The sequence below is a fragment of the Cibotium barometz genome, chromosome 8, assembly GCF_041138505.1.
Source record: "Cibotium barometz isolate CiBa-2024 chromosome 8, ASM4113850v1, whole genome shotgun sequence".
Lineage (NCBI taxonomy): Eukaryota > Viridiplantae > Streptophyta > Polypodiopsida > Cyatheales > Cibotiaceae > Cibotium > Cibotium barometz.
Genome location: NC_141053.1, coordinates 54,578,716 through 54,650,804, shown reverse-complemented (window position 1 = coordinate 54,650,804; position 72,089 = coordinate 54,578,716). Strand labels below are relative to the sequence as shown.

At 41.7% G+C, this 72,089-nt stretch overlaps 2 protein-coding genes across 2 annotated transcripts; both read right to left on the bottom strand.

Annotated features, from left to right (window-relative positions):
* Window positions 1-37,027: 37,027 nt before the first annotated feature.
* LOC147636424 (pentatricopeptide repeat-containing protein At4g13650-like) lies at window positions 37,028-39,752 on the bottom strand. Its single transcript, XM_086801863.1, has one exon. It carries the CDS (start codon window positions 39,398-39,400, stop codon window positions 37,049-37,051), a length of 2,352 nt encoding a protein of 783 aa, XP_086657989.1. The 5' UTR covers window positions 39,401-39,752; the 3' UTR covers window positions 37,028-37,048.
* Window positions 39,753-53,250: 13,498 nt separating this feature from the next.
* On the bottom strand, window positions 53,251-56,974 carry LOC147636423 (pentatricopeptide repeat-containing protein At1g15510, chloroplastic-like). The gene is made up of 2 exons (XM_086801864.1): window positions 56,428-56,974; window positions 53,251-56,307 (listed from the first exon to the last, which is right to left on the bottom strand). The coding sequence occupies exon 2, from the start codon at window positions 56,077-56,079 to the stop codon at window positions 54,115-54,117; it is 1,965 nt and encodes a 654-aa protein (XP_086657990.1). The 5' UTR covers window positions 56,080-56,307; window positions 56,428-56,974; the 3' UTR covers window positions 53,251-54,114.
* Between the last annotated feature and the right edge of the window lie 15,115 nt (window positions 56,975-72,089).

Here is a 72,089-nt window from a genome sequence, read left to right as displayed (position 1 = left end):
TTTTTCAAAATAATCATTGGGTGTTTCTTTTATAAGTGTTTCGAGAGGAGCTCACCATCTTATGTAACTCCTCTCCAATCCACTCAGCTTCTTAATTCAAGTTGGTGCTCTTTTCCCTTTTTTAATTCATGCATTATTGGCACCAGGGCTCATTTATTTATTCTTTGTGCTTTTAGTCTATATTTATTCTCTATGTCTATGTTTTATGTACAATGCATGCTCTATGTATGCAAGCATAGAGTATACAAAATATTTTTATATGTATATCTATTTATGCATATACATACCATATGTATGCTATATGTGTACATATACTCTATGTATTTAAGCATAAAGCATATATATGCTCTCTTGTATGCATAAATAAATCTATGTATAAGGCCTTCACGCATAAGGCCTTTATGCATAAGAAAAACACTTTAGGCTTTATGCATAGGCTTTATACATAAGCCTATGCTTTTAGGCTTATGTATAAAGGCTTTATGCATATGCATAGGACTATATAAAAAGCCTATAAATACAGGCTTTATGCATATGCATAGGACTATATAAAAAGCCTATAAATACAGGCTTTATGCATATGCATAGGACTATATAAAAAGCCTATAAATACAGGCTTTATGCATATGCATAGGACTATGTAAAAATCCTATGCATACAGGCTTTATACATAACCCTATGCTTATAGCCTTTATGCATAACCATTAAGATTTAATGCCTATGCATTAAGAATTAAGCATCAACCTTAATGATTATGAATTAAGAATTAAGCTTTAGGCATAATGCATAAGAGATTTAAGTTCTTATGTATAAGAGCCGCTTATATGCATTATTGTGCTTAAGATCTTATGCATAAGATCTTGAAGCTCTTAAGCATAATGCATAAAATCTCAATGCTCTTATGCATTGTGCTTAAGAGCTTCAAGCTCTTATGCACAAGAGCTTTAAGCATAGTCTATGCTTGTATAAATCATTCTCTATGTTCTATGCTACTCTATACATATTGCTCATAGGGTTAGTTTAGGCTTTTCTTGTTTGCACCCTTGGATGTTGGGGTTTAGGGTTAGTTATGTGAACAAGCTCTATGTGTGCATAAAGCGTGCCCTATGCTCAATGTTGTATGCATACTCTAGGCTTTCATAGAGCATATTGCCAAAAAGTGCACAAAACAGGAGGTTGCAAACGTCCTCGTTCGTGAGCATTGGAAAAGAACACTTTGCCTTGGAATGAACTGCATCATGTCAATGAAGAAACACACTCCTGAATGAACACTTGACGTTACTTCAGTTCTCTTCATTTCTCACAAGCGCCAACAATAAATTTGGCGGAAAGCGTAACATGCTCAACCATGCATAGGTTAACTAAATTATGTATGTGTGAGTGTGTGTGTTTTTGTTGTTGGCACTGTGATCAATATTTTGATTGAAAGTGTCACTTAATGTATACACCAACTTTTTTTTATACATTGTTGACATTTGGCACTCTATTTTTATGTTTCAATTGTAAGTGTCACTTGTGCATTCAATTTATGTGTTTTGCATAAATGTGTAGCACACATGTCGATAGATTGAAAGTGTCATCAAGTGTAGGCTACACATGCATAATCTCATCGTGTCATGAATATGTGTGTTGTATGTCGTGTTGTTTTTAATACAAATATAAATCTATATTTACTTAACATCGTATCCTTATCTCTATCATTTTTCTTTCTTTCTCTCCCTGTCTTTAGGAGGAAGAGGTTTTGGAAGAGGTGATTACTTTCAAAACAACAATGAAAATGAATCAAAAACCAATAAAGAAGAAAGTATGTTTCCTAAAGACTTTGATATGATGATTGAAGAACAACGAAAAAGAATCCACACATAGAACAGGTGCTACAAGTGTTTTTAGCAAGGCCGTCATATAGGAGATTTCCAAAAATCTCCAAGACCTACTTCACCCACTTATCAAAGATCCCAATATCAAATACCTACAATATCTATTCAAAGTAATCAGGGACTGCTCCTCAAAATTGGGGGAAAAAAGATACAGTATTGTAATCAATCAACTGCTAATGCTATTACAATTGCGAATTATGTAGATGAAGAAAAAGTTCAAATAAGTCATTAGTAAATGTAAAATGTAGGATCAGAAGGTATAGCTTAGACTAAACACTGATGTTGTTCTTAGTCTTTCATATATCAATATTTGAGATGAGGACGTCTCGTGTCTTTAAGTGGGGGAGGATGTAAGATCCCTCTCTCTATATTATACGAAGAAAGTTTTATAAAGAAATATCCTTTTTATGATATTATAAGGGTTTAATATGAGTATTTTATTTTTTCCCAAAATCAAATGGTCATATTATGTACAATGAGAAATTAACGATAATTAAGTACTAGGAAATAATAAACTAGATTTCTTTCATGACAAGTGCTGCTACCCTCTTAATTAGAAGAGATTCCTCTTAATTAGAAGAGATTTCCTTGGAAATTAATGGGTTGATGTGTGGCTTACTAGAAATTTTCTAAGGTCAAATTAATATATATTTATATATCAAATTAATGTGATAGCCTGAAGTTGATAAGATACAGAGGCATGGACATCTGTAAATATAATTAGAATCATGAATGTATACACATGGGTATTTTAACCACAAAAGTGTGTTTTTCATGGGAATATAAGCTTGAAAATTAAGGTGTATCCAACATTAATATGATGAAAGGGACTTTTTAGGAAGGTAAAAATGAGAGAATAAGAAAATTACATGTGTTTATAAACTCCAATTAAGTCAAATTCGAAAATACATGAAGGCTTTAGCTTAAGTGCATGGAGGCTTGACTTTAGTGCATAAGTGGTTGCATGGATTGCATGAGATCTTTCCCTTGCATGGTGGGCTACCCTCTTGCCTATATAAGAAGGCTAAGGGAAGGGCCAAGAGACATATTTTTCTCCTTATTAGAATGTTGTTTTCTAGACACCCCTTTGTTAGCGCACATTTTTCACTATCATAATGGCCGAATTAGCTCTGAGTCAAAACAGAAAAGTCGTGAAGCTACTTGTCAGATTTCAAATGAACTAAAAAAATTTTGAATTCCTAGTTAAGGAGCCCTGATTATGAGAAAAAAATTGAGTAATACATTTTTGTAAATTCTGCAAGGTATACGTTTTTATAGTTCTTCAATTATTTATCATTCTTGAGAGTTGAGGTATGACCCTAGCTTCTCTATTTCTTGTTAATTATGTGAAATTTCATTAATTACTTATTAATTCCTAGTTAAGGAGCCCTGGTATGAGAAAAACACTGAGTAATACATTTTTGTAAATTCTGCAAGGTATACGTTTTTATAGTTCTTCAATTATTTATCATTCTTGAGGGTTGAGGTATGACCCTAGCTTCTCTATTTCTTGTTAATTATGTGAAATTTCATTAATTAAGTTTAATTGAGAATACAATAGAAGTTATGATAGAGATTATTACTTCATTACTTTAAGTTTTATTGGGAGTATGCTAGAGATCATTGATTCATTAATTCAATTTTAATTGAGAACATATTAGAGATCATTCATTCATTGATTTTGCAAGCATATTAAGAGTATGATGGAGATTAAGATAATAATTATGAGAGAGTTTATGTTAAGAAGTATAATGGAGATTATGATAAAAGATACTTGTGAAGTAACATACGAGAGGAAGTAGACACTCTTGCACTTAATCTTTTAAAAGAAGGATTAGGATTGCTAACCTATGTTGAGATGTCAAGCTCAACATGAGTTGACACTCATGAGGTGCCTGCATGACCGTTCGACATTTATATCATTGGCAGGTTTGGTAGCTGGCACCGACATATCTTCGCCAAAAATTCTACAGCTAGACTACACCAACTAGTCCACATCTACCCACTCCTCTTAGCGTGTTCACATTATGGACCACTTGTATATACTCGATTATGTGTGTTAGTCACTTTATCTTCTTTGTAGACCTCTTTTGTTGTGTGAAGAAGAAGAAGAATTTTCAGCCTCTCACCTTGTGTGCTCTCTTCTAGGGTTTGTGTGAGTGTGTGTTCTTGCAAGAGCTCAAGCTCTCTTATCCCCTGCATCTTTTCATGGTATCAGAGCCTAGTTCGTGCTAAGGGCTGAGCGGCAAGCAAGAGAAGAACAGGAAGTGGTATGAGGGTAAGAGCTTCATCTACTCTTCCCCCTTTGTGTTGTTGGCTACTACACCTTGTCGGGAACTCTTCGGGAGGCACCGCAAATGAACTTTGATTGTGGAGCTTTCTTTGTAGGAGAAAAGGTACAAGGCAACTATATTGTTCTTTGGACTAAGTTTTTTGGGCCCAAAATGCATTTCGGGTGCGTCTGGACCTCCGTTTTTCGATTCGCAGGCGTTCACCAGCACTCTGGGTAAGTTTTAATTCTCTGCATAACTCTGTTTTTGGAACTGCAAGAAGGGCGATTGGTTGTGCTGTGCTGCAAAGGGGTCTCAAAGTTGCCATTGGGTATATTTATGCAGAGTAAGATCACTGGTTGTGACAATTTGGGTGTAGTATAGTACCGCTGCAGAGAATACAGCAGTTTGTGCAGGTCAAGCAAGAGTGCTGTTGCTGGTAAATTTGTGTTGCAGAAAAGATGTCAAATGATGGAATAAATGAGATTGTTGCAAAGAATCTTGACAAGAACAACTTTCATGCATGGACGTTTAGATTGACAAATTTCCTAATGGGAAAAGGTTACTGGGACTACATTGAAGGTGAACATGAGGAGGCACCGGAGATACCAGAGATTAATCCAATTGCTGCGGATATAAGGGTGTTTAACATTTTGAGGAAATGAAAAAACATGCCTCATAGAATGACATCTGGATTTAATACCTTTCACATCGCCAACATAATAGGAAATAGATTGAAAATCTTCAACATGACCAATCTCATTTATAGGTGGTTCATTTAAATCAAAAGAAATAGGGCCTCCTGCCATGTCTCTATGTGCCTGAACATTCAAATTTTCATTGCTAAGTTCTTGAAGAACTGTAGCAGTAGGAGTTGCTCTGTTACTCGAATCTAAGTGAATTCCAGCATAGAATTCTCTATGCTCTTCATTTTCAACCCTTCCAAATGTTTTGATCTCATTTACATTGAGGTACTCCATTAAACTAGCATGAATTTGTTTTCAAATTCTAGACCTTGTTCGCAAACAATTACGACAAGAAGAAGCGCATGTTACATCCAAAATTTTAAGCTGACGGACTTGGTTCGAGCTTAGGTATGTACAACTCCTAGCCATCTTCAAACTGCTTTGAAAAAGAGAAAAGCAACTACTAATTTTATTTTTACATTTATTATCTTATTAAATTTATTCTACTTTAAGTGCCATTATCCTTACATATGATCTTGGCATGTATGTCACATATATGACCCTATTCTCAAGGATAGACTCTACACATTAGCAAAAATTGTGTAATTATTAGAGATATTTATAGAGACAAGTACAATCAGTTTGCACTAATAAGTGATAGCCTCTCTCTGTTTCTCACCTTTATTCAACAAAGGCATTACTCCAAAGAGAGAGAGAGAGAGAGAGAGAGAGCAAGAAAAAAGAATAGAACTATATTTAAAACATGTTGAGAGATAAAGAAAGAAAGAGAAAAGAATAAAATCCAAAAGAGAGATATAAAGACTTCAAGAAAATAGGAAATTCATGTATATCGCCTGGAGTGTCAAAGCAAGAAAGTTGAGTACAATATTCTCCTAGACAAAAACATCATGTAAGAAATTTTCCTACTTTCCAACATACGGCTCATCTTCTTCATAATAGCATTGAGTCGATTAACAAATATCTTTAGACTCAATACCTTCGAACCTAATGTATGTACTTGCTCTTTTAATGAATCGGTTTGTTCTTTACATTCCCTAGTACATCCACCTAGATGCTCCCCAATTTCAACATGCAAACTTTCCATAAAGGAAATCATGTCTAATTTGGTTGGCCTCCATGCGAGCACTGCTATCGAGAACGCGATGAAGATGATGTGTCAACTCATCTCTCATCATATCTCCCCTTTGAGTGCCACTTCCATGGACCTCATCCCAAATGGCATTTAAGAACTCCTTTGCAACTTGATTTTTCTCGGTGCACTTGCATGTGTCCACGATAGTCTGTAGACATTTAGTGCTTGGTTGTTCTAATGGAGACCTTGATTGAGCAAGGATTTTTGCAACATGAACATTCATCAGCTTTGGTCGGGTAGACAAAGCCACATCAGAATTGCAAGGTCCACATGCCTCCACTACGTCTTTTGATCCATTGTTACCATTAGAGATCTCCATTTGCTGAAATCCAAATTGAAGATCTTTAAATTTTAGAATATTCTCTTAGGTCATATATTCTCCCTCTAAAGCTTACTCTACAATCAAACGTAATGTTCTATGCCACTAAGGTATTAAATACTATTTATGAGATAGTAAGAGGTATACAAATTTTAGAATATTCTCTTAGGTCATATATTCTCTCTCTAAAGCTTACTCTACAATCAAACGTAATGTTCTATGCCACTAAGGTATTAAATACTATTTATGAGATAGTAAGAGGTATACAAAGTATTTTAATGTGTGGTATCTTCTCTCTCTCTCTCTCTCTCTCTCTCTCTCTCTCTCTCTCTCTCTCTCTCTCTCTCTCTGAAACTGCAAATACACAAATAGATAGAGAATAAAGGGCAACAATAAGACCTACCTCAAGTTGAAGAGAGAATGATATTCGAACCACCAACTTTGTGGCTAGTAACCTTGTGCCTTGCCTCTACAAAATCACACACAAAACCAAAACAACAAAAAACTTATGATCTCTCTCTCTCTCTCTCTCTCTCTCTCTCTCTCTGTGTCTCTCTCTCTCTCTCTCTCCCTCTCGATTTGTCAAAGGCAAGGGTAACTATTTGTGTGTTACATGTGTCTACCTGTGTGTGTGTGTGTGTGTGTGTGTGAGAGAGAGAGAGAGAGAGAGATCAATAGACAGAGAGAGAGAGAGAGAGATCAGTAACCTCAAAGATAATTACATCATTAACTTCATCAATTTCCTTCTTGGAATGCACTTCAATATTTCCCTAATAATGAAATGATTTTCCTTAAGACTCCTACATTTGCTACCCATAATGTAAAAGCCATCTAGTAATTCCAATGCCTCTTTGATTAAGAGGAGCATAAGATTGTCATCTAGCCTATAAGGGTCTAAGACTACGTAAATATATCGTGGGTTAACATCATCCCATTCATCAAACCTAAGAAGTTCCCATTTTGGGCTAGGTTGGCACCCAAAAAAAGCTAACTGTGGCATCTCCTCAAAGAAGATCGTATCTGACAATTTATTATTGTCATAGGTTAACTTTAAAATATCTAATGCCATGTTTCTACATAAAACAGAAACAAACTTCACATCAATAACAATCATAATCTTCTTTATAGTTAGTAATAGAGAGAGAGAGAGAGAGAATAAGAAAAGGAGAGAGAAAATAAAGTTTTTATATAAAAAATATAAAGACTATTTAAATATCAATGTTCACAGAAGAAGAACACAACCATATTTATGTTCGAATGAACTTATGCTTTGGGATACATTTAATAACTTTGTCAAATACTTGACGTACTTGATCTCTTGGGCCAACAACGTTATAGCCTATTCATAAAGATCAAGCATGCCTAGACTTTCTTTAATATTCATTAGGGAAATAATTTTATCTAATTTTTCTAAATCTAAACATATAATAATTTTAAAAACATCGTTCCGTCTAACAGCATGAACCACCCATGGCCCAAACTAGCTTGGACTATGAAAAAAGCGATGCTCAAATTTTGAAGCCAAATTCACCCTTTCCTCAAAGGAAAGATTAATCCTCATGTGCTCAAAGCAAATGCAAGTCACCTCTTCCATCTCTATCAATTATACATACATACATGTAAGTAGATGCCCAATTACTGTGTCCATGCCCAATTACTGTGTCCATGTGTATATGAATCAAAATTGTACCTACTATGTGCAAAGATATACAAAGATGTGTAACATATACAAAGATGTGACATGTAGATAAACACATCTAACTACAATGATCACCATGAAAATTTAAAAGCATATTGTATAAAAAACATGAATATTTTAAAGAAGGGTCCTCCTACAATGAAGAGTGTAACAAAAAAAGGAATATTTGGTCTGAGCGTCTGCATGCCTAGGTGTCATCCATGCACGTCTACCTGTCTGCACCTCGTCCGCCCCTTTCTCTCATCGTCTCCCCCATCTCTCTCTGCTGCTTGCTGAGCTCGCCGCCTGGTAAGGTCCTCCCCCCGTGTGAGGGGGGAGCTCTACCCCAAGATGTCTCTACAAGACATCCAACCCCCCATCCCTTGCCCTCAGAGAGGGAGTAGGCCCCTCATCTTTGGTTCTGCATCAAGCCCCTACTGGGCCTCATGGAGGTTTCCATTCTCCACCAGAAGCTGGTCATTTGCCCTCTCCTCTGCTTCGACATCGGAAGGTCTGTGTGGGGTCACGGGAAGTTGAAGGTGGTCCTGCTCAAGAGCCACATCAAGGCAGATATACTTATGCACAACCCGTTCCGGCTCAGCTCGGTCAACCGATTTCTTTCGCGGATGCGGTTTGTCATCCGAAATCTGGTCGCGCTGTATCAGGTCATGTTCCCTCTTTAGTTCCCCTTAGGATTGATGTTAACCCAATGGTTAATCTCTCTCAAAACCCTGTCTTTGAAGAAAGGTTCTGTGATGGTGATGTTGATGACGAAGGTGCTATCATCTATGATGATGATGAACTTGCTGCATGGCAGGATCACCTGTCCTCACACTCGTTGATTGCCCTCTGTCATGGGGCTAGACCCCCTGTTGTTGACACTCTTAAGTACTGGATCAAGAATAACTGGGAACAGAGGGGAGTTGCTTCAGTCCAACATCTACCTAATGCATATTATATGTTTCATTTCGAGGATCTTGAAAGTGCTGCTGTTATCAATAGTGGTCAATGGATTATTAGGAATACACCTTTGTCTTTCTTCAGATGGTTTGAAAGTTTTGACCCTAAGGGCCCTAAGCCAACAAAAATCCCAGTGTGGGTTGAGTTAACAGACATGCCGGCTAAGTTCTCTCTCTGGGCCAAAAGGATTGGAGGTTCAGTTGGTAAAGTGTTAGGGCAAAAGCCCTTCCAGGTGGTTAACCCTCAATGGGCTTATCAGATGCTCATAGAGGTTGACACGGCCAAACCATTAAAGGATAAAGTTCCTCTTAAAAACAGGGAAGGGCAGGTCATATATGAATAGGTTTTAACTTATAAAAATTTACCTAATGCTTACTTTAATTGTAATAAACAAGGTCACATGATTAGGGATTGCCCTGATCTACATCAACCCACAGATATTTCTAAGGCTCCCGGCAAGGATGAATCCTTTGTGGTTCCCAAAAAAAACATGTTTCGAAGAACAAAAATCACAAAGCAAATTGGCATATTCTTGCCAATAGGTTTGCTCCTCTCTTGGTAGATGTCCAAGATGGCTATGTTGGGAAAAGTGAAAGTCATACTCTAGATAAACCTATCCAAGTCAAGGAGACCCCAAAGGCAGCCCATTTCCGGGAGGAACATTTTTCTCCTGGAACGAATGCCCACAAGGATAGAGTTTTCTTCAGCCAAGAACATGACTCTCCTATGGATTCAGATGATGACTTCATAGATAAAACACAGCGCATTGATAATGAGTTCAAAACTTAGTTGGAAGAAGAAGATGTGTCAATGATGAAAAGAATGTCCCTCTCCCCATCTAAGCATCCCGAGGAGGGAGGTTCTCTCCCCTTCCTTTGAGTGCTAAGATGAAGAGGAAAAAGGAAAAGGTCCAGGAGGTATTGAGAGCCTCTATGTCCTATGGGAAGCCCTCCAAAGCTAGTAAAAAATGAATCATATAAACCTTCTCTCTTTCAATTGTAAGGGGCTCACTAACCCTGAAAGGGCAGTGGCCATTAATAGATGGATTAGAGACATGCCATATGATTTTGACTTTCTGAATCTTCAAGAGATTAAAGTTGGGGGAACCCAGCTTCATCATAATCTGCAAACAAAGAATGCTCATTGGTTTTTTTACTAATCATCCTACAGGTAAAGGAGGGTCTGCAGTTGGCATTCACAGAAAGTGGGAACATTCCATTCAGGATGCATGGTCTGATGATATGCATAGTTGGATAGCAGTTCGATTGGGGAAACCTTTTAACTTCACAGTGGTTTCTATTTACGCTTCTTGTTTGGCTAGTATGAGGGCAGCATCTTGGCATTCTATTAATCAGATAGAGGGTCCCATTTTGTTGGTGGGTGACTTTAACATGGTTGAATTCCAAGGAGATAGAAGTAGATTTCTGGGAAGAACAGTTAGTGGTCTTGAGAAGGCTAAATGGGAACTTCTGAAGGTAGGTAAGGCCCTTTCAGACCTCTCTCCTAAAACAGGGTTCACCTGGTCTAATCTTCAAAAAGGTCACTATCACAAGGCTACGTTACTTGATAGACTCTATGCCTCTAGTTTCTTGGTGGACATGTTCACAAACGCCAAGTGCGTTATAGACATTTCCCTCAACATGAGGTTCTTTTCTCTAAGGCTCACCTCTCTCCTACTGGCAGCAAGCTCAGCTGCAGAATGTGGGAGTCTTGGATGGGCTTCAAAAATCTTTTTTCTTTCCAGATGTATACCAAGAGGGGCCGTTATGCGTATGCAGCTGATTCAGTGTGGTTTGGTCATCTGGTCAAGCCTATTGCCAATGCTCACTTACAGACCGGCTTTTCTTGTTTCAAAGCAGGGTGAAGGTGTGGGCAAATCTTTGCGACTCGTTTGGTATGTTAAACAGTGTCCAAATAAGAAAAAAAATTTCCTTACAGCGTGGCTATGTCGAGCTTATTGTTCAAAGATGTAATGAATTGAATGTTTTCATTCCTCATGCGGGTAAATGTGATTATAAAGAGTTTTCAAAAGCTCTTAGATGGGGTTCTTCTATGAACCTTCTCAAACTCCCAAACCCACATATTGCAGCCAATTTGGATTTCAAACTCAACAAAAGGTGGTCTCTGAACTAGAACAAGCATCAATGGTCATTTCACTTCAAAATTATTTGGGCCTTTTCCCAAGAAAGGAAGCATGCAATTTTGATTTGGCTCATGGTCCACAAAGCAATTTGGACATAGGAGAGAGCTCGGAAGTTGGGTCATGGGAATAGTATATGCCCTCATTTTGCAAAGCAAATCTGGAGACTGTTTCTCATCTCTTTTACACATGCCCTGACAATAAACAATTTCTGAAAGTGCTTAATGATGCCTTCGAGAAGTCTAGAAGCTTCCCGCTCAGCTGGAAAGAAAGCTAGACCCCTTAACTTGGCAGTCTGTCAGATGTCTCCTGTTGTGGCATGTCTGGAAACAAAGGAGTGAAGCCCTCTTTGGCATAAAAACTAATCACAATTTCTTTCTATTTCTTGACAGTATTCTCAAGTTGACCAAGCAAGTCCAACCTAGAGGTGAAAGTTCTGAAGCTGGTCGATGGCAGGATCATCCGTGGAGAAAGTGGAGGAAAGTTCTGAGTTCTTCTAACTCCAACACTAGGGCAAGCATGTGTCAAGGATTGGAGAAGGAATGCTTTAGAAGGCTCCAATATGCTGATCATCGGGCTTAGTCCACTGAAGATTACAGAGGGGATCATCACACCTTTTCATTCATGCCCTATGCATTTTATATAGGTGGTTCACCCTTAGGCCACTGGATTCTTAGTCATCCATCTATGGGTCAGATCGGTGTTCTCATCTTTGAGGGCTTTGGATTGTAGCTATTGGCTTAGCTGTCTTAAAGGGTCCCCCCATGGACCTTCCTCATGGGTCGCTATAATCTCCTCCTTTTTTAATATATTTTCCTGTTTCTACGAAAAAAAAGAAATATTTTTAGATTTTTCTATATATGTATTTATGCATGTTTGTATGTATGTATACACATATATACATTAATATATATATATGTATATATACACATAAATACACATATATATGTATTTATGCATGTATGTATGTATGTATACACATATATACATTAATCTTATAGATACATTGAAATGGAAATAAATACAACTTATTAACTATTGTTGCACTAACTCTCTCTCTCTCTCTCTCTCTCTCTCTCATGTTTGTACAAACTGCATGCATCCATGTGTGCTCTACATGTGTGTGTGTGTGTGTGTGTGTGTGTGTGTGTGTGTGTGTGTGTGTGTGTGTGTGTGTGTTGGATCACTTGCTCTCTATTTAAAATAAAAAATAGAGTGTCTTATACAAATTTTATAATATGTATGTGCATCCATGTCTGTTGTGTGTGTGTGTGTGTGTGTGTGTGTGTGTGTGTGTGTGTGTGTGTGTGTGTGTGTGTGTGTGTGTTGCTCATCTTAAACTTGCTCTCTATAAAAAATACATTATACTACAATTTTTTGTAATATGTATGTGCATCCATGTGTGCTCTACATGTGTGTGTTTGTGGGAGTGTTTGTGGGTGTGGGTTTGCGTGTGCATGTGTGTGGGTGTGGGTTTGCGTGTGCGTGTGTGTGGGTGTGTGGTGAGTGTCACCATATGTGTATGTATGCAGGCACACTCTCTCTCTCTCTCTCTATCTCTCTCTCTTTTTATGATTCACATGCTCCCATAGCTATATTCAAAAAACATAACATGGGTAACATACATCTTGAACTTGCTCTCTATTTAAAATACATTACACTATACAATGTTTGGCATATGTACGTGCATCCATGTATGCTCTACATGTGTGTGTGTGTGTGTGTGTCATCTTGAACTTTCTCTCTATTTAAAATAAAAAATACATTGTACAAAGTCAAATATTGTAATATGTACATGCATCCTTGCATGCTGTGTTTGTGGGTGTGTGTGTCACCATATGTATCTAATTTATGAACATAAAATAGAAAACAACATAACATGGGCAACATACATCCAAGAGACACACATATGTGTCAAGCTAAAAAGATCATAAAATGGATATGCAAGAAAATCCAAAAGTATTTAAACATCTTAGATTCCTTTATTAATCGTTGATGTTGGAACCTTCATTTCCTTAACAAAAACATACACGCAATCAGTCTAGCTCCTCTCTCTCTCTCTCTCTCTCTCTCTCTCTCTCTCTCTCTCTCTCTCTATCTCACACACACGCATACATACGTACATCCATGTATGCTATGTTTGTATGTGTGTGTGTGTGTGTTGCTCATCTTGAACTTTCATTGAACTTTCATTGTATAAAAAATGCATTATACTATACAACTTTTTGTAATATGTACATGCATCTATGTGTGCTCTACATATGTGTGTGTGGGAGTGTTTGTGGGTGTGTGTGGGGGTGTGTGTGTGTGTGTGTGTGTGTGTGTGTGAGTGTCACCATATGTGTATGTATGTAGGCACTCTCTCTCTCTCTCTCTCTCTCTCTCTCTCTCTCTCTCTCTCTCTCTCTCTCTGTGATTCACATGCTCCCATAGCTATATTCAAAAAACATAACATGGGCAACATACATCTTGAACTTTCTCTCTATTTAAAATACATTACACTATACAACATTTGGCATATGTACATGCATCCATGTGTGCTCTACATGTGTGTGTGTGTGTGTGTGTGTGTGTGTGTGTGTGTGTGTGTCATCTTGAACTTTCTCTCTATTTAAAATAAAAAATACATTGTACAAAGTCAAATATTGTAATATGTACGTGCATCCTTGCATGCTGTGTGTGTGTGTGTGTGCATGTGCGTGTGCTGTGTGTGTGTGCGTGTATGTGCATCCTTGCATGCTGTGTGTGTGCATGTGCGTGTGAGAGACGGGTGTGTCTATCACCATATGTGTCTAATCATATGTGTCTAATTTATGAACATAAAATAGAAAACAACATAACATGGGCAACATACATCCAAGAGACAAACATATGTGTCAAGCTAAAAAAGATCATAAAATGGATAAGCAAGAAAATCCAAAAGTATTTAAACATGCTAGATTCCTTTATTAATGGTTGATGCTGGAACCTTCATTTCCTTTAAAAAAAACATACACGTAGTCAGTCTAACTCCTCTGTCTCTCTCTCTATCTCTCACACACACACCCATGCATACAAAAAATACAACACACAACTCCTCTCTCTCTATATATATCTTGAAATTGCTCTCTATTTAAAATACATTAGACTATACAACTTTTGGCATATGTACATGCATCCATGTGTGCTCTACATGTGTGTGTGTGTGTGTGTGTGTGTGTGTGTGTGTGTGTGTTGGCTCATCTTGAAAATAGTCTCATCTTGAGCTTGCTTCTATCTCATACACACACGCATACAACAAATGCAGCGCACAACTCCTCTCTCTCTCTCTCTCTCTCTCTCTCTCTCTCTCTCTCTCTCATGCGGGCAACATACAACATGTGTGTGTGTGTGTATCATCTCTAGGTGACTGGTGGAGTAATGTGGTCAATTTGTAGAACTACTCCTGGTAGCAAAGTAACTTGTTTTGGGTGATTGCCATGACAAAATATCAGATGTGGCTCTTAAATTATTGATGTGGGGTTGGACAGAAACAGTGGAGTGCCGGCTCCATGTTTTTGGGGTCGCATAAAGTATCCCAGTGGAGTTGTTGGAGCATGAATTCTCAAGTGACTAGACTTATTCTCAAGTACATAAAGTCCACACTTGATTATGGACTTTACTATGAGGCTATCACAGAGATACATCTACATAGGTATATAGATATTGATTAGGCTAGTAGTGTCGTAGACTAGAGATCTACTAGTGGTTTTATGTTTCCTTTTGAGAGTGTCGCTGTGAGTTGGAGAAGCAAGAAATAGCATATAGTTACCTTATCGAGTACGGAGGTAACGTACAGGGGCGCTGCTATGGCAGCTTGTGAGGTAGCTTGGTTTCAGAAGCTACTTGGTCATATGGGTGATGAGTCCATGAATAGGACTATTGTCATTTATTTTGACAATATGAGTAGCCTACAGTTGGCTAGTAACCCAATATACGATACTAGAATGAAGCACATTGAGGTGCATGATCACTTTTTGATGAAGAAGGTTATTAGCAGGTGATGTAGAATAGGTTTATGTTAGCACAAAGGGTCCGGTACTTAACATCTTCATGAAGGAACTTGGTACAGAGAAGCTTTGTAGGTTTAGGAGCTTACTTGGAGTATAGTGTGTGGAGTTAAGCTTACTTGGAGTATAGTGTGTGGAGTTGAGCTGGAGGGAGAGTCTTGAGATATCGAGATCAACTAGTGTTGTGGACATTGATGATCCGTCTAGGTTATAGCTTTTGCACTTATGCTACTGGCATAGTTGGTGAGATTATGGTTGATATGCCACTTATGGATAAAAAGGTGGGTGATAGTAGCCATATTTCTATTACTAGAGTCTGGCATAGTTACAGTGCTAGCTCATATAGTGAGGTTCACACTATAGAGTCTGGCATAGTTACAATGCTAGCTCATATAGCACATAGTTACAGTGCTAGCTCATATAGTGAGGTTCACACAAACATTTAAAGAATGGAAAAATCACCAACTATAGTGCAGGGTTCTGGAAGAGATACTTTCTACTTACCCTAGAACTTGTTCAAATTTGTGGGGATCTTACTCAAATGGTATTGAGGGAGGGTGTTAAAAGACTAAGGTCATGTAAAAGGGTAGGAGAAGGATGTGTGTGTGAAGGGACTTAAGGTCCACTAGGTCACCTATTTAAAGGTGAAGCTAGGAGGCATTTTGTATTGAGCAAGGCCTAGTTGTATTCATAAACAACTTAATAAGCAAGATAGTTTTCTTGTATTTTGTGAGTCCCTCTCCTCCACACACTTGATCTAGCATGAGCACCACGTTTTCTCAACACTAGCCTCCCCCTGGCCTCCTTGCCTCCTAGCTAGAAGAAACGGTTGTACGTATGAAGGCACAAGACCCTCCTTAGCATCCACCATCGAAGTGCATAAATGACCTGATCTCAAACATGCCTTAAGTAGTGGAGCTGTGTGACAACCCAACTCAAGGGAAACACCACTAGGATGACAGAACAACTCCAAATACCTTGCAATAAAAGTAACGCTATGCTCCAAAATACCCTGGATCTCTACACCCTTGAGATCCCTAGCATGAGACACATCTAGAAAATAATGGTATGCCACCAAATCCATAGGATGCATAGGAAGCACCGCGAAAAGAGGTGCACTCTCCAAGTAGTAAATCTCAAGAATCATAGGTCCTCGTCTGCGAATTGCAAAGAGCATAGAAGAGGTATACTGCAATAGGATGACAACAACCAAATGAGGCAAGAAAAATCATATATACCAAACAAATTTCCCTGGAACCACCACTAAACACACTACCTTTGTTTGAAAACCATCAGTCTCATAGTATCCATAGGGTGAGTGATGCATGACAATAACATGGTGCCAAATCTCCAAATTTGATACACAACAATAGCGCTCAATCCAACCCACTGTCTCTCTTATAAAACATAACATAACTTTTATCAACCAAATCGCAAGATAAAAGTAAATGCTTGCAAGCTTCCAACACATGGCATATTACCTCCCATCGATGCCATAATCAACAACTAGCTAGAATCCCCAAGAGTAGATGCAACTAAACCCACTCCATACCGCACATGGTCCTCAAATACTATATCCCATAGGGACCTAGAGTCGGCAGCACCATGTACCACTCCACCGAAAGGGAGATCCAAAAATATCAAATCAGTCACCTAAGAAATTGATCTACCTTTCCTTGCATATTGTCTACCCTTGGGTGAGGATTTTTGCATGTGCTCATGAACTATGGTGTAAGATGCATTCTTTGTGCCATTTATAAAACCCTTGCTAATAGCAATATAATCCCCAACAATGGCCAAACACTTTGGAATTTTCCCACATGATATATCCAAAACTGGCACATGTGGCTGGTAGACATATGTTATCTTTCTTTTAGAAATGATCGAGGTTGTTTAGGTCTCTTTTTCTCCACCTCCTTTATCAACCAACTTCTCCACATTGAGAGGATGCCCAAGCTTGGAATGTTGGTGGAGATCCTTCTCCCGCTCCAAACATGACCTGTCTCAAGGTCAATCCACCAAGGGCACATCTCCATCTCCCACTTGGACAACTTATGCATACTTTGGGGGTATATATACAAAGCCTCATTATCTAGAGCCAACCATTTCTTTGTTCTTACAGGCATGACAGCCCAATGACCCCTATCTTTCAAACACACAAAATATCTGAACAACATTGAAAAGAAACATATGATTGAGAAAGCATCTTTGAGTTAAAAAGAATGTAGCATTTTCTTAAGAACATTCCAACACCACTTGCAAAAAAAATCAACCTCTAGGCAGCCATCTGGACCATGTCATACTTCTTTGTTGCCTTTTCATCACTCTTTTTTTCCCTTGTGTCTTGGCCTATCTCAAGAGGGAACAATTCCTTGCTCTTCTCAATCTTTATCTCCTCGTCGTAATAATCATAGAGCAAGCAATAATTAGGCACCACCATGCCATTAGGATCATCCACAAAATCTTTAAGGATAACATTTTTCCCTTGTAAAATCTTTTCAAGAGTGACCTCTTTTTGCAGCCAGCTTCAAAGCAAAAAGAAATCACATCACAAAGGAAAGTATGCATATGACATATTTGCAGGTTTTGAAAATTGCAAACAACTAAACACAAATAGCTATAGAAAACCATGACTTAATTTCTATAGACATGATCTCTGTGCATAAGGCCAAACATATTTTTGGTTATCTTGCTTTCCTCCAATAAACCCAACCAAAAGATTTTGGACTCTATTGGTACATCACACAACGCTAATAAATTCAAAATTCCATTTTTATACTAATAAATCCCAGTACTAGTCAACTCTTCATCTTATGTGAGAATTTACTCATTTTTGGTGGATTTTCTTTTATTCTTGCATTTTTCTTATTCCAACACTTGGATTAACCCCATTGGATCTTTAGAACACTCGTTGGACCACCTTAATCCATAATTTTTTGAAAATGGGTATCCTTAGGCTAAGATGTCTAATGCACATATTCAATTAATTTCTAATGCATATTAGAAAACTCTTTTTAAACTTTTATTTTAGGGGAATTCATCTTGAATTTAAGGGATAACTTTTTATCCAAAAATATCTCAAAACTATATTACCTCTCTCTAGAATAGTTTCTCTCTCTAGGCCAAAAACAAAGGAAAACAATGTTTTCTTGCATTCTGGAATAGGGGATGTTTATAGGGGATTGAAAGGAGAACTTATACATCTTTAGGGGCTGAGGAGGAGCCTTACATCCTCTCCCACTTGAAAAAGGCAGGATGTCCTCATCTCGCAAAGTGTGGGTAGTCCTTTATCAGTTGATCTTCTTTTTCCCAAGTGGCGTCCTCTAAAGGATAGAACTTCCACTTGACCAAAAACTCTCTAAGGACTATGTTCCTGAGAGCCTTCTTCTGAACATCTAGGATTTCTTCTGGTTGGAGTTCCATATAGCCTTGAGTCACAAAAGTCAACTGTTCATCATCCAGCAAATGACTCTGGCTGGGTACATACTTTTTAAGTAAACTGACATGGAACACATTATGTACCTTGAGATGGGGAGGTAGAAGAAGTTCATAGGCTAGATCTCCTATTTTCTTTGTAAAATGGCGTATGGTCCACAGTATCTTAGGTCGTACACGAATGAAGACCATATCTGATTCTTCAAACACTCTCTCCATTCTCTTCATATCAGCATACTACTTTTGTCTATCCTAGGTAGCCTTAATATCTTTGCAGATTACCTGCATTTGCTTTGCTCCATATCATCAAGCATCTGTCTAGACATCTCGACCCTGATCAATAGGTCGGACCAAGTTAATGGTGTGAGGAAATCTTGTCTGTAGTAGTAAAGAGCTTTGAAAGGGCTCATCCCGATACTTCGATGATAAGAGGCATTATAAGCAAGCTCAACTAGATGTAAGTAGCTTAACCACTTCTTGGGTTCTTTGCCATAGCATGACCGAAGAATATCTTCTATTACTTGGTTCACTCTTTCAGCCTGGCCATCTGTCTCGGGATGATAAGCTGTACTGAGATCTAAGGAAGTTCCCATTGCTTCGAAGAATGCAGTCCAGAACCTTGACGTGAACTTAGGATCTCTGTCGCTCTCTATCCTTCTAGGTAAGCCATGCAACTTGAAAATCTCCTTAAGGAAGACTCTGACAACATCCACTGTGGTGTAGGTTTCTTTTACTGGAATTAGATGGGAAACCTTGGTTAACTTGTCAACTACCACAAAAATGGAGCTGTAACCTGATTGCACTGACGGTAATCCAGTAACAAAATCTATACTGCCACATTCCCACTTCATCTGTGGAATGTCTAAGGGATGCAACTTTCCTGGCATCTTAACCCTTTCTGCCTTGACATATTAAACACTGACGCACATGATTAAGTACATCCTTTTTGAGTCCTGGCCAGAACAAGCTCTTCTTTACAGACATGTAGGTCTTTATGAACCCTAGATGTCCCAGCTATTGGGCTATCATGGGCTTCTCTCAGAATTTTTTCCTTTGTTTCCTCATCATTGGGAATGCATAGCCAATTATTGTAATACATGCATCCATCGTCCAATCTATACCCAAGAACTCGACTCATTTCCTGAGGAGTCTTGCTTTTCTACATCAGTAGGGTAGCAATAGGGGCAAAAAAAATTTCCTTCATGATCTTCTCTCTTGCTTCACTATCAACGGAATTGACACCTCAACTGATGAGTCCATAGCTCTCTTATATGGATCTGTTGGCTGATCTTGCTGATTTTCAACGAGGATTCCATCTTGATTTTTATAAGTGATTATCTGTCGGATACTATGAGCTAGGAACTATAGAAAAGGCCCCTGAGTGGACAGGTGGTGAGCGTTCTGGTTGCCAATGATGCCATAGATTTTAGTGGGATCAGGAGAAATCCCATCCTTAGATACTGTAAATCCCAAGTATTCGACATGGTCAGCAAAGAAAGTACACTTGCAACAAAGAGTTGGTGTTTCCTTAGGATCTCCAGGACTTTACGCACATGATCTTCATGATCTGTTGCATTCTTAGAGTATACTGGGATGTCATCGAAGAAGACAAGAACAAATTCATCCAACTATTCTCTGAGAATGTCCTGCATGAGGCGATTTAACGTTCCTGGGGCATTTGTTAATCTGAATGGCATGACCATAAATTCATAATGCCCATATCAAGTATTGATGGCTATCTTGGGGATATCTTGATCCTTAATTTTGATTTGGTAATATCCAGATTTGAGATCCATCTTTGTGAACATTCGGGTTCCACTTAACCTATCCAAAAGTTCATCAATCCTAGGGATTGGATACTTATTCTTGATTGTCAACTAATTTAATCCTCTGTAATCAATACAAAGTCTTAACGTTCCATCTTTCTTCCTGAAAGAGAACGGGCGCACCCCAGGTGAAACACTGGGTCTTACGAATCCTTGCTCTAATAATTGTCTTAACTGCTCCTTAAGTTCTATGGCTTCTGGGACTAGCATCTTGTATGCAAGCTGGGCTATTGGCTGAGCTCTGAGGGTTAGCTCTATCTCATGATCTACTTCACGAGTTCGAAGCATCTCAGTCAGCTCTTCTGGGAACACATCAGCATACTCACTTAGCCAATCTAGTTCCTTAGCCTTGGATTTTCTGTCTACTAGATTCATTTTAACGACATAGACAGCTTGCTTCTTTCTGAGTCCCTTCAGCAACTTAGAAGCTTTTACTAACTACAGAACTGGGGATCCAGAAATTCCAGTTCCTTAAACTTGATTCCCGTGAAGGTCGAGGAAAGAGATGGTTCCATTGTGACAGTGAATGTTAGCCTCATTCTTATGGAGCCAATCCACCATTAAAAGGATTATGTCATAGATTCCCAAAGGTAAGACTATGAACTGGCAATTTGTTACATTCCCATCTAGATTAAACTGAATACAGTCTGTCTCGTGGTGTGTGAAAGGAATCTTCCCACTGGCCAATTCTACTTGCATAGGTTTCCCTGTTTTCTGATCTAGGACTAACTTACGCAAACATCCTGGGGAAATAAAAGAATGTGTACTTCCTAAATCAATCAAAAGCTTAAAGTGCTTACCCTTGTGCTTTGCTGGAGTGTGAATGACCGAGAACTAATGATTCTACCCTTGATGTTCAAAGGCAGCATAAATCTATCCTCTTTCTTCCTCCACTACATCAGCTATTGTGGCGGCTTTGGATGCTGCTGTCTAGGGCGGAACTCTCTCTCTCTGGCTTCCCCAATTCTGGGAGGGGAATCTAAGACTACTCTCTACATTGAGGCTGCATTGTAGGATCCCTGTCCCCACCGCGCAACGAATTCAGGGGTGCTAGCAGAGGAAGTAGCACTTCTTGCGTGGGGCAGGGTCCCACACTCGGGGCCTCGCCCACGGATATTCGGACAAGAGACTAATCCATCGTTTCTTCCAAAACCGAACCTGGAAAAACTTCCCTTGTCCGGAAAGCACGGGCAATTCCTCCAGGATAACTTTTCTCTAACGTAGTCAAAAGCCTTATCTAACAGAACTGATCTGACCGAACCCGTTACTCCCATAGTCAGATCAGGGAAAAGATTGCACTTGGATCATAGAGACCAACGTTTTTTTCCTCATTAAGAGGCACAACCGTTGATTCTTTTCCATAGAACAATTTTTGTCCAGGATTTACTTCATCTATCGTACCATAATAGAATTGAGTCTCAATTCAGGGATCCATCAGTCCAGCATAACCCCATCTAGTCCCATGGGTTAGCCAACCACCCAACCAATGTAGTGATGGGATCCAATTAGGAATTTGGTTAGGTTTTGTCACGGGTACCAAGGAAAAGAGTTCCCAAGCCCCCTAGCCGGATATTCATGCAAACTTAAACTAGTCACACCACTTACACACCCAATATGAAATTACCTTTTTCACAGAATTAGCTATCTTTAAAAACAATCATTTAATGAAACCATGGTGTCACTGATCATAATCCCCAAGAAAACTCTAGTTAAATCCTTATTTCCAAACATTCCTTCATCGGTGTACCTATGGCATCATTGGCAACCAGAACGCTCACCACCTGTCCACTCAGGGGCCTTTTTGATAGTTCCTAGCTCATAGTAACCGACAATATATTCACATATCAAAATAGAATCTCCATTGAAGATCAGCAAGATCAACCAACGGATCCATATAAAAGAGCCATGGACTCATTCGTTGAGGGACCAGCAAAGTCAATCAACTAGATCCATGCCCGAATTCAGAAAACAACTCTTACTCCTTATTCAATATCTTCCCCGATGTACTTGTGGGTATCTTCGACGACCCAGAGCCCAAGCACCGTATGGTCAGCACCCTCTAGGATCCTTCGCAGGTCACCTAGCGCTTCACTTATAAGCCGCTTCCTTGGTCCCTCATCCACCGTACCGGAAGCTCAGCATTTAAATCAAACCAAGGCTGGTCAAGACCTCGGCCGACCTTGCTACGCGAGACGTCCTCCGTTGACTCTCCGTCAGCTGTTGCAACTTTATCAGCTATAGGTCTCCACAACCTCATTCACAAGACGGTCAAAATGCTTCCCCAGTATTCTTGACATAAAATAGTCATTTAAAAACACGTCATAAATACAATTTCTATAACAAACTCTCGTCTTTCCACATTAATTAACATACTTAATCCACATTCATTTCATATAAATTCCCATTCTCATCCAATCACATCATATAAATTCCCATTCTCATCCAATCACATCATTTTTCATCTCATCACTTCTTTCCTCAAATATCCTCATCAGATCTCATCCAATCACATCATATAAATTCCCATTCTCATCCAATCACATCATATAAATTCCCATTCTCGTATCACATCATTTTTCATCTCATCACTTCTTTCCTTAAATATCCTCATCAGATCTCATCCACTCGCATTTACCCATATCCACATCTTATCACATCACATTCATTCACATCTTATCCATTCAGACCACATCACATTCACTCACATCACATCTCATTCAGACCACATTACATCTTATCCATTCAGACCACATCACATTCACTCACATCACATCTCATTCAGACCACATTACATTCACTCACATCACATCTCATTCAGACCACATTACATTCACTCATATCATATCTTATTCAGACCACATCACATTCACTCACATCACATCTCATTCAGACCACTTCACATTCATTCACAATACATCTCATTCAGACCACATCACATTCATTCACAACACATCTCATTCAAACCACATCACATTCATTCACATCTATCCCGATTCACATCCCATCACATCCATTCACATCCCATATCATTCATTCACATCTCGATTCACATGACATCACATCCATTCACATTCCATACAATTCATTCACATCCCGATTCACAGGCTATCACATTCGTTCACATCCCTTATCATTCATTCACATCCTGACTCACATGCCATCACATTCATTCACATCCCTTATCATTCATTCACATCCCAATTCACAGGCTATCACATTCATTCACATCTCATCCATTCAGACCACATCACGTTCACTCACATCACATCTCATTCAGACCACATCACATTCATTCACAACACATCTCATTCAGACCACATCACATTCATTCACATCTATCCCGATTCATATCCCATCACATCCATTCACATCCCATATCATTCATTCACATCCCAATTCACATGACATCACATCCATTCACATCCCATACCATTCATTCACATCCCGATTCATAGGCTATCACATTCATTCAAATCCCTTATCATTCATTCACATCCTGACTTACATGCCATCACATTCATTCACATCCCTTATCATTCATTCACATTCCAATTCACAGGCTATCACATTCATTCACATCCCTTATCATTCATTCATTTACATCCTCATTCACATGACATCTCATCACTTCTATTCACATCACATCTATCCATCCATTCATTCACATTTATCTGGTTCACATCACAGCTATCCATCCATTCATTCACATTTATTTGGTTCACATCACATCTATCCATCCATTCATTCACATTTGATTCACATCACATCTACCCATCCATTCATTCTTTTTTAATTGAGATATGCCAAGAACTATTATAGGGAAACTCAATTAAGGTTAAGAATTCGGTCCGGTTGGTTTGTCTTGCATTTACATACATTCACAACATGTCTTCTAACACCACGTGATTCACTGTTTCAGTCTCTCCATTAGTCTGAGGGTGAAATGCAATGCTTATTCTCAATGGAGTTCCAGTTGCCTTAAATGTAGCTTGCCAAAAATTTGAGGTAAACCTCCTATCTTTGTTAAAATAAATGTTCTTAGGCATTACATGAATCCTAAATATCTCCTTTACAACAAGGAGTTTTGTGACCTCTAGTGCTTCATTTGTCTTTTTCCTTGGAAAGAAGTGAGCCATCTTTGTGGGGCAATCAACTACCACATAGATAGTCATAAAATCATCCTCCAGAAGTGGGGAGCTTAGAAATATACTCTCGCTTCCTATGAGGGATATCTAGTGGCTCTAACTCTCTAAGCATCCTCGTTTTCTCTTCCTAACAATGTAAGCATCCTTTTTCAAACTCGGCTACCATTAAGGATAAAATAAATGGTACTTCTCCTCAAACACTTCACTAGGGTTTGTAGCCAATTCAGGATAAAATAAATGGTGCTTCTCCTCAAACACTTCACTAGGATTCATTTGCCAATTATTCCAGAATTTAACCAGAGAAAGGATCACTTTCTTTTAAAATTTTGGCGACTACTAGAAGGGAGAAAAGTACTCCGTGAGGACCCCTTATATCCTCTACAAAAAGCAAGGGATCGGGTGTCCAGTCGAGGATCGAACCTGGTACCTCCAGGTTACAAGCCACCCCCATCAACCACTAGAATAGGATCACTTTCAATAGCACCCTTGATCTCATCGTTCAATTTGGATTTTATCATCACAAATACCACAAATAATGCATTACAAAGTGGTGTTCTACTAAGAGCATCAACCACTTTGTTCTCTTTCGCTTCAACATATGTGATATCAAAATCATACTCTCATAGAAGCTCCATCCAATTCCTCTGTCTTTATTGTTGTTATAGTGGTGGTCACATGCAACCACTCTCTTCTTGAAAATCTAGCAAGTGGCCTTGGATTGGACGTCTCCCGATCATAAATCTAGAGACTCTATCACTCCACCTGAAGCTTTTTCTCCCACTATAGCCATCTCAATTGGTTTTTTGTCCTACTAAAGGCAAAGGCCTTAGTGGCCGATTTTACAATTTCCCTAAGGGAACTCTCGAGAAAAACTATGATTGAATATTTAAAGCCTTGGGGTTCTTCTAGGAAGAGTGATGATAATTGGGATTTGTGGTTGGATTCTGTGTTCATTTCTCTTAGGATTTGCATTCTCATGATATGTGGTATGTCACACATTTATGTAAGAGATGTAAAATACCAAGATGAAGAGACTTTTCTCTCCATACCACTCTCGTGAGTCTTCCTTATATTATGAATTTTATTTTATTTTTTAAGGCCCTTTCAATTTGCTTTAGTATGATTGATTCAAAATTTTCACTTTTTAAAGCCCCCTTATGTATTTGACACACACTCTCTCTCTCTTTCTGTAAGGTTCCCCCCTTCCACAATAGGAAAAACACTTAAGATAGTCTACTAACTCTTAGCTTGGAGAAAATTTCCTACTCGTCGACCATGTAAAGATTCAAGGATACTATTTGTAGGTAAGACCTAGTCCTATCCCGCAGGGGGAGCCTGGTCTTCTAAAAGTCAAATTACCCATAGGATAATTGATCTTAATTTGGACAACTACTAATCTTGATTCCTAGAGACAACGCTTTTTTTCCTCGTCCATGCAAGGCATAGCCGCTGGCCTAGTCTCCTAGAATAGAGTTTCTTGAGAACCTATTTATCTGGTGTAGGGCTTTCACTTAATATGTTGGAAAGCTACCTGACTAATCGGGTCTACCCGTCCGTAGGATGGTGCCGTCGGGGCATTCCATCCTCCCACTTTCTACCCTACTCACGCGTCAATTTATTTTCTAATTAATCCTACCACACTTTTTGACATAAATAAACATGTTCCTTAATTAAGGCCCTTTCACAAGGTTCATTAAAACAGCATCTTTTACCACAGTACAATTATCCCAAAGATAAGATTTATTTTAAAAAAAATTATACAAGAATCAATTCCATACAAGCCAAACCGGCTCTCTTATTCTTTACTTAATACTGCCGATGATCTAGAATTCGGCCTTTCAACCTCTGCATACTGGGCAAAACCCTACAGGACCATACACCTCGTCATCAGCCCTGGTGGTGAGGACTCAAGCTAGCCTGTCGCCCCCTCAGGCTCTGTTGCTCGATCCTCCCGTCCCTCAGAGAGATGTCTACGCACTAGGGTGGGCTAATTCACTGCACTAGCCCGGGCCCTCAGAACTAGGCAGCATCACAATTACTCGCCTCAATCGGCAAACCTCATTCTCCCAATGGTATGAGGGATACCATGGGTGGACTCTGGGCCTTACTAATGTCTCCGCCGTCCGGCTACACAAGCACAAGAATGGGGCAACGTCAAGGTAGGGAGAAGTTATACATGTACCTTAATTTAACCAAGATAACTATCCATTTACTCAACTAAACCATAGGACTACAATCCATGTTACCTTCCTAGGAAAACAATCCTTTTCACAAAGATTTTAGCATTTCAACTTGAGATTGCAATAAGACATTCTTTATTAAGGCATATGCTGTTGTTTAAAAGAATACAAAATTTAACTAGTAAATCAATCAAATGGATCACTACTATTAACAATTAATAGAGAAGCCAGGGCCATACCTCAACCCCTAAGAATGATATATAATTGAATATATATATATATATATATATATATATATATATATATACCTTATAGAAATTTATCGTTTATCGTTGTCTTTGCTCGTTAATAAGAGTTTCAGAACTTGATATATGAGAATAGAGAGTCTTCTAATACCTTCTCTTATGATTGAAATCATCCGATCATCCCCAAGCTTTATCTCCTCTTACTCGTACTCTGACTTTTCTCCCTTTCGAAGGTCTATGGCAAAGTAGCCTTCTCTTGTAGGGCTACAGCATACTATTCTTTCTTTAAAAGAAAAGCTATGGAGTAGTAGTCTCTTTCTCATAAAGATCATAGAAATCTAGCTTTCTTTTCCAAGAGATTAGATAAGAATGAAGGGATATATGCATCTCAAGGTCTAGAATCACCTTGTGGCTACTAGCTGCATTCTTACAGTTTCCTTGTGTAGAGACCTTGATAGAACCAGTGAATTGTTTCAGCCATAACTCTCTGATAAAAACTTAGAATACGGTTGTATAACCAGTCAAAAGAACTGGAAGGCATCTAGACTATAAGCCATCGCGGATAGAATAGGCAAAAATATTTGTATATAGCCGCAAACGCGCCATCTTTAGAAACACATTGCTTTTTCACATTTTTAGTATGCATGGGCTCTAAATATGTAAAAGTGCTCTAAATACGACCTCCTATCACCTAAAGTTGAATTTCTATTTTTGGAGATACTTATCTCTTAATAGAACTAGTTGTCAACGGTGAGGCTATAGATAATTATGCCTGGATCAAATGGAAATCCAAAGCATGCGTGACCCATAGCTGTATCAATATTGTACCTTTCTACTTGGGCTTTCACACCTCTCTCAACCTCTCAATGAGAGGAGGTGGTGATCCCGTCACTTTTGAAGAGCTCGTGGGTTCACTCTTGCAGGAAGAGCAAACAAGAGAAAACTTATCGAGCAACCGTGGTGGAGACAAGGCATTTACAGCCAAGGATAAGGGTAAAGCAAAGAGCTTTAGGCATGGGGGACAACAATCTAGCAAGGCTGGTCATGGACAGCCCTCTTCTGGTGGTGAAAAGTCTGACAAAGGGGATGCAAACAAGCCCGAAAAGAAGGGCAAATGTCACTACTGCCATAAGCCTGGACACTACATCAGTGAATGTAGGAAGCGGATTGTAAAAGAGAAAAGGAAAGAAGCAGGCAATGCAGTAGCAGACTCTTCTGATGACAAAGCACAGCAATCAACTAATGTAATCCAGAAAGAGTACACTTTTTTGGTCACATGCACTAGTGGCACACCAAGTGCTTCAGACACTGATATGTCTTGCATTGCATCTGACAGACAAAATGCATCATGGTATTTTGATAGTGGTGCTTCGAGCCACATCACTCCATGCAAAGATGTATTTCAGCACTTGGTTTATGCTTCAAATGGCAGCATTGTATCATGTGCAGATCATACCACATATCCAGTAAAGGGAATTGGCAATGTCATACTTATTGCAACCAATGGTGCCAATATATGTATGAAAAATGTATTGTATGTTCCAGGAATGAAGAAAAATCTGCTCTCCGTCTCAACCATAAACGACCAAGGTTTAAAGGTTGAATTTGAAGATGATGCAAATACAGTGGCTGCCCACACTCCTGCTATGCATGATGCAGAGCTGTGGCATGCTCGTTTTGGGCATGTAAATTTTCAGAGTTTGATGCTTTTGCAAAAGCATCATATGGTTGATAATATGCCGCCTCTTGAGTCTTCACCAAGACATGTATGTGAGGGGTGTATTTTGGGAAAGATGCAACGAAAACCATTCCCCAAAGATGGAGTTGTTAGAGCTGAAAATAAATTACAGCTCATACATAGTGATGTATGTGGTCCAATGCGGACACCATCCATAGGGGGGCATCTTTACTTTGTCACATTCATTGATGACTACTCCAGGTTTGCTTGGGCTTACCCCTTGAAAGCGAAAGCAGATGTGTTTACATGCTTTCGACACTTTGTAGCAATGGCTGAAAATATGTGTGGATGTAAAGTCCAAACACTCCGCTCAGATAGAGGTGGAGAATACATGTCAAATGCATTCATGGATTATATGCTTCAAAAGGACATCAAACACCAATGTAATGTGCCTTATACACCGCAGCAGAATGGTGTAGCTGAAAGGAAAAATAGATCTCTCATGGAGATGGCAAGATGCATGGTGAAAGCACAAAAGTTGCCTCACAAATTTTGGATGGAAGCTATAATGTGTGCAACTCATGTGTTGAACAGGTGTCCAACAAAAGCTTTGAAAACCATAACACCATTTGAGGCTTGGTATAGCTAAAAGCCAACAGTGGATTATATGCGTACATTTGGGTGTTTGGAATATGCACATGTGCCAGAACAACTCCGAACAAAGCTAGATAACAAAGCAATTAAATGCATTTTTGTGGGCTACAGCAATGAAAGCAAAGGATACCGTCTTTATAATCCAACTACACGAAGGATTTTTGTTAGTAGAGATGTGGTATTTGCTGAAAATTCAGAACAGCCCATGTACAGCTTGTATAAAAGCAATGATACAGGCATACAGGATATGTTTGATGGACTTTTACCCATTGCAATTAGGGGGGATTCAGATCAGCCAGTCCTAACACGAGAAAATCCTCATGTAGAACATGTGGAACAGCCAGCCATTCAGCCCCCTTCTATGGAAGAAGTGGAAGATCTTGTCAGGGAAGAGCAAACAGCCATAGACACAGCCAAGTCAGTGCCAAGATGGTTGCTGAAAACTTTGCAAGAAAGCAAACTTGCAGCTCCACTCACAGGTAGAACAAGGGCTAGTTCCAGCCATGCTTTGAACATACATCCTGGGGAGTCTGCATTAGCAATGGGTGGTCTCTTTGATTCAGAAGAGCCTTCTGTTAGAATATGCAGCGAAAATGATATCCAAACTTGGGTAGACAAGAGCAAGTAGACTGCAGAAAATAATCAGCACAAGAAACACTGAGAGATGTGTGTAAACTCTTCTCTATACACAAGATCCCGGAGATAACTGAATGAGAAAGTGGAGGAGGATGGGGGGGAATATATACAAGCCCATGAGGGCAGTCGGCCAGCTCTGGAAGAGGCCTACGACTGACAAAATGTCCACGACTGCTGAAAAACAGCAGTCGGCCAGCATCTGGTGCCCCACGTCTGCACAGAACAAGTCGGCCAGCACTCAGATAGCCCACGACTGCTATAGATGCAGTCGGCCAGCCTCAGAGTGGTCCTGGCATCACCTGGCAGCCCTCCAGCCACTAGGAAAAAATGGGAAAAATAGGGAAAGAAAAAATACAGGGAGTGTGGAAAAATGATATACGGGCGGGCACACCCACAACAGAGGCCCTGGTGTATACAAATAGACAGGAGATGACTTCTAACACCCCCTCTCAGCTCCTGGCTGTGAAACCAACCCCAGGGAGCTGGAGTGCCACCTGAGCGTAGCCTGAGGTAGAGACTTCGTGAAGAGGTCCGCCGCATTGTCCTCCGTCGAACAATAAAGTAGCAAGATGTCACCCGCCAAGATCTTCTCACGAACAAAGTGATACTGTATCTCTATATGCTTGGTCCGGGCATGGAAAACCGGGTTCCGAGCAATAGCTATACAACTCTGGTTATCACACTGGATGACTGTGGGCTCCCTCTGTGGAAACCCCATCTCGCCAAGAAGCCTCCGCAGCCATACAACCTCACAAGCAGCACCACAAGCAGCCCGATACTCTGCCTCTGTCGAAGAAAGAGCAATAGTCGGCTGCTTCTTGCTGCTCCAAGAAACCGCTCCTGAGCCGAGGGTAAAAGTGTATCCTGAAGTAGATCTCCTCGTGTCTGGATCTCCTCCCCAATCTGAGTCACTCCATCCTTGGAGCTTGACTCCATTCCCTCCTGTGTAAAAGAGTCCCAGATCCTTCGTACTCTGCAGATACCGCAAGATCCGCAATCCTGCGTCCCAATGAGTCTTCAATGGCGTCTGCATAAAAGAGCTCAACAGCCCCACGGAGAAGCTCAAGTCCAATCTGGTGTTCAGCAACCAGATCAATGAACCAACCAACTTCCGGTACTGCGAGGCATCAACTGGCTCACAAGGATCTGTAACGGTTAACTTTGTGTTCGGGTCCATCGGCGAAGTAATAGGCTTGCAGTTCTCCATCCCAAAGGCCTCAAGCAACTCATGAACATACCGCTGCTGAGAGACGAAAAACCCCCTCTGGGTCTGCCAGATCTCCAATCCCAAGAAGAAGTGGAGTAAGCCTAAGTCGGTCATCTCAAACTCCTTTGACAAGGCAGCCTTCGTCACTCCAATGTGCTCCACATGACCGCCGGTGAGAATAAGATCATCCACATAAAGGATGATGAGTGTGACCATGCCGCGTTCCCGAAAGAGATACAGGTTCGGATCTGCAACCGATCTCTGGAATCCAGTCCGAATAAAGAAGGAATCAATCTTCTGATTCCAAGCCCGCAGAGCCTGCTTAAGACCATACAAGGCCTTACGTAACCTGTAAACCATCCCTTCAGATCCTGGAACAATGAAGCCTGGAGGCTGCCCAACGTACACCTCCTCCTGCAGGTCACCATTAAGGAACGCCAATTTTACATCCATCTGGTACACGGGCCACCTCTGAGAAGAAGCAAGGGCAAGAACGGTCCGAATTGAGGTCATCCGCGCTGTCGGTGCAAAGGTATCCTCGTAGTCGATGCCTGGCCGCTGAGCATAACCCTTAGCCACGAGCCTGGCTTTGTGTTTGTCCACCGACCCATCAGCCGCGTACTTGGTCTTAAAGACCCATTTGACACCAATGACTGACCGCTTCGACGGCCTCGGTACCAACTCCCAAGTGTTGTTCTTCTCGATGGCGTCAAGTTCCACTTGCATGGCTTCTCTCCAAGTATCCTGTGAAAGGGCTTCCTTTACGGAAGTGGGCTCTTTATCCCGCATGATACGAGACATAAGAGCATAGTTCACCTGAAGAAGCTCCGCCGTGTTGCTTTTATCTCGAACTCGATGTGATCTTCGAGGGCCGTCCTCTGTGGTCCATTCGGAGGGTAGCTCCGTGACACCTGACTCCCGAAGGGTGTCCATCAACCACCTAGGTACTCGAACAGATCGTGGAGCCTCCTGTGGTCGCGGGGGCTCAACTCCAGCTGCGGGCTCAACCTCCTGTGATGACTGAGGTGGATCAACTGGAGTGGTAGATTGGGAATCATCATCAGACTCTGGATCTCCAAGAAGTGGCGGCTCCTCGACAGTGGATGCTGGAACATGCTCGTCAAAGACCACATCCCGGCTGACAACAATCTCGTTCCTCTCTGGATCATACAACCTGTATCCCTTGGAAAGAGAGTTATACCCCACAAATACCAGCTTGCGGGACTTGGAGTCAAGCTTCCCCCTCTGCTTCTTCGGAATATGTACATACGCGTCACTTCCAAAGACACGGAAGTACGAGACATCGGGTTTCCTGCCAAAATATGCCTCAAATGGAGTCATATGGGGTACAGAAGTCGTCAGAGAGCGGTTAATGGTATGGACAGCTGTTGCCACAGCCTCACCCCACAGTGGACGAGGAAGATCTCGATGCTCCAGCATGGTCCTCGCCATCTCCACCACAGTCCTGTTCTTACGTTCAACAACTCCATTCTCCGAAGGCGATCCGGTATTGGCCAATTCCCTCTTGATGCCATGATCTGCACAAAACCGAAAGAATACAGTCGAGGAGAATTCCCCTCCTTTGTCAGCCCTGAGAGTCTTGACCTGAAATCCAGACTCTTTCTCCACCATCACGTGCCAATCCTTGAACCGAGCAAAAGCCTGGTCCTTCTGTGAAAGAAAGTAGACCCACGTGAATCTGGTACAATCATCAACAAGCAGCATGAAGTAGAGAGATCCTCCCAAGGATGGTATCTGCTATGGTCCACACAAGTCAGTGTGAATCAACTCCAAAGGTTTCGAAGCCCGCCTGGAAGCCTGCTTCGGAAAGGATTCCCTGTGCTGCTTACCACGTATGCAAGAACTGCAGCGTCCTTGCCTACTACCAACATCTGGCAAGCCAACCACCATCTGGTCCCGGAAGGCGCGCCGCAAAGCATCCACATTTAAGTGGCCAAAACGAAAGTGCCACAAGTCTCCGACCTGAGAGCCTGTCAGTGAGGAGAGTGCAGAGAGCTTGTAGATGCCGTTCTCCACACCACCTTCCCAAACAACTTTGCCTGTCTCACGGTCCCTCAGAGCAACTGAATGCTCCTCAAATTCCACCCGAAAGCCAGTCTTGCATACCTCATGCACTGACAAAAGATGAAAGCCCAGAGCAGGGACATAAAGAACACGGGAAGCATGCTTGCCCCCCTTGCCGTTGGGAATGATCTCCATCCGGCCCTCACTATGAATCGGAATAGTGGAGTTATCACCAATAAAGATACGACCTGACTGCCGCTTCAGATCCAGGAAGAAGTCACGGGATGGAGTCATGTGCCTGGAAGCACCACTGTCGAGAATCCATTCCCGAGTATCCTTTGTGGTGAAGCCAACTGCCTCCTCGCTCGAAGACGATGAATCATCGGAGTCCACCATCTCCAAGTGCACAAATGCCGGAGTCTTTGCAGCTGAGGCTGAGGATTCAGCACTCTTCCCTGTCCGCTTAGGGCACTTCCTCCAGTAGTGGCCTTTCTCGCCACAATCATTACACGATCTTTCGGCCTTCAGCTTCTCTCGTTCTGGATCAGGCTTCTTCTCGGAAGACTTATCTGATGAAGCCTTCCCTTTGCCCTTGTTGGTATTACGGCCTTTCGACCGTTGGCCAGTTAAGGCCTCCGAACCTCCGCCGTGAGGAGGGTTCGTGAAACGTTCCTCCTGGTCCAAGACCATTGGCACAAGCTCCTCCCAAGTAATGGTGCTGAGCCTGCCACTAGTGATCAACGAGGAATAGAAAGCGGAATACTGACCAGGCAAGTGAGAAAGTAACGTGATGGCCATATCTTCGGACGATATCTCTTTCCCAACTTGAAGGACTTCCTGCTGAAGGGCCTGCAGCTTGTTAATGTGTTCCCGCATCGTCGAAGACTTTGCAGGGTTCATAACCCGCATCTGCACTTCCAAGGATATCCGCTTCATGGGTGACACCCTGTTGTACAAAGAAGCCAAGTGCTCCCATATGCCTCTCGCCAGCGTCATGTGCTTCACATGGTTGATCACCTGTGGTGTGCAATTGAGGAATATAAATGACCGAACCCTGGCGTTGACACGGTCCCACATTTGTGCCTGTGCCTCTCGGTCCTTCCTTGCGGATAAAACCTCCCCTTCCTCAGCTTCCGGCCTTGGCACCCCTTTGATAATAAAATCAGCAAGATCATATGACTCCAGAACTGACTCCATCACGAGCTTCCAGATGCCATAATTGGACCCGTCCAACTGCCGATCCACTGGGAACGTGGGAAGAGTCGGAATCTTCACGTGCTTCTCTGCCATCTCGAGTAAATCCGCCATCTCGGAGAGTAACCTGAAAGGGTGGGTGGGTGGGAAAAATCTGAAAATCAGAAAATATGCAAGTGGCTGTCCAACCCCTCTGCCCGCCTTCCTCTTGCACCTTAACTTCCCGTTCAGCCCGAAACAGTCCACCGATCAGCAACCTGTTGCTCCCCCTCTTGCTCAGAAAAACGCCCAAGATCTGCTAGAGCCTAGGGCTCTGATACCATGTCAGAATATGCAGCGGAAATGATATCCAGACTTGGGTAGACAAGAGCAAGTAGACTGCAGAAAATAATCAGCACAAGAAACACTGAGAGATGTGTGTAAACTCTTCTCTATACACAAGATCCCGGAGATAACTGAATGAGAAAGTGGAGGAGGATGGGGGGGAATATATACAAGCCCATGAGGGCAGTCGGCCAGCTCTGGAAGAGGCCCACGACTGACAAAATGTCCACGACTGCTGAAAAACAGCAGTCGGCCAGCATCTGGTGCCCCACGTCTGCACAGAACAAGTCGGCCAGCACTCAGATAGCCCACGACTGCTACAGATGCAGTCGGCCAGCCTCAGAGTGGTCCTGGCATCACCTGGCAGCCCTCCAGCCACTAGGAAAAAATGGAAAAAATAGGGAAAAAATACGGGGAGTGTGGAAAAATGATATACGGGCGGGCACACCCACAACAGAGGCCCTGGTGTATACAAATAGACAGGAGATGACTTCTAACACCTTCTTCTTATGAAGAAGCACATGAAAATGAGCATTGATTGCAAGCTATGCAAGCTGAAATTTCTTCTATCATGAAGAACAATACATGGGATCTTGTGGAATTGCCTAAAGGCAAGCATGTCATTGGAACAAAGTGGGTGTACAAAGTCAAAAGAAAGTCTGATGGTACTATTGACAGGTACAAAGCAAGACTTGTGGCTAAAGGCTACTCCCATAGATTATGAAGAGACTTTTGCTCCTACTTCGAGAATGACCACAATAAGATCATTGATTGCATTGGCTGCACATAAAGGATGGATAGTGCATCAATTGGACATCAAAACTGCATTCTTAAATGGGGATTTACAGGAGGAAGTATATGTAAATCAGCCCGTTGGTTTTGTAGTTCCTGGTGAGGAACATAAAGTATGCAAGCTACACAAAGCATTGTATGGGTTAAAGCAAGCTCCAAGAGCTTGGTATGATAAGATACATGCTCATCTAACCAGCCAAGGTTATGAGAATAGTCCAGCTGAAAGCACATTGTATGTGAAGAAAACCGGTGCCGATATTCTCATAGTCATCTTGTATGTAGATGACATGCTCATTTTACAGGTACTAGCAAAGCACAAATTTCAGATTTCAAAGCTGATTTGAAAGCTGAATTTGTCAGATTTGGGGCCTTTACACTACTATCTCGGCATACAGTTTATGCATACAGATGATGGCATTGTTATGCAACAAACTAAGTACATAAAAAGTTTGCTAAAAAGGTTTCACATGGATGAATGTAAGCCCATTTCTACTCCGGTAGAACCAAGTGTACGGCTTACCATGCATGATATTGGAGAGCCTTTTGAAGCCGGCATTTACAGCCAGGCAGTGGGATGCCTCATTTACTTGTGTAACACGAGGCCAGACATATCTTTTAGGGTGTCTTTGTTGAGCAAATTCATGCACAGTCCAGACACAAAGCATTGGCAAGCAGTCAAATGCATTTTTCGTTATCTTAAGGATACCCTGGATCTTGGTTTGTTCTATCCCAGGGGGGCAGCTTGCAGCTTTATGCATACAGTGATTCAGATTGGGCTGGTGATTATGATACCAAGCAATCCCCCAGTGGAAAGTGTTTTTTTCTTGGCAGTTTATGCATATCTTGGTTGAGTAAAAAGCAACCCACCACTGTTGCTACATCTACTTGTGAGGCTGAGTACAGGAGGGCAGTCTTTACAGCTACAGTAGATTGTGTATGGTTGAGGAGACTATGGCTGATCTTCGTGAGTGTTAGTAGACACCCACCACCATTCTCACTGATAGCTAGAGTGCTATGGCCGTGGCACGAAATCTAGTATTTCATGCACGTACCAAGCACATTGAGATTCATTATCACTATGTCAGAGAGAGGCTACATGCAGGGGAGATCAGTTTATCTTACTGCCCTACACAGGATAATGTTGCAGATCTATTCACAAAGGCTTTACCTCGAGAAAAGTTTGAAGCTTTCCGCAAAGCTTTGGGCTTACTCTCATACAGAGAGTAATCTGCTACCTTGTACAGGTTCACACTTCCACCATAGGGGGGATTTGTAGGCATATGCTCACTTATGGTGGTGCTATGTGTGAACAGGGCTTAACCAAGGGCACTTTTTCCCATGTGGTTTTTCCCCTTGGACATCAAGTGTGAAAGGACACTCTAACATATAATATTTTGTACTTCTATATTATATGGATGTGGCACACATGCAAGGGTTGACTTGCATTTTGTGGATACCACACTTTTGGCTCTCCCTCTCTCTCTCTCTCATTTCTGTGTGTGAGCTTTTCTACCCTGCACCTAACCCTAATGTGCAGGTTTGTGTGTGTGAGTGTGTGAGTCCAACACCCAACAATATTTGCTTTGGAAATGTCTTTTACCCCCAACCAAAAGGGGATGCACAATTCCACATGGCATCAGTCCACCAACTACATCCTGACTTCTTCCATGCTTCATTTTCCACTCTCATTGCCTCAACCATGTTCGCTTCTTCCTGCATGTTAGCATCTATATAGATATTGAACATACAGATATAAGCTGCAGCATCCTTTTCATCCAATCGCACTGCATGTTCGAATGCATGTCTTCCAACCTCCACATTGCCCCACTTCCGACAAGCCCCCAACACAGTATGCCACACAACAATACCAGGATGCACTGGCATCTTCTTGATCATCCCTACCGCCTTTTCTACATGGCCTGCACGGCCAAGAAGATCGACCATGCACACGTGGTGCTCAAGAGCTGGGATGATGCCAAAGTCTCTGCTCATGGCCTCAAAGTACATCCTACCCTTATCCACTAGACCTGCATGACTACATGCATTAAGAACACTAAGGAATGTGACCAAATTTGGCTTTATACCCTCTCCAATCATTTTGTCAAAGGTATGGAAAACATTTTCACTTTCTCCAAGCTGAGCATACCCTGTGATTAATGCATTCCACGAGACTTCATCTCGAACTAGAAGCTTCTCAAACACTTCTTGTGCTTCTGCAAGATTGCCACATTTAGCATACATATCAACCAAGGTGTTGCCAACAAAGAGGTCTCTTTCCAACCCTTTTTTAGCAACATCAGAATGTATTTCTTGGCCCTTGTCTGTGGCTCCTATGCTACCACAAGCTTTCAAGCTACAAACAAACGTAGCAACATGTGGAGAGATGCACTCATGTTGCATGCATTCGAAACAGTGCAGTGCTTCCTCACTATGCCCGTGTTCCGCATAACCTGCAAGTAGTGCATTCCACGAGACAACATTTCGAACTGAAAGCTTGTCAAATACTTCCTGTGCCTTTGCAAGCAAGCCACATTTAGCATACATATCAATCAAGGTGCTGCCAACAACAAGGTCTGTTTCCAACCCTTTTCTGGCAATCTCGGCATGTATTTGTTGGCCCTTATCAGTAGCTCCTATGCTGCCACAAGCTTTCAAGGTGCAAACAAACGTGACAGCATTCGGAGAAACACCTTCATGTTGCAACTGTTCAAAACAGTCCAGTGCTACCTCGCCATGCCTGTGTTCTGCATATCCTGCAATCAGTGCATTCCAGGAGACTATGGTTCGAACTTGAAGCCTGTCAAACACTTCTTGTGCTTCTCCGAGTGAACCACATTTAGCATACATATCAACCAGCGTGTTGCCAACAAAGAGGTATCCTTCCAGCCCTTTTCTGGCAATCTCAGCATGTATTTCTCGACCCTTGTCTGTGTCTCCTGTACTACCACAAGCTTTCAAGTTGCAAACAAACGTGACATCATCGGGAGAGATGCCCTCCTGTTGCATCCGCTTGAAACACTCAAATGCCTCCTCGCCATGCCCATCTTCCACATACCCTGTGATTAGCGCATTCCAGGAGACTACATTCCGAACTGGAAGCTTGTCAAACACTTCCTGTGCTTTTTCAAGCAAGCCACATTTAGCGTACATATCCACCAAGGTGCTGCCAACAAGGAGGTCTCTATCAAAGCCTTTCCTGACAATCTCAGTATGTATTTCTTGTCCCTTGTCTGTATCTCGCATGCTAGCACATGCTTTCAAGCTACAAACAAATGCGACAGCATCTGGTGCGATGGCATCATGTTGCATCTGTTTGAAACAATCAAGTGCTTTGTCACCATGCCCATGGTCCACGTATCCTGCCATAAGCGCAGTCCACAAGACCACATTTCGAACCGGAAGGTTGTCAAACAATTCTTGTGCTTTTGCAAGGGAGCCACATTTGGCATACATATCGACCAAGCAACTGCCAATGGAAACATCTGTTTCCAGCAAACCCTTGCTGGCAATCTCAGCATGTATTTGACAGCCTCTTTCCAGATCTTTCATCTTTGCACAAGCCTTCAGCAAGGCCACAAAAGTGCACCTGGAAGGATGCAGAGAATTGTCCTCTTGCATTTTCTGGAACAGGATGAAAGCCTGCTGAGACTCCCCATTTTTCATATAACCAGTGATGAGAGAATTCCAAGACAATTCATTCCGATGCACCAGCCCGTCGAAAACCTGCTGGGCATGGCTCATGCTTCCAACTTGCACCAACATCGACACGAGTTCATTCCCGAAAGATGCATGGGATTCCAGCCCATGCTTGCACATGTGGGCATGCAAGCGAAGGATATGCGCTAGGTTTCTCTCGTTTCTGCAACTGCGCAAGACAACGCATGCAAGGTCCTCAACCGAAGGCATCCCTTCCTCCAAAGAAGCAAGTGCCTCCTCCAAGCTACGCATCGCCGAAACATCATCACCACTACCGATGTTGTTTTTGTTCGGAAACCAACTTGGATTTCAAAAGAGGTTCATCCATTACGACTGTCTGCCTGTCAAAGATCGGGATTTGCCTGTAACAGCCAACAAACAAGGACAAAGCAAGCCCCAATCTGATCGTGGTTTGCCTGTAACAGCCAACAAACAAGGACAAGGCAAGGCAAGCCCCAATCTGATCGAGCAAAGCAGCTTTTCATGTTTACACGTCTGGCGGTCAAGTGCTCAGACATCTAGAGACAATCACCTTTTCTGGTAATGGTCATCATTAATCCATGTTTTGATTGCTTTATGTCATGATAAATGGAAAACTAACCCACTGCTCTTTGAGCTCATTCTAACCCTCTCAAATCCACCCTCTAACAGTGCTCTATTTTTTGCACTATTAACGGTAAGTTAACCTTACTAATGAAGGCTTAATTGAGCTTGGTCTCAATTTCTTAGGACCCTCACTCATGGCATTGCTAGAGGTTCCTATCACTTCAAATCACAAAAACTTGGTGCTTCAAATCTTCACTCCAAATCACTTATTTTTATGCTCATACACTTGGGAATGTCATTGTTTAACCTCTTCACTTTGCACTAATCAAATCAAGGTTTTGTAAAGAATTAGACATTGCCCTTGACCTATATGCCGAGTGGTAAGACCTTGCTCGATGGATTCCAAGGGTCACACTGAAAACATTGATGAAAAAGGCTTTTACACTTGACAAACCAAGGTGAAGTTTGTATTGATAAAAAAGGGACTATGGAAGATAGCCAATGGGAAAGATGAGAAGCCAACAATTAGGGGGATAATGAAACTCTATGGCTCACAAAGAATCAAAGAGTATTTGCAATTATAGCCCTAGCAAGTGACTAACACACATACTAGAGTATATACAAGCAGTCCATAATGTAAACATGCTAAGTCGAGTGGATAGGTGTGGACTAGTCGGTGTAGTCCAGCTGTAGAATCTCTGGCAAAGATATGTTGGTGCCACCAAACCCGCCACCCAGTGATGTAAATGTCGAACGATCATGCAGGCGCCTCGTGAGTATTAGCTCATGTTGAGCTTAACATCTCAACACTCCCCCTCAAGCTCAACTCCAGCTCATGAAGTCCAAGCATATCTCGAAATCTGCGGAGCTTCTCAGCTCCCAAGGCCTTCGTGAAGATGTTAGTGACCTGATCATGTGTGCTGACGTAGGCCAAGTCGATATCGCCTGTCAAGACTCTTTCCCTGATGAAGTGGTAATGTACCTCAATGTGTTTCGCCCGCGCATGGAAAACTGGGTTCCTAGCCAACTGTATACTGCTAAGATTGTCACAATATATGACAACCTTTAACCAAGCTACCTCACATGCTGCCACCATAGCTCCTCTGTACTCTGCCTCTGTACTCGACAAGGCAACTGTGGGCTACTTCTTGCTGCTCCATGTCACAGGAGCACTCCCCAAGGAAAGCATAAATCCACTGCTGGTAGATCTCCTATCTGAGATGCTACCTGCCCAATCTGCATGTGTACCCATATAGCTTCAATGGTATACCTGCTGCATAAGCAATAGTGGCCCTCAAATACAGGAGTGTGTATCACACACTGTCAAGATGTGGTTTGCGTGGAACTTGCATAAACTGGCTCTCTAAGCCAACAGTGTAACTCAGATCTGGCCTGCTGATCATAACATAGATTAAACTCCCCACCATCTTCCTGTACATTAGTGGGGTCCTCTAACACATAACCTTCATCCGCACTAAGCTTGCCATTTTGATCTAATGGCACCGAGATTGGCTTACAATCAGCCAACCCATACTTGGACAACTTGTCCAATATATAATGTCTCTGTGTGACAGCCAAATACCATCAGGTGTGCGAATGACCTCAATGCCTACAAAGTAACACAGATTTCCCAAATCCTTCATCTTACTTCCTTTTGAGAAGACTTTTCGCATGCTCAATCTCTTCCAAGTTGTCACTTCCAACAATAAGATCATCTACATAGATGGTGATGATCACAATACCCTTATCACTCTTGTACACATACAAAGAGTGATCTGCATCTACCATATGAAAACCAATAGTGACAAGATTCTCAACAATCTTGTCATGCCATGCTCGTGGAGCTTGCTTTAGTCCATACAAGGCTTTACAAAGCTTACATACATACTCTGGGTGACCTATATCCTCAAAACTAGGTGGCTGATCCATGTACACTTCTTGCAAGCATGCATTTTTTACATCCATTTGATGTAAAAACCAGCCTTTAGCTGCAGCCACCGTAATCACAGCTCTCACAGTTGCCATCTTTGCAACTGGGGTAAACGTCTCCTCATAATCAATCCCATGTGTCTGCGCATATCGTTTGGCTACCAATCTAGCCTTGTACCTGCTTATGCTACCATCACTGTTATGTTTTACCTTATACACCCACTTACCAATAGCTTTCTTACATTTAAGCAATGACACCAAATCCCAAGTCTCATTTCCATACAATGCATTAATCTCCTCATCCATAGCTTTCTCCCAATATGCATTTCTAATAGCCTCATCAAAACATGTGAGCTCTATAACCTGCACAACTTTTGCCATATAAGTATAGTGATGTGCCACATAACCATCATAGGTCAACCTCTGCACAAGATTTTTGACTCTTCCAGATCTTCGTAACTTTGCATTCATGGCTTCCAAAGCCTTCTTTACACCAAGTATCCTCATTGCTCGAATCCCAAGCTCCTCATCAAGACTCATTTCCGAGCCACTAGACTCTCCATCAACAAGAGAATGCCTTGCATAAATATCAGGCATACCAAAGGGCTCAACCACTTTCTCTTTACCGTTATGAGATGTACCAACTGCATTTCCAGGACTGATATTATGACGTAGCTTGCCACTCCATGGTCTATCAATAAAACCACTGGATGAGGACTCTCCTAGTCCACTCAATGACTGTGATTGTTGACGCATTCTGTGCAACCACATTTCCACTTACATCACCCCCAATAGCATCTTTTTCAGCAGCATACCAGCTACTCATCTCATCAAATACATCCCTGCTCACCGTGTAGCAAGATTATAACATCTATATCCCTTTTGCTCAAACACACATTTTTCTGCTTTTGGATCCAGCTTAGTATGGTGCCTCCTCATGTTCACCTTCAATGTAGTCCTAATAGCCTTTTCCCATTAAAAAATTTGTCAATCTGAACCTCCAAGCATGGAAGTTGTTCTTGTCAAGCTTCTCTGCAACAATATGGTTTATTCCATCATTCGACATCTTGTCTACAACACAAACTCACCAAAAACAGCACTCTTGTTTGACCTGCATAAATTGTTGTATTCTCTACAGCGGTACTATAATGCACCCAAACTGTCACAACCAGTGACCTCAATTTGCATACATACACCCAATGGAAACTTTAAGACCTCTTTGTAGTACACATAGTGTCTGCACAACCAATCACCCCTCCTGCAATTCCAAAAACAAAGTTCTCTAAAGAATCAAAAACTTTCTTGCAGTGCCTGTGAACGCCTATGTGAACTAAAAATCAAAGGTCCAAATGTGCCCGAAACGCTTTTTGGCCCAAAAATTTTTGTCCAACGGATAGTATAGTTTCCCTGTAGCTCCGCTCCCACTGTTGCAAAGAAATCTCCTCAATCGGAGTTCATTTGTCGGTGCCTCCTAAAGATCTCCCGACAAGGGTATAGTAGCCAACACAAAGGGGGAAGAGTAGATAAAGCTCTTACCCTCGTACCACTTCATGTGCTTCTCTTGCTTTTGGCTTAACTCTTAGCATGAACCAAGCTCTGATACTATGAAAACATACAAGGGAGAAGAGAGCTTGAGCTCTTGCAAAGCACACACACACTCACACAAACCCTAGAAGAGAACACACAAGGTGAGAGGCTGAAAATTCCTCGGATTCATTAGAGCTGTCGGGTCCATAGTTTCATGCATGCCTGCCCCAAGGTGTCCTTCCATCCAATTCTTCAGATCGTTCCATAGGCTTGGGCTACTTTGGAGCAAGCTGTCGATAGGGATTTGGACCTGAGAAGAGAGAAAAGAAGAGAGACCTGCAATGTCTCTTGGAAACGGGGTTGGTTTGGCTCAGTCTTAATCTCTTTTGTGTGTAAGGGATGAAGTTTCTTCTATTAACCTTTGTGAGTGTGGTTGGTGGTCTGGAAGCTCTCCAGGATATATCTGAACTTATCCCGTGGATCTCAGGTTTGAGACCGATGGGCATGGCTCAAGGAGGTAGGCGGTAGGAGGCTCATCTTCCGATTGTGCTTGGCATTCCCTAACCAACTCTTGGGTTGCCAAGAGTTTCTTCTTTTTCTCAATGGGGTTAGGATACTCTATGAGATTTTTTGGTAGTTGGCATGTGTTAATAGGTTCTTTGGCTTGGGCGGCACCGTGAGTAGAAAATCTTCCTCTTCAAATGAAGAAGTTGATGTGTGAGTTGTAGTGCCATCTTCCAAACCGCTTTTAATAACCATGCGGCTCTCACCCTTGCCAATATTTGTCGCTTTCTTTCTTGTGCGCTGAGTCACTCGTGCTTGTTCGGGGGATCTTGCTTGCCCCCGGGCTGAACCACAATTTTTATGAGGATCTTTCCAATGGCCAAGCTTGTAACCCTTGAGGTCTCCAAGCTTTACAACTCTTGAGAAGAAATTCCACTGCACCCCCCGCGAGGGTTGTCACACCGTCGCATTGCACTACGGGTACTCGTCCCTCCTCTCACCTCACTTCACTCACACACACTCACTAGCATGCATTAGGGAGAGAGATTAGCAAGAGGATTAGCAAGAGCAAGACTCAATTGTACAATGGGAGAGTATGTTGTATTATGAGAGATTTTCACTTATATACATGGCCATAAGTATTCACACTCACTTAAACTGTGGCCGACCGGGCACTTTAGGCTCATAAGAGGCCTAATGCTATTACAATGACTATTCTCATAATATATCCATGAAGCACATCACTTAGGACTTCATCCTAACTTGCTGCCACACACTCTTGAAGCGAGAATTGCCAGAAATACTCTGTCACACCATTACGGGCGCCCGTCCAAGTTGTCACTTTGGACACTATTGCTTCATATCTTGAATGTATGACCCTTTGGTGTATCTATCGTGACTCCTTGATGTAAGAGAACGGCGGTAGATCTTGTTAACCCTAGAATTGGGTTAACAAATGGTTAGCTCGACATGTTGGGCAGTAGTAGACAAGTTCTCTCCTAGGATAAAGATGGGGTTGACCTCCTCGATCCCGACGTTGGCCAATTCTCCATTGCTGGCTCGTTTGCTGCATTAAAGCAATGGCCAATTTCTCTACATTTTGTCCTGATGTGGACTCCTTGATTTTTCCATCAGGCTTTATACTGGTGGTCTTGAAGGAAGATTATGATGTGTCTTCACATGGAGTTCTCAGGAAGGTGTTCCCTTGAAATTCTTCTCGAAATCCATAACACTCCTCCAGCATTGCTCAAACGAGGTATGGCCTAAGGCGTATAATGAATTATGTAAGGGGGCACATCATCAAGACCCTTTAGAAATCTCCCTATTAATCTTTTGTCAGAGAACTTGTCCTCCCTGGCACTGAAGTGTGAGTGGAGATATCTAACTCTGTTGATGTAGTCTCTGATGGTTTCTCCTTCCTTTTGTCTTACATTATCCAACTGCGCAACCGGGCTCCACCTAGTACCTTGGCGAGAATACCCTACCTTGAAGGACTCTTTCAAAGCTTCAAAGGCAGCCTTATCCTCAGCCTTCAAGGACCGGAACCATTGGCGTCCTTTGCCATCCAAAGGCGCTCACCTTGACCTGGTCTTCTACATGGCCAAAGACATCATAGATTTGATTAAACATCTCTAAATGTGGGATTGGATCTCCAGTCCCATCAAATTTTGTGACAAGTTTCGATATGTTAGCAGGTTTGTTCCGCTCTAACCTTGGTGCAAGTTGCACTAGTGCTGGAGGTGTGATACTAGCAGCCACCCCCCTCCCTATTTCCATGGACAATCTCAACATTTCGGGTGTCAGCCCTGCCATGGCTAGAGTAGAAGTGTGAGGAAGGGTTGGTGGAGGAGCGGGGCCGAGAGGATAATATACCATAGGAGGCCCATGTCTGATTGGGGGGTTTAAATATAGGCCCTATTTCGCACCAATCTACCCAATCATAGGTGCATGGAAATATGGAACTAATGTGCAGAACCCCTCTTAGAAAAAAGATGTTTGTTTTTAATGGAATAGCCGTACGCTTTGAAGAGAACGGGCGTACGCTTCTTAGGCAGAGAAGGAACGAACGTTCGCTTGCAAAATCGCATCGGTGTGCGCTTTAGAGATGAAAGAAGGAACGAGCGTTTGCTCAAGAGTTGAATGGAATGGACATTCGAAGTTGGGTTTAGAGTCGAATAGGCGTGATGAACGTTCACTTTAAAAGGCAGAATGGAACAGACATTCGCTTTCAAAAAAAGAAAGGAACGGGTGTTCGCATCCAGAATCAAGGGACAGAAGGAAAGGCACAGGCGTGCGCTTGCAATTGAACTCTGGAATGAGCGTTCACTTTTGCGACTGAGAAAGGAACGGACATGGCGCCCTCGGAACAGGCATCGCAATCCCGAAACGGCCACAGCACTGTCAGATCTGGAAATTTTTCAAGATTTATCTGGGGAGTTATGGCTGCAAGTTTGATAGCCCCCCTTAATATTCTCTGACATTACAATTACACCCCCTAGATTGAATGCACTTCAATGCAATTTATGCTCAATTAAATGCAATTATTTCTATTTTAATGCATCTGCCACATTTAGGCAGAAGATCTTGCTAGATTTGGTTTGTTGAGGAAAGGAAGGGACATGGCAGATGTGCCACGACTGTGGCTTGATAAGCGAACGAGCGTTTAGAGCAGCTAAGTAGAATGTAGTTTCACCTGGTTTTTTCCTCAATCACCTGTTGATTCAACTGTTTTTCCAATATTTTTTTGTGTTTTTGGATCTTGTATGTAAAATTCCTTAATAATACAAATCATATTACAAGGGGCATTGGCTCTTTCCAGCCCCATTTCAATGCCATTTCAATTTTCAGCATCACTATCTTGTTTTGTGTTGTGTCAAATCATTTTTTTTTACTAGTATTAATAGGGTTTTTGAAAAAATACAAGAGATATAGTGGAAGGAAGAGGAGGGCTATCATGAGTGAGAATCAACATGCGTATTGCCATGTTCCACATCATCACCTACAAAAACCAAGTACAAAGAAACACTGTTTTTCATTTCTTTATTGATTTATACATGAGATACGATGGGGATAGTATCACTTGAATGGTTGCATCTATATGATGCTTTCGGACTTCATACATAAAAGAAAGCTTGTTTGTCATGTAGTTCTTATTTGCAAGGCTCAAGGCGAGTATGACAAGGTTTGCCACGCAATACATCACATCCATGGAGAGGTGCAATAACAAAGTTCTTATTGTGAAGGTAGCCTTGGATGTAAATTCACAGCTTTCTAATGAGTGGAGTGACCCTCACATCCTTCTCAACAAAAGCTGACATGCATGTATTTCTAGTCCCATGTATCCCACTTAAATCCCCAAAGCAACAACCATTTGAGTAGAGATGTAGTCGGTAGAATATTCATTATAAACATAAATAGAGTGGACTGATCTTTGAGTTGTCCCCATTTGAGTTGCCCCATGATTTACATACCACTCTATCTTGACTCGCATGACCCATATTTCCCTGCACATCAGACACCATATTTACATGCACTTTGGATGCTTCTTCTTTCTTGCCCTTGCGAGAGGAGATATGTGGTCTTTGCTATGACACTTAAAGCATTTATCTTCTCTCATGTACCATGCTCTTTGTTGTTGAGAGTCATGCCTCAAGATGTACATGGAACAGTTGTTCACACATCTTTTGGTCTCTATTTGGTCATCCCATTCAGTCTTATGAATGCCTTGATTACTTTTAACCAAATGATAGATCCAATTTTCAAAACCATAGGGATTTTACAGGTGCCTTCTTTGATGACATTTTGGTGTTTTCGAAGAATGAGAAAGAGAACAAGATGTACTTAAGAGTGGTCTTTGGGCTTATGATCAATGGTAAAAAGAGTGAATTATTTCTTTTGGAGATTCACTATCTTGGACACATAGCACCCAAAGATGGTACGAATGGATCATGCAAGATCCAAGCCATTAAGGATTGGCTGGAACTCAAATCTATTTATGAGACATGTAGTTTTCTTGGTTTATGATCATACTACGGGAAGTTCGTATTTCACTTTGTAATGATTGTCTCGCCATTGCATGAACTTACCAAGAATCGAGCTACATTTAAGTGATCAAAATAAAAAATTGATGCTTTCCATAAGCTCAAAATGCCATTACATCGAGACCAATTTGGTAATTCTTGATTTACAGAAGCCATTCAGTGTAGAATGTGATGTATGTGGTAGTTTCATAGGAGTTGTCCTAAATCAAGAAGGACATGCTGTTGCATATGATAGCAAAAAGTTACATGATGCCGAGATCTCTTTTGGCATATATGAGAAGGAGCTATTGGCTTTAACTTATGCTCTTACAGTATGGAAACACTACTTATTGGATGTTGAACTTACAATCAAGACCAATCATCAATAAAGCTTGCGGTACTTACTAACGCAAATCAAGCTCTTAGAGAAACATAGCTTGCAAATATATGGGATGATTTGATCGTTGGTCATGCACATACGTGTTATATAATAAAAGATGGCTATCTTGTGAAGACAATCGCCTATGTGAATTATTAAACAGGAGGTGAAGGGTTTTTAATAAATGCCATGCTCCTCCCTATGTAGAACGTAGAGGAACATGTCCTGCCACTCAAGTAATTGAGAGGTATTCTTTTGGCCAGGTATGAGAAAGAACGTAGAGACTTATGTACGTGCATGTATCACCTGTCCAAAGATGAAATTTAATAAAGAAAAGGCTCCCGGTTTGCTTCAACCTTTGCCTTCCAAACCAACCATGGGAAATCATTGCTATGGATTTTATCATGGATTTATCTCATACACAAAATGGCAATGATGGAATATGGACTATTGTGGATAGTTTATCAAGCTCACTTTTTATCTATCAAAATGACCATAAAAGCTGAGCATATGGTCTAAATGTTTATGTCATAAGTGTTTAAGCATCATGGTATGCACAAGTCAATTATGGGGATCCTAGGACAATGAGTCTCTTTTGGAGAGCTCTTTTTAACAATATGTCAAAAAGACCATAAAAGCTGAGCATATGGTCAAAATGTTTATCATAGGTGTTTAAGCATAATGGTATGCCCAAGTCAATTGTGGGAATCCTAAGACAATGAGTCTCTTTTGGAGAGCTCTTTTTAACAATATAAGCACTAAGCTAAATTTTTCATCAGGTTGTCATCCTCAAACGGATGGATAAAGTGAAGCTACAAATTCAATCATATTGGATTCGCCGATAAAAAAACTTCTTAGGAGAAGTATTTGACGTGTGAAATTTTCATACAAACAGAGTATACGCTTTTGTAGGAAAGGCCCCATTTGAGATTATGTATGGCAAAGTGGTATTGCTACCCATCATTTGTACAACGGATGAGATCTTTGCCGCTGCCAATCAATTCATCAAGGACCTTGATATTGCCTTTGTGCATCTACAATAGCCATTGAGCTTTCTCAAGTGACGAATAGAAAAAGGTTGTAGATAAGCATAGAAGACAATTGGACATCAAAGAAAATGATTGGGTATTGAATTCGAGAAAGCCAGACGTAGAAAGAGGCTTGGAAAAGAAGGGATGTGTCTTGAGCTCTCTATTAGGTATTATGGACTATTCAAAGACATTGAGCAGCTCTCTATTAGGTATTATAGACTATTCAAAGACATTGAGCACCTCAATGAAGTGGCTTTTCAATTGGCTTTGTTGAATCGTTGAAAAATTCACAATGCATTCCATGTAAGCCTCTTGCGCAAGTATGTGGGAACTAAGCCTATAGAGCCTATTATGGAAGATCCATCGGAAGTAAATGAGTTGAAAGAGTTATTACAACTTGAGAAAATTGTGTTTCACAAGGAGCATAAGCTTACAGGTGGAAAACTTCAAACTACCTTGTGAAGTTCAAGAACTATTCACCTATGGATGCAAAGTGACGGATGAAGTATACTTTCAAGAGAATCCGTAGCTCCTAGCAACATACTTGGAAGCTTTTCAATTGCATTCAATTGTTTAGAAGTCCAGGGAAAGATGTCACCATTGGGCATTCTCTAAGTTTTCAACCTTTGGAATATTGAATAAATGTAATCCCAACTCCTTAGTCCAATTTAATGTGTGGTGGCTAGGCAAGTGGTCAGTGGTTTGGTACCTATAAACGGTTGGTGCATATGGTTCATGCAACTCATGCAACTGAAAATAGGGTAGAGGGGTCTCTAAATAAGGTACAAGTCGTGATCAAGTGATTATGTAAGTTTCGTTCATGCCTAATCATAATGAGAGTCTTTTTGTGTTAATCTCAAAGCAAATTTCTGCATATACTAGTTTTTATCCCTCATGTTCATGATGTTTTGTACAAGCTTTGATCCACCTTGAGTATGTTTTGATCAATATTCATAGTTGAATTATCATATCCAACATTTGGTATCAGAGCATGAACCAATTAGGTTTAGTTTATTAGCAAAAAACCTAATCTCTCTCTTAATCACCATAGCCTGTTTTTTCCTGTTTGAACATCATGCTATAGATTGTCTCCATGCTTGTATCTGAGGAGATTATACTCCAATATTTTGATATAGGCCTCTTGCTTTGATCCCACGCAAGCCCTAAAACGAAGCTTGAAGGCGGATTTGGTCGCTTCTTCACGAATTCGTCATCGTCGCCATCAAAACAGTCAGCGTTCTACTAATCGCATTCATTCGGCACTGTCTCTACGAATTTGTCTAATTCCTCTTAGGTGCTTGAAGTCTATAATGTAAGGATTCAGCATACCAAATCTTGTAGTATTTGGTCCACAGAAGCTGCTATACGGAGCTGTTTTTCAGTCTGCCTGTTTTCTGCCTCTCTTGCTCCAACAACATGGTGCTTATTATTTTGATCTATATTGATGATATTATTATTATTTGGGCTTAAATCATCTATATAAGCAAGTTATCAACATCAAGCATCATATTACATCATCATGAGCTCCAAATTCCTTGACAAATTCAACGGAACTGGGTTTCATACCTGGCAAATCAAGGTGAAAGGGCTACCTCATGAAGAAAAATCTGTGGAGTACAGTCAAGCCACTTCCTGAAGATGAAGCAGGTATTTCTGCTGCAGTTACAAGAGCTACAATGGCTGCACTTCAAATAAAAGATAAGCAAGCACTTGGTATTATCATTACTGCTTTAGAAGATGATTTTATTCATTATATTGATAATGTTGAGTCAGCTATGGAAGCTTGGGAATTACTAGAGCGTACTTTTGGTGCAAAGGCAAAGCATTCCAAGATCAGTTTGAAGATGCAACTCTTTGATCTAACCATGGAGAGTAATGAAAATGTAACAGCTTTGATTAACAGGCTTTGATTAACAGGTTGAAGAGCTTAATGACACAATTGGTTTATGTTAAGTCTCCTGTTCCTGAAGAGGATGCTATTGCTATCTTGCTTAAAAACTTACCTTCAAGCTTTAGGCAAATTGTGATAGTACTTAAAGAGAAGGAGCCAGTCCCTTCCTTGGAAAGTATCATAAATTCTTTACAGGAAGAAGACAAGAAGATTACAAAGGATGTGATAGATCCTTATTCACATGCATATACTACTACTTCGACATCGACAAAGAAGAAGTGTACTATTTGTGGTCGTACAAATCATCTTACTAAGGATTGTTTCTCCAAACATCCTTGTGAGTATTGTGGAAAGACAAATCATCCATCCATAAAGTGCTACCAAAAAGATCAAAAGCTAGCAAAGGCACATGTGGTTGAAGAAGTCAACCAAGTGGAAGAAACAAATCTTTGTTCTAGTTTCAGTATAAAAGATGTAGATGATGAGTATGCTTTTTAAATTATGTCATGTATGTGGTTGAGTCAAGACTTATGTTGTTCCAACTTGACGAGTTGTAGAGAAGAGTACACCACCCTATGTTGTTGTTAAGGGGAGACTCTTACTCATTGTGTCAAGGAGGTATGTTAGACTTGTTCATGTTCTTGTAAGAAGTTGGTCTTAAGGGGGGATTGTTGGAATAAATGTAATCCCAACTCCTTAGTCCAATTTAATGTGTGGTGGCTAGGCTAGTGGTTAGTGGTTGGTGTAAAGCCTATAAACGGTTGGTGCATATGGTTCATGCAACTTATGCAACTAAAAATAGGGTAGAGGGGTCTCTAAATAAGGTACAAGTCGTGATCAAGTGATTATGTAAGTTTGGTTCATGCCTAATCATAATGAGAGTCTTTTTGTGTTAATCTCATAGCAAATTTTTGCATATACTAGTTTTTGTCCCTCAATGGACGAGCTTTAGACCTATGGACAAGCTCCATAGTGGACATGATGCCTGTAGGGAACCTATGTCTATGCCAAGGGTCATGTGAACTGGCACCTCATGGCAAGGGACTTACGTCTAGCTGAGAGGGAGTAGGTTGAATATGTGAGGTTGGGGATTTCGGTCCTCCACGCCCATATTCAGAGTACGAAATTCCTGTTGGCCTAGAGATGTAATGTCTATGATGACCGCCCGTTTACAAGCAAGAGAGATTATCCAACACATTCCTATGCATGACATACTTGCATGTCTCGAAATGTTTCCTCATGAACTGTTTTACTACCTGCAAAATTTGTGTCTAGTTTACAAGCAAGGGACGCCCTCTAGTTTACAGTCCACATGTACATGAATATGTATTCTAACCTCGCTTGTGGATTACAGACAAGTGGTAGATGTGACTCTAAACTCTTTGTTTAAGCTTACTAGAGTTATAGTTCAATTTGTTGTTTTGTAAGTCCACGCTTCATTAAAGTACGTCCAAATAACTTATAAGTGACTTTGAGCATCCACACTTCATTAATGAGTAGGCGGACAAATTTTGGGCATTTACCCTTTCGATCGGCTAGACTATTAACCAGACACCCTCCCCACTTATGGGAGAGGTGTGGCATGTGCTGAGATGGACCAATGGCCACCCACTATGCAGATGGAAAACTTATCTTCTTCTCCCCCTTCTCCCTCTTAAAAGGGGCACGAACTTCAAGGAAGCATTATTGAAGAGTTTTTCACACAAAAACAATCCATACATTCTCTTGCTTACTCCTTGGAGATTCTCTTGTATGGTAGAGCTTGTTCGTGGTCAAATAACAAGTTCCTAATCCCATCTTGACTTAATCCTCTCCTCTTTCATGAATTTCTACATGATGACAAGTGTTATATCGCTGACAATTCTTCCAAATGCTAAAACCCTAATTCTACAAAAACTCTACTTTTCAAAAGTCTTAATTCTATAAAAACCCTAATTTTGCTAAAACCCTAATTCACAAAAATCCTAATTCAACAAAAACCTTAATTTTAACCTAGAGTCCTACGAAGAATTCTACTTCGACCAAAAACCCGAAGATATCTGTGAATGGTAACTTATTCTCGGGTAAGCGCTTCTTGTGTTCGCTAAACCTAATCTGCATCTCCATTCTTGGTCATTAAGGTCTCCTATGTCTCAACTTGACTCACACTTGAATATATATGGATGCAAATGGAACATAGCTACTTATGTTAAGATACTAGGGATTCAAAAGTGAGGTCCTTCGTGTGATTGAAGATGATGGAATTGTTTTCATATGCATGAATGTTGTTGGAAATTTAACAAGCATTGCCCATGGAGCTTGTATGTAAAATTCCTTAATAATACATATATTACAAGGGGGGTCAGCTTTTTCGACCCTATTGCAATGTTATTTCAATTTTCAACATTGCTATCTTGTTTTGTGTTGTCTTTTTGTTTTGTTTTTCGAGCCGGGGTCAGAGACGAGTGACTTGAGCCGGGGTCAGAGACGAGTAACTTGAGCAAAGAAACGCTTTTGTGTTGTGCCAAATCACTTTGTTTACTAGCATTAATAGTTTGAGTGTGTCAACATTGTGCTCAATCCCAACCGGGGGAATTACAACAAGTCCCTTCATTCATGACTCCTACATCTTCATCAAATGTGGCATGATTGAGGTCAAAGCCCATAACATGGTTAAGACAAACTTCTTCTTTTCTTGACAGCTCCTCTTTCAAAGCAGCAACCTTCATCTATGTCATTCCACCTGCCCTTCCTAAAATCAAGAACTTTCTCTTCACAATGGAACGATGAAAGACATAGGATCCAATAACCATTGCCTTGGTTGTCCTAATGATAAGAAGACTTCCACTGTCACATGCTTCATAATTTTATTGTGACTGAGTGCCCTCCTCCGACATAGAATCTGTGGAGGCATCACACTCGTATTTAGTCTCCGAATGGCTTCAATGTCTCTCCCAGGACTTGATCTTGAATAATTCCTCATGTTGGTAAGATCTCAGCCACTAGAAACCACTTCCCTTTTCGTAACAAGCTGATTGCATGCTACAAGTGGGAAAAAATTATGGCTGGCTCCCCCTTGGATTGGCTCAAAGCCAAATTGGTATCCATTGTGAGCAAAAGATGTTTTTACTTTGAGGATATCTTTTATCCCCAACCACCAACTATGTCCTTTGCTTCTTCCATGCTTGTTTTCCCGCTCTGATTGCCTCGACTTTGTTTGCATCATCCTGCATGTCAGCATCTGCAAAGATGTTAGACATGTAGACATAAGCTGCAGCGTCGTCTTCATCGAATTGCACTGCATGTTCAAAGGCCTGCCTTCCAAGCTCCACATTGCCCCACTTTTGACAAGCCCCCAACACAGTATGCCACAGCACAATACCAGGATGGATTGGCATCTTCTTAATCATTGCTATTGCCTTGTCAATATGGCCTGCACGGCTAAAGAGATCAACAATGCAAGTGTAATGCTCAAGAGTTGGGATGAAACCGTAGTCATTGCCAATGGCTTCAAAGTACATCTGGCCCTTGTCCACTAAACCTGCATGATTGCATGCATTAAGAACACTAAGAAATGTGACAAGATCTGGCTCTATACCATCTCCTACCATTCTATCAAAGATATGGCAAACATTTTCACTCTCTCCAAGCTGCGCATATCCTGCAATTAGCGAACTCCACATGACCACGTTTCTAACTGAAAGCTTGTCAAATACTTCCTGTGCTTCTGCAACCAAGCCACATTTAGCATACATATCAACCAAGGTGCTACCAATATGAAACTCTCTTTCCAACCCTCTCCTTGCAATTTCAGCATGTATTTCTTGTCCCTTGACTGAAGCTCCTATGCTGACACAAGCCTTCAAGCTGCAAACAAGTGTGACAACATCCGAAGAGATGCCCCCCTGTCGCATCTGTTCTAAACAGTCGAGCGCTTCCTCACCATGCCCATGTTCCGCATATCCAGCAATTAGTGCAGTCCATGAGACCACATCTCGAATTGGAAGCTTGTCAAACACTTCTTGTGCTTCGGCAAGTGAGCCACATTTTACATACATATCAACCAAGGTGCTGCCCACCACAAGGTCTCTTTCCAGAAACCCTTTCTTGACAATTGCAGCATGTATTTCCTGACCCTTGTCTGGGGCTTTTATGCTGCCACAAGCTTTCAAGCCACAAATGTATGTGACAGCATCTGGAGGGACACCCTCATGCTGCATCTGTTCAAACCAGTAGAATGCCTCCTCACCACACCCATGTTTGGCATATCCTGAGATTAATGCAGTCCATGAGACTGGAGTTCGAAGTGGAAGCTTGTCAAACACTTCTTGTGCTTCTGTAAGAGAGCCAAATTTAGCATAGATATCGATCAAAGTGTTGCCAACAAGGAGCTCTCTTTCCAAAGCCTTTCTTACAATCTCAGCATGTATTTCCTGTCCCTTCACCATAGCTCCTATGCTGCTACAAGCTTTCAAGCTGCAAAGAAATGTGACAAGATCCGGAGAGAAGCCCTGGTGCTGCATCTGCTCGAAACAGACAAGTGCTTCCTCACCGTGCCCTTGTTCCACATATCCTGCTATCAGTGCATTCCACGTAACTACATTATGGACCGGGAGTTTATCAAAAACTTCTTGTGCTTTGTTAAGAGAGCCACACTTGACATACATACCGACCAAGGTACTGCCAATGAAAATGTCTCTTTCCAGCAACCCCTTTTTGGAAATCTCAAAATGTAGTTTGCAGCCTCTTTCCAGATGTTTCAACTTAGTGCAAGCCTTCAGTAAGGCCACAAAAGTGTATGCACTAGGATGCAAAGAATCATCCTCCTGCATTTTCTGGTACAGTGTAAGAGCATGTTGCGCCTCCCCGTGCTTAACATAACCTGTAATGAGAGTATTCCACAAACACTCATTCCGATGCACCAGCCTGTCAAAAACCTGCTGGGCATGGCACATGCTTCCAACTTCCACCAATGTGGAGATGAGGTCGCTGCCAAGTGTCACATGGGCTTCCAGCCCACATTTGCGCATGTAGGCATGCAAGCGCAGTGCATGCACGAGGTTTCTCTCCTTTCTGCACTTGTGCAGGATGCAAACAAAGTCCTCAATTGTAGGCAGGGGCAGCATCCCTTCTTCCAAAGAAGAAAGTGCCTCCTCCTAGCTACGCATCTCCCAACTGCCACTATTGTTCCTGTTGTGATTCTGGTTCACATATTTTTGTGCTTTGTGGATTCCCTTCATTACACAAGGCTCTTCTGCTTTCTGGAATCTTAGCATGTCTCCAACCCAGCTTCTATCCATCCATAGCGCTTCCTTGTTGATTGGATGCCGAAAATATGGCGCCCAAGGGAGTGTCTGTGACATGCAGAGGACATCAGAGCCCCACTGTCATCAGTGCAGGTAAGACCCTATTTAATCTATAAAACAAGGCAGCTTTCTTTCTCTACAGAGACGATGATCGGCAGGTTCACTTACTTTACTGTTTCGGTTGTTCCACCAATGGGAGGGATCCCAGAAGTAATCCTTCCATGAGCGCTCAGCATGTGCTCTTGCTGTTGAGTTACATAGTGGTTGAGCTGCTTTCTGGTAGCACGTCATCTCTGCTACATAACTACACATGCACTAGGGTAGGGGAAAGGAAGGAAGTGCCAGGGGTTCAAAAAAAAACATCTTGTATTTATCCAACCAGGCTCCTCCGAATCCGGAGAGATCTTTGCAAAAGGGGCCCTCCCTCTCTCTCTCTCTCTCTCTCTCTCTCTCTCTCGTGATGGGGGATTCACTACCTTCAAATACCCATAGGATTTGAAGGATTTCTTTCTACAAACGAGCCCATCCATCACCTGACCTTTGACTGCTTTCAGAACAGCTCCCAGGCAATGGTCTGCTACCAAAGCCTTTTCTTCCCCTTTCCAACGTCGATAAAAAATGTGCCTAGACGTAATTGAAGGCACCTTGGCCTTCATCTCAAACCCAAATAGGGCACCAAAATCTCTTTCTTGGGTTCATTAATCATTGAGCAAGTAAGTATAGCGGGTGATTTTTGAAGGTGTTATAAGGTGGAGACAACGATTTTGTGAGGTTTTTAAGGTAAATAAGGCAATATTTTATAGTGTTCTTTTGGCAAGAATCTTTAATGATCTTCCTTAATTTGGTGCTCTTTGACAAATGGCAATTCTCCATCGAGAAAACGGTTTCTTCCCCAATGTGTTGTATTTGCATGCTTTCTTCCGTAGCGCTATGCTCTTCCCATCGTGCACATGATGGTGCAAAAGGTGCAGGCAGTGTAAGCTACTGCAAGGGAGGGAGGGAGGAGAGGAGGGGAGGGAGGGAGGCAAGGGGCGCATTGGGTCAGGGGAGCCGAGCAAGTTAGGGGAAGGTAGGGGAGGTGAGCAGGCACGTGAGCGGAGGTGAGCAGGCGAGGAGAGGATAGGCAAGCAGGCGGGGGAGGAGATTTGAGGGGAGGAGAGGCGAGTAGGTGGCATAGGGTCAGGGGAGGCAAGCAGGCAAGTGAGCAGAGGCGAGGAGGCAAGGGGAGGATAGGCAAGCAGGCGGGGGAGGAGAGGCGAGTAGGTGGTTGAGGAGAGGCCAAGGGAGGCAAAGCGAGCAGGCCGACGAGGGGAGCAGCGGGTGAGGAGAGGCGAGCAAGCAAGGGGCTACCCATTTCTTAGCATAGCAAGGGTCATTAATTAATGCCCGTGCATTAATTAATGACCCGCACAAAAAAGGGTGAATAGGAAATAAGCACCCACAACGTTTTGTGGGTTTGAATTAATTAGAATTGAAGTGAACAATTTTGGTATCCTAAAATGTAACCTTAGGAAAACTGAGCTTCTGAAAAAAATGTAAGGTTTGGAGACCTATTTGAGAAAACAAATCTTGCCAAATCTTGTCAAATCCCTTATGAGCCACACGTTGCCATGCGCACATATAAGTGGATTGCATGGAAGCCACGTACACATTGAGCCCTTCTCATGTGTTTATTCATGTCCTATTATCTTAAAGGAGGCCTTGTCTTCCAGCTCTCCTCCCTGCTCTCTTGACTTCCTCTTTGCTCCTCCCTCCCTTGCTAATCTCTCTCCCTAATGCATGCTAGTGAGTGTGTGTGAGTGAAGTGAGGTGAGAGGAGGGACAAGTACCTGTAGTGCAATGCGGCGGTGTAACAACGCTCGCGGGAGGCGCGGTGGAATTTCTTCTCAAGGAGTTGTAAAGCTTAGAGACCTCAAGGGTTACGAGCTCGGCCATTAGAAAGATCCTCACGATAGTTGCGGCTCACCAAGTAATCTCTTATTGGATGTGTCTCAAGGGGGGTTAGGGTGAGCCATAACACCATATACTGGAATAGAGTGTCCACATCTGAGACCCTGTCCTAGCCTCTATTGTACGTATTATGCAAAATGGGATAATCATGAAGTCTCCAATTGCTCTCATCAAAAAGCTGCCTTAGCTAGAGCTCTACCTCAAGCATTGCCCATGGCCAACCCCAAGTAACCGATGGCCTTGCCAACACCTATGCTTCCTAATGCACCTCAACCTAGCCACGAGGTGGCCTAAAGAGGAATCTTTAGGGTGCCAAAAATGCCCCTACCACCCCCAGTTCTTCCACCTCATCTCCCGCTGCCAAGAGTTGCACCAGTACGTCAACACCTTGACGGAAATCTTTGAAGATGGGAACAAGGGGAAAATTTCGAAAGTTCCCAAGAGCTTACAAGCCTAACCTCTCGACTCTTCAATCACTATGTTATGGAGGGAGATCAAATGTACCTTGTGTACTTAGCAACCCCAGCACCACGAGTCAAAAACATGAATCAAATGACAAAACGATCACCCATACAGTGCTATGATTGTGCGTGACCTCACCATGTGGCTAAGTGTCCCAATAGGAAGGGAATGTAAGTACCTCTGCTGGTGCTCCTACCATGACTCCATTGTGTGTAGGGTGTGTTATTGATCATATGTATAAGGATTGCCGCTAAGACTAGGAATGACGAGAAAGGCCCATGAAGTTAACCCCAGCACCAGGCTTAACCTACTGAGTGTTAGAGATGGCTTCATTCGAGCAGTCCCTCTCAACGCTGTCACAAGACTGCAAAACCAACAAAGGGCTGCAACACATGCTACTCCAGAGGCTTCAACTTTGCAAGCTCGGGGGCCAGCAAGAGCCTCTGAACAAGCACAAGTGACTTAGCACACAAGAAAGAAAGCCACAAATATTGGCAAGGGTGAGAGCCGCGTGGTTATTAAAAGCGTGGTTATTAAAAGCGGTTCGGAAGATGGCACTACAACTCACGCATCAACTTCTTCATTTGAAGAGGAAGATTTTCTACCCACAAATATTGGCAAGGGTGAGAGCCACGTGGTTATTAAAAGTGGTTCGGAAGATGGCACTACAACTCACGCATCAACTTCTTCATTTGAAGAGGAAGATTTTCTACTCAATCACTGCCGCCCAAGCCAAAGAACATATTAACACATGCCAACTACCAAAAAAGCTCACAGAGTATCCTAACCTCATTGAGGAAAAGGAGAGACTCTTGGTAGCCCAAGAGTTGGTTAGGGAATGCCGAATATTTGAGAAACCTGGGAGATGACCATCTTAGGGGAACGAGCATAGAAATCCTTCTTCCCATCCCTTACACACAAAAGAGCTTAAGACTGAGCCAAACCAACCTTCCTCGCAAAACAGCCCCCATTTCCAAGAGACATTGCAGGTCTCTCTTCTTTCCTCTCTTCTCAGGTCCAAATCCCTATCGGCACTTTGCTCCAAAGTAGCCCAAGCCTATGGAACAATCTAAAGGATTGGATGGAAAGACACCTTGGGGCAGGCATGCATGAAACTATGGAGCCTGATAGCTCTAATGAATCCGAGGAAGAATAATTTCGTATACCCCATAAGGTAATTGGGAACCCTAAAGTTCGAGTGAAAAAGCTCAGACAATACTTTGAAAGTGATGAACTCAATGCAGGCTTGCCAATAACCTTCGATGGCCACCAAGTTATTGCAATCTTGGATGGTGGAGCAGGAGGGAGCATTGTTACAAAACAATGTTGGGAAAAATGGGGAGCACCTACCTTGGATGACACTACTTTGTTGGTAAACTTGCTAATGGAGCCACAGCTAGACCCATTGGTCTACTAAGGGATCTTAAGATTAAGATCCTTGGAACCAATTACCACCACACCTTCATGGTGATGAATTTTGGACGTGAGCCAGTCTCCTATGATTGCATCCTTGGCAGACCATTCATGAGAGAGTAAAAAATGATTCATGACTGAGATACTAACCACATATACATTCGGAGGAAAGATCTTATATTTAAGATCAATCTACACACATGGAAGGTACACCCCATGAGTGGCCGACCATTCGCAGAGGACTTTGTCACAACTACGTGATCCACAACTGTCCATCTATGTCAAACATGCCATAAGACACTTGAAGATGAAAGAGAGAGTGAGGTGTGTGTACCTCTTCCAGAGCCTAAAGACTCTGAGAATTGGATGCATATCCTTTACTACCCTGAACATTTTGCCTAGATGAACTGGTATAAGGTTTGCCACGACAAACGAGGAGGAGTTACATCTCTATACATGCTTAGTTTAGCATACCTGCCCAATGTTGCCACCCAAGAACTTGAACATGCCGTTCGAGCAAAGCCAACAGGGGGTACACACTCCCATAGAATGCACAGGCTTGAGGGATTCCCTGGGCCAGAATGAGACGTCTTCCTAGACAATTCAGATACCCATTGGATGAAGTATGTGGGGGTTGTGGAAACACATGACCACTTCAATGAAATGTGGCAAAAGAAGTTTGCCAATAGCTCTCTTTTGGTCCACTATACCATCCCATAGCTAGCAGAACCCACTAACTCAGAAAAGCTTTACCTCTCAGCGTGCAAAGCATACAACAAAAAGTTAGCACTTGCAAAAAAAAAGCCAAAAGGCTAGTTGATGAAGAAAGTGCTAAAGCTGAAGAAACTAGGCAAGTGCCTAAGCATTTCAAGACCTTCCAAATGGTCGACCAATTTGTCCAATATGATTTGGCTCAAAGGTCTGACAATGGGCAACTTGGGACCTCATATAATGGTCCAGCTAAGGTTAAGGAGATAAACCTGGCAAGCCCGGGTGAAGACCCAAGGACGATATTTATTGGAGAAGACCTCTCTATAGAAGAAGAGATTGAGCTTATGGCTCTACTGTGTGACTGAATTCCAGGTTGCTCTGATGAACCCTAAATACTCCAAGATGGTCCGTGAAGAAATCGGGAGACTCATTGATGTCGAATTCATACGGAGTGGGTATCATCCATCATGATAGTGCCCAAAAAGAACGAAAAAGTCAGTGTACATTGACCTCAAAGAGGTTAATGCCACTACCATTTGGTACCACTATCCTCTACCTTTCACAAAACATGTGCTAGAACGAGTAGCATGAAAGGAAGCTTACAGCTTCCTCGATGGATTCTTTCATTACAATCAGGTGATGATCGATCCAAAGGACCAGCATAAAATTACCCTTGCCACCGAATAGGGTACATATGCATACCAAGCCATGCCCTTCAAGTTGACCAATGCCCCCAGAACCTTCCAACGTCTTATGTGTACGGCTTATAAGGAATATCTTTGGAAATTTCTTAAGATTTTCATGGATGACCTTTGTGTCAATTCCTCTTGGAAGGATCACCTTACATGTTTGTGCAACGTGATAGAAAAATGCAGGCTATACTGTATCTCATTGAACCCACTGAAATGCCAATTTTGGGTTCGGCATGGAGTGATCCTGGAACACATCGTCTCTAGGAAAGGAATCTCTACCAATGACAACAAAGTGTGGCTCATCCTAGAGCTGCCGCCACCCACTAACTTCAAGGGAGTAGGGTCTAAAACCGTGAAACAGTTTTCCATGAAAATGCAGGGTGCAATCCCATGAGAAATAGTATTTTCGTGAAATTGCAGAGGGTCTAAAACCGTGAAACAGTATTCCGTGGAAACACAAGGTGCAATCTCATGAAATAAAATTTCCGTGAGTTAGTCTAAAATCGTGAAACGGTCTTTCCGTGAGACGGGCTAAAACCATGAAACTGTTTAAACCCGTGAAATCGTATATTCGTGAAATTGTAGGGTGCAATCCCGTGAAGCTGTTTGTGCATATACCCTAGCTGAGAGTTAATTGGTGAGTGTAGTTTATGAAGTGTGTAGGTCAAGGGAACAAAAGACTCATATGCAGCAATCAGATTTTGTGAAAATGTAGTACGATGAGAGTGCACGGTGTGAGTTACCAACGTAATTGTTGCGGGGTTTTGTGAAATGATGAGAATGTAGGTTTTTTGCAGATACGGAAGGCAATAAAAAACACTTATGAAATTAAATAAACTCTTGCATTTGTATGAATTTTCGATCATGCAATTACAATTATGCTCAAGAAGAAAAGAACTGAACAAATGGAAAGAAAACGTGAAGGCAAGGTACAAGCTCCCACCTTAACTCGGATATGTCGATTTCACAGGCAGATGATCAAATGGGAATCAAAAGCATGAAGATGCAAGCTCGAGGATTGCACACACGATGGAGAATGATGAACGCAGAATACACAGAAAGGGAAAGAAATTTGATTTTATGGCACGACCGTCAGACTGGGCGGCTGCCTTAATGAAGTATGCCATGTGGCCTCCCATGATCGAAAGAAAAAGTGATCGTTTCACGGCGTGAACCATTGAGAACCGGTTCACAGCATGAACTGTTTGGACTATTTCACGACGTGAACTATTTGGAACTAGTTCACGATGTGAACTATTTGGAACCAGTTCACGGGCAAGAACCATTTTGTGCCGAGTGTGTGCAAGGTTGATACCCTACATTCCTTTCATGCTCAAACACTCAATCATGCATTCAAAAGTTGGTTGGATAAAGTGAATGATCATTTTTTCATTTTTACCCATTTTTACCTTGTATCCATTTTTGAGTAATGGATACCTTTGTACTTCCATTTGTTTATTGCCATGGAAACCAAGGTGGTACTTTGGCACTTCTGGGCATTTGTTTGTTGCAATCATTTTAACTCGGTGTGAGAGTGCTTGATCTTTCCCTCCATCCAACTGAAGAGTGCTTCTATTGAATCCTGTTGATTGGGATTTGTATCTGTGCCCATTTGTTGCACCTTTTCCTTCTTCTTCTCAATAACATTGTTGAGCTCCTCTATTGTGGTGGGTACAAGTAGCGGGTTTGTTACCTTTAGTTCATCCTATTGAATTTGCTTCTTTCTCCACACCAATGTTTGTGCATTCCTAGCATTTGTTTTAGCCGGGATTTAGTTTTGGTTTCTCTTACTGTCCTTTTCTTTGTTTGTGAAAGTATTTGCAAACGATGGGCTACCTCGCAATGTGCTTCAAAAGCAGGACTATGGTGGCCTACATTGTTTGGGGACGCCATAGAGTTTGTTAAAAGGTGCGAAGAGTGTCAGCGATTTGCCATTCTGCACAACAAAGGGACATGATGCCACTCACCCCCGTTATTGTGAGATAATCTTTTGAGAAATGGGGAATTGATTTTGTTGGACCTATTAGTCTAGCTGTGCATCCATCATAAGATCGATATGTGATCGTGGTGGCCACAAACTATTTCACAAAATGGGCAGAGGCTAGAGCCTCTAAGCGAGCTGATGCACAAACAATAGCTAAGTTCTTATATGAGCAAATCATTTCGAGATTCAGCTGCCCACTAGAATTAGTTAGTGATCACGGTTCACACTTCATTGAGGTGATTGATCACTTACTTGCTGGATTCCTTGTAGTCCACTGGAAGTCATCCCCTTATTATCCATAGGCTAATGGTCAAGCGGAGAGTACAAACAAGATTTTGTGTACTATCTTGACAAAAACACTAGAAGCAAGTCAAACGAATTGGTAACATAAGCTAACGGCAGCTTTATGGGCATATCGAACATCGTATAAGGTAGCGACGACGACGGGATATACTCCCTTCCATCTAGCTTATGGTGTTGAAGCGGTAATGCCTATGGAGTACCTAGTTCCAAGCTTGAGAATTGCAGTGCAAGAATGATTGACTGAGAATGCATTAGTTGAAAGGCTAATTGACTTAGAGAAACTTAATGAAACTCGACTAATTGCATCACATGGTCTTATGATCGAAAAATTACAAAGAAAACATTGGTTTGACAAATAACTTGAAACAAAAGGAACTAGAATGTATGGTGTAGGAAGCACCAGAAAAAAGAAACTCAAGTACAGAGGGTTATGAACTTTCCAAGTGTGTGAAATCACACCCCAAGGGTCGGTTAGAATTGAAACAATTGAGGGTATACAAATGGAGGGTTACGTTATAAATGGAAGCAAGCTTAAAAAATATTTTGGACCACTGACCCAAGAGATGCTCATGCAAGAGAATATTTTAAAACAATGAAAGGAGCTTGCAAAACAAAAAATCAAGCAAGCTCAAGAACAAGCTAAGGAAAGAGAGTCCAAGGCCAAACAGATACTCCAGAAGAGGGTATTGCATGTGAACATAGCTTCACTAACCCTCCTTGATGAGGATGAATTGGACATTGAGCCAACATGGCTCAAGGTGGAAGTCTCTACGACTAAAAGTCATACAACGAGTATTGCACATTGAAAGATACGGGATCAAGTCATAATCTGATCTCATATGAGACATGGGTAGCTCTAGACAAACCACACCTTGAGGCCACTAATGTACAAGTACAAAGTGTGCACTTGACAACTATGAAAGCTGAGGGATTTCTAAGTGTTAATGTTTCCATCAGAAATAATCCCTTGGTTGGGAAGGTGTTTGTTATGCCTATAGGATCTATGGAGGAGGAAATGATCCTGGGGAAACGATCTTGGATTTGCGCCAGTAACTGTAATATCCAATAGGAAAAGAGAACGGCACAACGGAATGAGGGCAACAATGTCATTTTCATGCCCTTATGGAGCCCAATAAACAAAGGGAAGCAAGCTATGATTGAGGATATGGAAACACCAAGCATGGGAACAGCAGCTCTTACGCATTAGAGAAGACATCAACCCCACAATCCATACACAAAAAATAGCCAAAGTCACCAGGTACTCACCAGTGGGTCCCTAAGGGTCAACTTGGAAACCAGTTATACAATGATGCAAAAGGAGTAAATAAGGAATTAGGAAAAAATGTTCTCTGAGTGTGCTTCATCTATTGTGATAAATTTATCTTCTCGCACACATCGCCTTAAGACATTGTCCTTATCTAGCTTGTTACTATAGTTCTCCATCAATTAATTAATAAGGTGTAGTCAGCTTATCAAGTCGACATATTTATCTTTGTTCAAGGGTCGTTCTTGTGGAAGCTAGATAATCTGATATTTCTTCGCTCCATTTGCGTACCATGTCCAGTTTGAACAAACAAGTAGGAGGTCATCATCAACACTAGTTGCCGGTTCCCCATTTGGAATTCTCGATATATGATCAGACAACACATGCTGTGTTCCCTTTCTTACCATGACCGTGAAGTTAAATTCCAATAGTAACAACCAACGTGTGATTCTTCCCGTGGTGCAAGGCTTACCAAGTATAATAAAGCCCGATGGTCCACAAAGAATACAAATTTGTTGGCCAATAGGTAATGTTGATACTTCTTGACAGCATAAACCATGGCCAACCCTTCACGTCCTATGGTGGTATAATTCACCTCTGCATTATTCAATTGGCGACTAGTGAAGCAGACTGGGTAGTCAAATTTGAACTCACCAGGCTGTGCCAATACACATCCAATAGCAAAGTTCGAGGCATCGATGTGCACATGAAATATAAGGTCCCAATTAGGTGGTCTCAGAATTGGCGCACTGGCCAGTGCTTGCTTCAATCTATCATATGCTTCCTGGCATTCTTCAGTCCATTCAAAGATAATGAGTAGCTTATATAATGGTATGGCAATTTCAGCATAAAATATTATGAAGCGGTACCCAACGTGGCCCATAAATCTCTGTACACCTTTGTAATTAGTGGGTGGGGGCAATTCCAAGACAACCTAACTTTGTTGTCGGCAGTGGATATACTGTTCTTAGAGATCATGTGTCCCAATATCACATCATGTTTGACCCAAAATTGGCACTTTAAAGGGTTTAAGGATATACGATATAATCTACATCACTCAAACACTTTTCTCAAGGAAGCCCAATGGTCTGTCCATCGAGAGTGTGCACACAGGTCATCAATGAATACCTCGAACCACTTTTGCAGTCTTTGAAGGGTGTGCACATTAATCATTAGAATGTTGCTGGGGCATTGGTGAGACCAAAAGGCATGACTTTGGTAAGCAAACATCCCCCACATTTTATTGAAGGCTGTCTTATGCTGGTCTTCGGGCGCTATAGACACCTGATTGTAGCCTGAAAATCCGTCTAAGAAGCTGTAAGATTCTTCACTAGCTACTCTCTCCTCCAAAACATATTCCGTATAAGGCAATGGGTAATGGTTCTTCCTAGGAGCTGCATTGACCTTTTTCAGATCGATAACAGACCCTAAGTTTCCCATTCTTCTTTGGCACTATTACAATTGGTGACAACTAATCCGTATGTTCTATCTCGTAGATGAAATCCACAGCAATGATTTTATAAATTTTCTCCTTTACAATTGCCACATATTTAGGATTCATCTAGTATGGTTTCTGCTTGGTTGGTTTTGATCCATCCATGATTGGGATTGTGTGTTGCACCACTTCAAGTGGTACACCCTTCATCTCTTTGTAGTTCCAGGTGAAACAATCCTTAAACTCCTTAAGGAGAGCAACAAGCTCCTTTTCTTCAGATGGAGCCAAGTCCTTAGCAATATAAAAACAGGTTTGGTTTCCTCCCCTGATTCTACAATATCAATTTCCTTGTTGGGCCATCGTATGATGTGGATAACCCATCTTCCTTAACCCTTTTTGCCATCAATCGGACCACCTTTCATTCGTCCATTGTGTATGTTTTGAAATGGTATGGTATTAAAAGCAAGTTTGGTATATCCTCATCCTCACTTTTTGTTTTAGCCATTACCTTCTTAGCCTCTCGCTCGGCTTCTGCCAAAGCTTTGTTTCGTTTTCGATGCCCAGCTTTCGTAAGCTTAGGCGTTTCTAGTTCTCGAAGGGTGACTTCCTCCCTATGTTTCCCTTAAAGGGATATCTTGCTCAATTCCTCACCCCAATTCTTAGAAAACTCATTGTGTACCTTAGTAGCTTCATTGGGCATCCACCATGGGTTTTCTTTGTGCAAGGCATTTCGTCGAGCGATATATCATTTTTGCTTTCACCATCTTCTAAGGCGTTGGGCACTGGTACGGCCTTGTGATCCGGTCCCTTCTATGCTAGAAACTTCCTCTTCCGATTCCTCTTCAATGGGTTGCCAATTGACCATACATACAGAGGTAGTTGGAACAATCCCAGATTCCATGTATTGGGTTCCTCGAGGTTGCATCACATCTATGGTGGATAGCACATGCATCCGGTTTTCACTGAAATCCGGAGGAGGAAGTGATGCATATGTTTTCGCTTCCTCTTTGGAAATTTCCACCGTGGGCTAGCATATTTGTATGGATGTGGTTTGCTTGGTTGTGACCGAATCATTACCAAACAGTTGCCCTTCCATGGGGTGTGCTTTCCATGTTCATAGATCTATCTTTAGAATTTGCGAGTCCCTTCGAACATACACATAGTCTAATGCCCAATCGTGCACCAATTTGGATACCCTCATGAAGGGTCTCCCTAATATTATGTCATATGATTCTGGTTGGCGCAGAAAGTCCATTACCCCACAAATGTATGATGGTAGCGAAATGTAAAGAGTTTGCATCACACATTCTCTAAAAGCCCAATGGGTCTTGAAGATGTTCCATTTGCCATTTTAACGATAAGATTTGCTCTTTTTTTAGATCAGGTTTTCCCCAATTTTCCCAACATCGTTTTGTGATTATGCTGACCCTCCCCTGCCCCACCATCTAGGATAGCCAGTGTTTGGTATCCGTTATGATGAATTGGGATTGTAGCATTAGTTTTCGTCACTTTCGTAATAACACCCCAATTGATAAACCGGTATTTTGATGGCTCTAGGCATCCTTTCTCTTGCGTGTTTTAAGGTTCTTTCCACTAGAGGTGACTGAACCTCCTCTGCAGTGTCGCCCTCTACCCATTCTTTTATGTTTGTACATAATGTTGGTGAATTGTGTAGTAGTTGTCTCAATGGCATTTCCACACGGAAGTGGACAGTACAACTGCGAGATTACCTATGTCTTGGGCTTTCTGGCAAATGAGGGTTCCTTCCATGTGTGCGTCTCATATCCATCCCTAGGGAATGAATGAATGGACTCATCCTGTTGGTTGCAACCTCCTCAAACATTCTTGACATCAGGTTTCCTTGAGATCCCTCTTCCTACTCTTCTGGAATTGGAGTAGGTACGTACAATTCTCTTTCCCTTGTCGGTTCATTTCTTGGATACATTGTATCCCTGGCCCGGTTAGCCTATAATTTGGCTTTATGAAGCTATTGACACTCCTCTACTAGGGTTCTGGCTGCTTCAAGATTCCTTATCTCTTCTTCAACATTTGGGTATTCACCAAATCCTTTAGGGGTTGATGGTCTTCCCCCTTGTGCTTGGTCAGGCTCATTTGGTTTGAGTGCTTGATCCCTCTCTTCTCTTGATTGAGTGGATCTGGTGTCGATCGTATCTTCTTCAAATCCATCCTGAATTGTGACTAGTGTCACCTTTACCCACTTTTTTCACCCTCCTTCTCCTGCTAGTTCTAGAAGTGGTTGCATCTTCTGGGTTCTTCCCTTTGTCCCCTAGTTGGGCTTAGGCTCGTGTCAGGACATTCAGTGGCGTGATGTTTCCAGGTTACACACTTATGGTCCGGACGGTGGCCTGGTTAGAAGTGGAAGCAGAACCACTTGCACGGTATGGACAATCTTTGATCAAATGATCAATCCCACATTTAGTACAAGTGACCTGACATGTCATTAGGTGGTGTAGTCAATTGTTGAGGTTGATTCAAATGAACCAAATTCTTATTAGGACATTCAGCGATTTGATGTGGTCCACCGCAACCAAAACATTACAGTGGCCCTCTCCTCATAATTGCGTTTATGTCTTTACCTTTCCACTGTACCTTGGTTTAAAACACAAGTACTCGCGTGTTATTTTGTAAGACATAAAATTCTGGTGCAATCTCCGCAGCTTCCTCATAGTAATCACCCACTGATTTCTACTTCACGCACCATTTCCATATCCTCTGATGGCTCCTCAATCAATACTTGGTTGATTTTAGCCTGTGCAAGTGGCAGCAGAGGTGAAGTGTCATGTACTCAAAACATCCCCCTAGATAAATAGGAAGGGTTTGGCTATCCTACAGCTCTAGTGATTTGCAGGGGTGGTGTTGGTAAGGCCAGTGGGTGCTCTAGGTGCCAGCAGTTGTGCTACGGTTTGGAACCTTGGATACCTGCACATGGAGGTGTCATGATTCCCTAATTTTACACAATGCACACAATAGAGTAATGGCCTTGCTCTTAACTGTGGGCATTCAATGGTAGTGTGATTCAATCTGCTCATAGAACATCACACCAAATCTCTACAAGGGTAAAGATGGGCATGCCCAAGCCTAGATGTTTCTCTTCTGATTGTAAGAAGTAGTTCATGTCGTGAAATATTTTCCTGCAGTTTCACATGGACAATTCTCGCGTCGACACAGAAAGGAGTTTGGGTGCAAATTACCTATCCAAATGCTTCCAAAATAATTGTACTAGGCATAAAGAATGTAATACAAGTTCAAAACACAACCAATGGCTCCTTATTTTTATAATTTTGTGGATTTTTTCAAAGAAAGAAAAACAAAGTATCACCCTGCTCATTCATGTTCACAATTTTAGTGATATAAACATCAAAATTGAAAATAAAAAACAGTGGAGCTTTCCTCTAAGGTCACTCCAATACACACCCACACAACAAAAACAACCAATTTCTCACAAACTTTCACTTCCACTAAAACCTTATGCATTCATTCCATACACAATGCACTACCAGAATTTAAAGGCAATGATGAAACTTATGTAATGGGAGCTGAAACTCAAAGAGGATGGAAGAAACAAAGGTGTTTCCCCGACAAGGGTGCCAAAAATGTTATGGGCTACCATACCTCCAAGAAGGAACTCAATACATTCACCTCTTTGGAAGAAGCAATAGAACACAACTATCGTAGGGCACTTACTAATGCTTGGAGCTCGTGTCCTTTAAGGTCTCCAAGCTCACTTGAGAAGCTTCAATCCTCCAAGCTCTACCTCGACGCTGTCACCGTAGAGTCGCTCACACCACCACACAGGGCAATCACTCCTCCACACAAGCATACAAGCAAACAAATATAGAGAAGGCACATGTGCTAGAGTGCTTTCTCTCAATCTCTCTCTCAAGAAAAAAGCAAGAACTCTCATAGCATAAAGGGGGATTATGTCCATTCATTTTATGAGAAAATGCCTTATATACAATTGGCCCTTATTCACACTTGGGTGTCCAAAACTTACTAAGGCCTTGGGTGGCCAATATCTCATAATGTACAACTCTTATAGTGCCTTTACATGACAATTATTAATGTCCTCAAGTGGAGGAGCATATTTGTTTATCCAAAATGGGATTAACACCCACCTACAGCTAGACCAAATGCTACTCAAGTAGCAATGAACCCTACATTGTCAAGAAACTCATATAGAACATCGGATGTTCCACCAATGGTGATCCTATGTCACCACACCATAGCCAACACCGCTAGGAACCACGTCGAAGACGATGAGGCTAGTTGATACAGAACACATTTCAAGTGAACCCCCTAGCACATTAGAATTTTATATTAACTATGTAGACTCAATCACTAGAAATGCTACTCAAGTAGCAACAACAATGAACCCTACGTGTCAAGAAACCCATATAGAACTTCATCAGATGTTCCACCTTTGGTGTTCTGGTGTTACCACCACAGCCAACACCGCTAGGAACCACGTCAATGAGGCTAGTTGATACAAAACACATTTCAGGTGAACCCTGTAGCACATCAGAATTTTATGTTAACTATCTAGACTCAATCACTAGAAGCCCATCTAGAAGTGAGTATCATTCGGGAACAACCAAGACCATGATGCGGGAAACAATAATTAACTACCTTAATGCAATAGCATTAAGAGCTTATAGACCACGAGACATTAATGGCCTGAAGAGAGGACCCCTTTCTTGTTTTCGATTCAATGCCCCCACAAAGTGGTTGAATGCCCCATGTGAAGGCAAATCCAAAATTGATAATGACAAATGTGCTAAGGCCCCCACAAAGTGGTTGAATGCCCCATGTGAAGGCAAATCCAGAGGCAGTGATGACAAATCTATCAGATTAGGTATTCGATGTGGCATAGATCACTTGATCAACGAGACGATGACTGCTTCCATAAGCATACGACTTCAAATCCATCTACCATCACACCACAACCACCACCACAATAAGGTTTGGGATAGTCATTGTTTTAAGCTAACCTTCTTTCGAGGAAGATTAGGAAGTACCAGGCGAGGATTGTGACTAGGGAACATGCTCAACAAAATCAAAATCAAACTAGTCCTTAGTCTCTCTACAACCCAAGCACTGAAAACTTCCACCAAAAGTGTTAAAAACAAGAAAAAAGCGAGGGCTGCAGCAAAGGAAAAGCTACATTGCCCCTCTCAAAGAAAATAAAAGAACCTAATCAACTAGTGGGTATGATTACATGACTAATGGAACAACTTTTTTAGACATAAAAAATTCCAGATACTCATGGCCGCCGTGAGCGTCTATTAGTTTTTCACACCAACATAACTTCAAAATAAGATGCTTTTGAGGTGATAGTCAGACTCCCTGACCTTTGCAAAGTGCCAAGCATGATTTTTGTTCCTTTTGGAGAAAAACATTTGGGCATGAAAAACTTGAGTTATTCACAAAATGACTATCTTTGAAAAGTCATGCGTGAATTTTTCCCTATTTGCTCATCATTGGTTGTCAGGTTTTAAGGATCCCCTTTTGCTTTACTTCCTTTGAGTTTTAGTGTCCCCTCTATCTTCAACTCCCTAGTATCCACTTTCTTCCTTTACCATTGAAGGATACTGTTCT

Bases quoted from the DNA above. Each gene is read 5' to 3' on its own strand.
- LOC147636424 (XM_086801863.1), bottom strand. From the start codon at position 39,400: ATGCGTAGCTTGGAGGAGGCACTTGCTTCTTTGGAGGAAGGGATGCCT.
- LOC147636423 (XM_086801864.1), bottom strand. From the start codon at position 56,079: ATGCTGCCCCTGCCTACAATTGAGGACTTTGTTTGCATCCTGCACAAG.